At 32.7% G+C, this 60,142-nt stretch overlaps 9 protein-coding genes across 9 annotated transcripts; 2 read left to right on the top strand and 7 right to left on the bottom strand.

Moving 5' to 3' along the window:
- Positions 1 to 8,652: 8,652 nt before the first annotated feature.
- LOC25498520 (auxin response factor 9) lies at positions 8,653 to 13,748 on the top strand. Its single transcript, XM_013593447.3, has 13 exons — positions 8,653 to 9,121; positions 9,289 to 9,384; positions 9,832 to 9,888; positions 9,992 to 10,144; positions 10,243 to 10,327; positions 10,714 to 10,804; positions 10,894 to 11,058; positions 11,145 to 11,264; positions 11,601 to 11,673; positions 11,773 to 11,923; positions 12,096 to 12,697; positions 12,896 to 13,083; positions 13,310 to 13,748. The coding sequence occupies exons 1-13, from the start codon at positions 8,993 to 8,995 to the stop codon at positions 13,440 to 13,442; spliced, it is 2,043 nt and encodes a 680-aa protein (XP_013448901.1). The 5' UTR covers positions 8,653 to 8,992; the 3' UTR covers positions 13,443 to 13,748.
- Positions 13,749 to 17,310: 3,562 nt separating this feature from the next.
- Positions 17,311 to 19,959, bottom strand: LOC120575743 (protein SRG1). The gene is made up of 4 exons (XM_013593448.3): positions 19,690 to 19,959; positions 18,855 to 19,102; positions 18,382 to 18,706; positions 17,311 to 17,655 (listed from the first exon to the last, which is right to left on the bottom strand). Exons 1-4 carry the CDS (start codon positions 19,957 to 19,959, stop codon positions 17,374 to 17,376), a joined length of 1,125 nt encoding a protein of 374 aa, XP_013448902.1. The 3' UTR covers positions 17,311 to 17,373.
- Positions 19,960 to 22,121: 2,162 nt separating this feature from the next.
- On the bottom strand, positions 22,122 to 24,579 carry LOC25498522 (probable 2-oxoglutarate/Fe(II)-dependent dioxygenase). The gene is made up of 4 exons (XM_013593449.3): positions 24,182 to 24,579; positions 23,211 to 23,428; positions 22,798 to 23,122; positions 22,122 to 22,707 (listed from the first exon to the last, which is right to left on the bottom strand). The coding sequence occupies exons 1-4, from the start codon at positions 24,560 to 24,562 to the stop codon at positions 22,447 to 22,449; spliced, it is 1,185 nt and encodes a 394-aa protein (XP_013448903.2). The 5' UTR covers positions 24,563 to 24,579; the 3' UTR covers positions 22,122 to 22,446.
- Positions 24,580 to 27,256: 2,677 nt separating this feature from the next.
- LOC25498523 (protein SRG1) lies at positions 27,257 to 30,274 on the bottom strand. The gene is made up of 5 exons (XM_013593450.3): positions 30,204 to 30,274; positions 28,871 to 29,135; positions 28,534 to 28,781; positions 27,929 to 28,253; positions 27,257 to 27,505 (listed from the first exon to the last, which is right to left on the bottom strand). Exons 1-5 carry the CDS (start codon positions 30,272 to 30,274, stop codon positions 27,257 to 27,259), a joined length of 1,158 nt encoding a protein of 385 aa, XP_013448904.2.
- Positions 30,275 to 30,430: 156 nt separating this feature from the next.
- On the bottom strand, positions 30,431 to 33,135 carry LOC25498524 (protein SRG1). Its single transcript, XM_013593451.3, has 4 exons — positions 32,809 to 33,135; positions 31,596 to 31,843; positions 31,084 to 31,408; positions 30,431 to 30,884 (listed from the first exon to the last, which is right to left on the bottom strand). Exons 1-4 carry the CDS (start codon positions 33,061 to 33,063, stop codon positions 30,621 to 30,623), a joined length of 1,092 nt encoding a protein of 363 aa, XP_013448905.1. The 5' UTR covers positions 33,064 to 33,135; the 3' UTR covers positions 30,431 to 30,620.
- Positions 33,136 to 34,570: 1,435 nt separating this feature from the next.
- Positions 34,571 to 36,770, bottom strand: LOC25498525 (2-oxoglutarate-dependent dioxygenase 11). The gene is made up of 4 exons (XM_013593452.3): positions 36,384 to 36,770; positions 35,956 to 36,203; positions 35,530 to 35,857; positions 34,571 to 35,010 (listed from the first exon to the last, which is right to left on the bottom strand). Exons 1-4 carry the CDS (start codon positions 36,624 to 36,626, stop codon positions 34,747 to 34,749), a joined length of 1,083 nt encoding a protein of 360 aa, XP_013448906.2. The 5' UTR covers positions 36,627 to 36,770; the 3' UTR covers positions 34,571 to 34,746.
- A 2,311-nt stretch (positions 36,771 to 39,081) lies between these two features.
- LOC25498526 (thaumatin-like protein) lies at positions 39,082 to 40,869 on the bottom strand. Its single transcript, XM_013593453.3, has 2 exons — positions 40,614 to 40,869; positions 39,082 to 39,990 (listed from the first exon to the last, which is right to left on the bottom strand). The coding sequence occupies exons 1-2, from the start codon at positions 40,672 to 40,674 to the stop codon at positions 39,314 to 39,316; spliced, it is 738 nt and encodes a 245-aa protein (XP_013448907.1). The 5' UTR covers positions 40,675 to 40,869; the 3' UTR covers positions 39,082 to 39,313.
- A 6,507-nt stretch (positions 40,870 to 47,376) lies between these two features.
- Positions 47,377 to 52,808, top strand: LOC25498527 (uncharacterized). Its single transcript, XM_013593454.3, has 12 exons — positions 47,377 to 47,760; positions 47,992 to 48,124; positions 48,222 to 48,295; positions 48,399 to 48,445; positions 48,530 to 48,668; positions 48,753 to 48,797; positions 48,871 to 49,072; positions 49,178 to 49,239; positions 49,367 to 49,467; positions 50,437 to 50,497; positions 51,350 to 51,406; positions 52,227 to 52,808. The coding sequence occupies exons 1-12, from the start codon at positions 47,571 to 47,573 to the stop codon at positions 52,400 to 52,402; spliced, it is 1,287 nt and encodes a 428-aa protein (XP_013448908.1). The 5' UTR covers positions 47,377 to 47,570; the 3' UTR covers positions 52,403 to 52,808.
- Positions 52,809 to 55,699: 2,891 nt separating this feature from the next.
- Positions 55,700 to 58,252, bottom strand: LOC25498529 (L-type lectin-domain containing receptor kinase IV.1). The gene has a single exon (XM_013593456.3). It carries the CDS (start codon positions 58,115 to 58,117, stop codon positions 56,159 to 56,161), a length of 1,959 nt encoding a protein of 652 aa, XP_013448910.2. The 5' UTR covers positions 58,118 to 58,252; the 3' UTR covers positions 55,700 to 56,158.
- Positions 58,253 to 60,142: the final 1,890 nt, after the last annotated feature.

Here is a 60,142-nt window from a genome sequence, read left to right on the forward strand (position 1 = left end):
ATTTCTTTTCAAACATGTGTGTTTTCCTTAAAAGCACATGAAAAATAAGTAATACCTTTGACGGTAGTTAACTACCGTTGTGCCTTGAAGGAAGAGGCAGAAGCTAAACAAATTTCACAAAAATGCTTATGGCCTTTGGATAAGGTTGATGAGTCCTTTTCAAGTTTAATTTCCAATGAAGGTTAATTCAGTTGGTATAAGGTGTTGAAAAGATCTTTTTCAGATTTAATTTCCAATGAAGGTTGATTCAGTTGGTATAAAGAGTTGGTTCGCACAAGACCTTAAGTTCAATTGGCGATGTCGATGTGAGGACATCTTTGACGGATGATACATAACAAAACTAAGTTCTATTGGTGCAGTTCAATTGATTTTTTCAAAAGTATTATACATAACAAAACTAAATGTTTTTGTGCATTCGAACATACAATTTTTCAATCATTTTTTCATTCAAACATACATTCATTCAATTAAATTATAAAACCAACACATAAAGTTAACACAATAAATTAAATAAACAAAATTAAATGTCATTGAATTAGATTAGAACCAAATCAAAGTGCATCAATATGAAATGGCATTAGATTACATCAACAAAGTCAAAATGTACATAAAGTGAAATAAAAATCAACATTGCCTAGGCTGCCTCTTCGGCATCTGCCTCTGTGGCCTGGTGATAGAATATGTCAGGGCTGGCCAACCGCTACTGCTAATCTGGCTCAAGGCCTCCATCAGATCCTCCTAGCTCAACTCGTCCCTCCCAGCCAACGCCTGATTTGCAATATGAACGCAGTGCCTGATAAGCACAAATGTGTCGGATATCTCTCTAGCATGTTCCTCCGCTATAAGCTTCTCCCGGTTTTCCAGCTTGGAAGGATATCCATCAACAGGTGGCAGAATCTTCGGGCGAGACACCTTGGCATACCAAACCATATAGCCAGGGACATGCTGTCACTCACTATTTACCCTCGGACCCCACTAATCTAGAGGAATGCAATACACAGAGAAGTCTGTGAAAGCCTGTACGACCTGATATGTAGGAATGGGTGTAACGACTCAATTTTTAGGATATTATTTATTTAATTGCTTTATTATTTATTTAATTGTTTGATGTGTTTTAATTGTTGGGCTAATTGGGTTTTAGAGAAATTAAGGGTATTTTGATAATTTGGAGAGTGGAGGGAATTTAAGTAAACTATAGGTGAGGGTTATTTTATGAGGTTAATGGTAACTTTATAGAATTATTAGAGTTGATATAAATGGTAAAAATGAAGAATTAAGTAAATTAGAGTTAATTGTTAGTAATAATAATTGAGCCTACTAGATGTTAAGTCAGTTAAGCCCAATATAATGTGAATATAAGGCTAGTGTTAGTCCACCCAATTTTTTTTTTTTGCCTCCACCACTAGGGGGGTTGGTGTTTGTATTAGGGATGAGTGGAGAGTTTTTGTTTTGGTTATAAGAGAAGGTTTTCCTCCATTTGTGATATACATGTTGGAGAAGCTATGAGCTTACACTCATCTCTTATTTGGGTGGTATAAAATGAACTTGGGGCCGGTTTGGTTTTGAATTAGATTCCAAGAGGGTATATAGTTTTATCAAGTCTAAGCATGATATTACGTAATTTGGTGCTATCATATCCCATTGTAAATCTATCTTCACTAACTTTTATAAAAATTCTAATGTTGAATTTATACGAAGATAAAAAATGAGGTTATCTATAATTAAGCGAAGACGACCATGTTATCAACCAATTTTCAAATATTGATAAACATATCAAATCGTATTGAACATATTTTAAGTAATAGAATGCTATAATAGTTTTTGCTAATAACAGTTTCTCGCCACTATGTGGTGTTTCCGCAGCTAGCCCACATAACTTTTTTTCCATTAACAAAGGGATGGAACTAGGTAAGTCTTGGAATAAAGGAAAGGACATTGATATAGCACAAGTTGCTTTTCTTTTTTTGCACAACAAAATAGCACAATTGGCCATTATTTTAGAGCAAACAAAAGTCCGTTTGATAATGATTGTCACAAAGACAAGTGTCACATAGTTAGGTTAAGCATAAAGTTCTGTAAAACAAAAGGTTATGCATAAAGTACTCTATTTTAGTACACTAATCATACATAAGTACAGCCGAAAACACACACACATAAGTAAATTATGATAGGCTTTTAGTCATTTGTTTATTTACCATTTTTCCATGTTCCCTTAAGAGTGCTATTATATAGTTTAATAATTATGCACCCAAGCTAACCTTATAAAATGGGAGGACATTTAGGACAATGATTAGGTGCACTAGTTACTTTAACCCATTAAAAATATGAACAAAGAAAAGAGTGAGGAAGGGCTCGGTTAAGATTCATTCATGTTTGATTGAAAAATGTAAATACAGTTTTGATTTTATTAGTATGATGATGATGATATGCTTGATGGAAAGGGGAAAAGTTGGTTATATATTTTATACAAACTTACATTTATAGTAGTACTTTAAGTTTTGACTCATTTACCAAATCGGTCATTTAAGCATCAATTTTTTTAGGTAACTTACACCTTGGGTCTTTTAAATTTGAAGTTTGTAACATGTTAGTTGTTTAAGTTATTTTGGTCACACATAAGTCATTTAATTTTGAGGTTTGTAATATATTGATCATTTAAATTATTTTTGTCATACATAAATCTTTTAAGTTTGTGAACGTTTTCAATTTAGCCATTTTATTAACCAAAATAATGATATGTACGTTTAAGTATCCAAATATGCACGTTTTAGTATTATTATTTTTTGTTGTAATTTTCATTCGACTTTGTTAAAAGGAGAATGCTAAGTAGTGTTAATCGTAATCACTCTTGTTAAGAAGAGAGAGTTATCATTTGAATATGGACCAACCCAAAAACTTAAAAGGATCAACATGGGAGAGAAAAAAATGTACAATCAAATATGAAAAGAAATATATTTTTAATTTGCATTTGTCTTCTCACCAACGTTAAGTGTTGGATCATGAGAAAAGTTTGGAGAAACATCTAATTAAGTCAAGAGCAATCGGATAAATGAGTTGGACATTGCATCTTTACCTAAAATCGTAAGATATTGTGTTTAAAGGTGATCTCATTATATATACGACGCTTTTAACCTAATATTCATTTTCCCATCAAATATGACACTTTTAACTCATACTTGTAACAAGGATCCATCAAATATAAATGTAGGATGTTATTTAGAGAGAAATATATCGATATAAAAAAAGAGATGTAAATTCTATCAATAAGTTAATTCTATTTATCTTAAAGATGAGTTAGACTCATGTAAATAAATATTTAATATATCTTATCAGATTCTATCTATTTAAGTCATCTACAAGGTATCTATGAACCAAAAACTCAATATTATTGATCTCGAGTAAGGTCCTGAAAAGAAAAAACTCAATATTGCTCACATTGAAAAGCGACAAACCAGTTGTGTAAACTTTAAATTTGACAAAATATAAAAACTTAATATCACATTAAGTTTATCTATTTGGACCACACTCACTAAATTATCTATTAGCGAGTAAACCCAGCTAGGCTCATGAGGTTATTGGAAAATCTCAAAACTCACATGTAAAGTGATATTGGTAATCCTAGGTATAGTATTTTCTCATCAAAATCTTAATTTCTTCTCTACATCTATTAAAAAGGGATGATTTTGGATCAATTTTTGAGATAAAATCACCCTTCTAACTCGTTTTACTATTTCCCTTTTATTAAAATAAGTGATTTTCATATTAGTTTCGTTTTTTATTTTGTAATTTTGTCGTCGTAGTGCACGTTGGTTTGTTCGTCGTCTTTATGCGGCGTTGTTTGCCTTTCTTGTTTCGTTCAACTATTTGTTCAGTTCAGATTGTCAGATCAGCTTCGATCCAATGCAGATCCAGAGACATAGCTTTTCCGGAGAATTGAATATAGTCATATGTGTAGGCTTTTGTACTTTACCGTTTTATGTTATTAACATAGATGTTGTGAATTTGTTCGCAGCCTCGTCTTGTTTGTTTTTAACGAATTTATATTGTATCGATGTACTCTATAAACTTGAGTGAATAATATCATTTATTTTTGTATAAAAACAAAACAATGTCATGGTTTTTTTTGGTACAAAAATAATGTCATCTTTTTCTTTTTTATATACAGATTTGTACATATACTAAGATCTAACATTTATACGATTTTTACTAATTTAAGCATATATTGTACTATTGGGTATGATGCACAATTATATTCCAATTCTGTCCCATTCCTAAGTATTTCTCAGAACAAAGTCAATGGTGCTACCAATTTGTTGTACGAATTGTAAATTAAAAGGAACCACTAATTAATTAAAAAAAATTAAAAACAAAGTTTAAACAACTGATTGAAAGGGATCATAAAGGTCGTGAGAGTGACGACTGAAGGATAACACAGAATCATTAATTAAATCAAGTGATTAAATTTTGATGATAAATTAATCAGCTTCCTTTAATTGCCCTCTTTTATTGATATCTTCGAAGAAAGTTCTCACAGTGGCACAGTAAAGCAGCTATGCCCAAATAATAGTGCATGGATATAGTGGTCATATAATAAAAATAGTGCACATAGTGGGATTAATTTTAGTGTTCAGTAAAGTTTAATTGTCTTACATAATAATTCTAAATAAAAAATTATAAAGGGCATGTTTTTGGTTAATAATAATTTCTTACAATTAGTATAAGATTTGTAATGTAAACAAAAAATAATTGAAGATCAGCAATTCTTTCGTACCCCATGCATCTCTTTTAAACTAACATCATACATCAGTCGGTCATAAATATAAGCAAAAATTTATATTTTAGATTCATTCAATAAATAATGTATATTATTTATAATAAAAATCACATACATAATTTATTGAATGAATCTAAAACCTATATTTTTTCTTATATTTGTAACCGGAGGGTGTATGTGATTTCATACCAATTAAAAAAAAACTAAAAATAAATAAAAAATGTAGTAATATATTAAATGATTCTTATTAATCCCCTTCTGTCTCATTTTAGATGTTTCATTCAAGTTTTGTATATATTTTTTTTTTAATAGACGAAATGGCAAAGTCATTATAAACTCATACACATAAGTGGAGGTACTGGGGTTCGAACCCCGATCATAGCATCCGGCCTTACAATTTCGATATTTTTCTAGTTGAGCTAGGACTTATGGATCAAGTTTTATATACTTATTCTAAGTTGATTACAATGACAAAGAAGTATTATTTACAAAAATAACTTTTTTAATAGTAATTAGAGAATTTGTACCAAAAAAAAAATACTCCCTCCATTTCTTATATTTTGATGTTTTAGTTCTGGACACAAGTCTTAATGAGTAATTGAAGCATAAAAATATTTGAATGTTTTGGACTAAAATGTCTTTATTTATCATTAAATTCACATGTGATAAGTCAAAGGTCACAACTTTTTTAATAGTTTATAGTTTGTTTTCCAACAAGCGTAAACTTGGAAAAAAAAATTAAATATTTTGAAATATATAATTAAAGTTCTAAAACATTAACAGTTTGTTTGGTAACCAAGAAGTTGAAGCGAGAGAAAAACGGAAGAGAGAGATAGGGAAGAGATGTCTTATTCTCTAGTTTGGAGCACGAGAGAAGGGCTGAAGAGAGACCAAAATCTGTAGGCCCCATTGACTTTTTGAAATACTTTTTGCATTTTATTTTATTTACAGGGCTGTTACGCTAAAAAAAAATAAAAAATGTGGCAGCTGCTTTAAATCAAAACAAAATAAATAATTCAAATAATCTATTTACTTTAAATACTACTACTAATTTCATTTGTAAAAAAACAAAATAAGTAATTATTTGAATTAATATTAACAAATTAACAAACACAATCCAATTTTTGGCAGATGCATTCCAATATCAAGGATATTTTGGTACTTTCATAACTAATCAAGACTTATTTCTCTTCTATTTCTCTCATCTTTCTCTTATAACAAACAACATTTTAAATCTACTCTATTTCTCACATCTTTCTCGCTTCTCATATTCTCTCTCACCTATTTTTCTCTTCACACCTTCTCTTTACAACCAAACATAGCCTAAAATAAAATAAAAAATGGAGGAAATAGTAGTTAGTGAAGTAATTAGGCGGATTGAAGTAAAATAAATACTTACCAAAAAAAAGTAAAATAAATAAGAGTATATTAGTGAGATGATATAATACGTTGGAATCCCTACAAGTATTCGTACCTAATCTGTTAAAAGTTTGCATTTTTTTTTACATATATAAGTATACAATATAATCAATAACAAATATAACACATATGTTTATAGTGTTGTCGTCATGCAAAATCTAGTGTTCAACCGAGTGGATATGTGATCAACCAAAGTCATGACAACTAGGTTGATTTATGGATTCATTGGTTTATAACATGATATGTAGTCTTATATGGATATTAGATAATGATTCCCTTGCTATAAGTGTTTATGATGACAAAGACACTACGTTTCCCAGTTGCATGTTCCAAGACTACACCAAAGAGCGTCTAGTGTAGAAGGGTAAACTACTACCTAAGTAGACGTAAGATTAAAGCAACGTAAAACAATAAAGGAAAGATAAAAAGATATGTTCGATTTGATATGTCTATGTTGAATGATATTTACAAAGGAGTGTTTATAGACTTATAATAACTAAACAACCTACACTAACATTGCTTTCCACATTTTTCGCCCACTATCTACCATTTTACATCATGTAAAGTCATGTCTGAAATCATTAATGTAAGTAACTACCCTTCACACTGAGTAAACTAAATCGCCTTTTGTCGGAGTTATATTATCTATCCTCTACCCCCTATTATTAAGAGAATAAGTCTACATGCATGTTTTTGACCTAGTCGGCTGATATCTTGCTCAACTAACATCTACCAATGTTCTCCACATTCTAATCTTTAAGGAAGTATATGTTTAACAATAAATATATATATATATATATATATATATATATATATATATATATATATATATATATATATATATATGGCCATTCAAACTGACCTTGGGGTTCCCCCCCGATCATTCTCTCTTCTCCCACAAAAATAGCCCTTCAACTTTCCCTTCACCAGCAATTATTTCTCCTCTAAGTATTCATAGCTTTTTTGTATCTCCAGAGTAATGGGAGGTGCGATGAGTGGTGATGGCCCTCCGCATCACCGTATTCGTCAAAATTTTCAAAGGCGACGACTTTGATTGGGTTGGTTTCCAATAGACTGCTCGAGCGCTACTCTACACTTTTAACCCCTGCAAATAAGGCGAATTTTAAGTTTGATCTTTATATTTATTAACTATTTCAATTCGCCACTGCAAAATTTAATCACTTAAAATTCAGTTCCTTAACATTTGGAACTTTAATGGCAATGCAATTGGACCAAACAACTAATGGTTATAAATCGTGGGTAGTTTATTCTAGGATAGTCAAAATGTTAACTAGTACTCATTATCCCTAAAAAAAAAAAAAAAAACTAATACTCATTAAGTTTTCCTTTTATAAATAAATATGGTAAAATTATATAATTCGTCCCATAACTTAATTTCAGGTAACATTTGTTCACTATTTTTTTTCTTTCCGATTTAATCATTTATGTTATAATTAGGTAACACTTTCGTCCTTTATTTATTTTTCTCGATTTAATCCTTTATGTTATAAAATGTCAACATTGTTATCTTTTTTATTTTTTTATTTTTTTTTTATTTTTATCAAAACCAAATAAAAAAAATCATTAAAAAAACTTATAAAAAATTCATCAAACTCAAATCTTCATTATAGAAACATAACGATGATGACATTTTCTAACATAAATGATTAATTTAGGAAAAGAAAAAGATAAAGGACGAAATTGTTACCTGATTGTAACATAAATGATGAAATCGGAAAACTAAAAAGATAAAGGTAGAAAGTGTTTTCTGAAATTAAATTAAGAGACGAAATGAGTAATTTTCCCTAAATATATTTTTGGTGCTTATAAATATTTCAACTTTTTACTTAGTCATTCTAAAAAATTTCTTCAATTTTTAGTCCCCTAAAAGTTTTCCGTTAACACATTTGGTCTATGCTTTTAAGTCAAGTTATATGTATCCTTTAAATTTTTTAATTTGTTTTTGTATGAATGTTTAAAATATTATATGAATCCCTAAAAAAAACATATTTTTTTAACCAACATTAGTTAAATATGAATTTTTAAGCGCCTAAAATATAAAAATTCATATTTAATTCATGTTTTCTTGAAAAATTCTATTTTTTATGAGAGATTCGTATAATATTATATTATAACTATTCCTGTAAAAAAAATCATTTAAAATTTTGAACGAAATATTTCCTGTAAAAAAAAAAAATTTCTTAGAATATATTCATTGCTCACATATGAGATATGATTGGATATCTCTAGTTCATAATATAGTTTGACTCAGCACATACCTTACATCCTATTAATTAACATGAAAATATATCCATTAGAAACTCACCCTTTTAGAAAGAAAGCATTAATACACCTTACACTAAATTTTCTAATGAAATGAAATAGTAAACAAACAGTATCTGGTTTGAGTAGAGGACAGAAACACATAGTTGTGACACAACACTAAGAATAAAATATTGTAAAACAAAAGAAGGAAGAAGACATAGTCTTTTGTATTATAAAATGGACACAAACCAAAGAAGCTGTTATGTATTGTGATTCACAGATTCCAACAAACGCCGTTTCCTTACAAAAGAGAGAGAGTGTGTTTCTGTCTGAAAGGTTCTGTAACGTTTGCAGCAGCTTTCATAACAGACATGATTTCAAAAGCAGCTTATATTGTCTCTCATAAAGCTTAATCATTCATCATTCAATTGTGAAACCAGTACATGATGATGATGTTAAGTACTATATAGTAATAGTAATGATGAGTTATATTTGATCAAAGTGGTGAAAAAGTGAAAAGGTTTTTGACTTGCAATGATGATGAATAATGGTGAAGAAGATGAACTCTATGAACAGTTATGGAAGGCTTGTGCTGGTCCTCATGTTGAAGTTCCTCGTGCTGGACAAAGAGTTTTCTATTTTCCTCAAGGACACATGGAACAAGTTTGTTTTTGTTTTTGTTTTTGTTCTTTTTGTTGAGTCTTAGGTTGTTTGAAAATGTGTTGTGTTAAGATGCTGGGAATTTGGATATATGCTTGATTCTAATTTTTTGTTTTGGTTAAGGAATTTGTTTTTTTGTTCTTACTTTATAAGTTTTTGTGGATGTGTAGTTAGAAGTATCAACAAATCAGGAACTAAATCAGAGGATTCCATTGTTCAAACTTCCCAACAAGATCCTTTGTCGTGTTGTCAATGTTCATTTACTGGTAATTTTCTCCTTCATCCTATTTTCTTTTCCCTTTTGGAGAAAACAATAAGAAGAATTCTTTGGTTTTTGTATAAATTCAAAGGGTCAAATGTTCATCTGGGTTTTGTAGTTATTGTGTTAATCTTTTAATTTTGGGGTTTAGTTTCCAATTTTTGGTAATGTTCTCCCATTAAATTTCATCTGGGTTATAAGGTTGTTTTTATTACAATTTGGGGTTTAGTTTCTTTTTGTCTTACCCTTTGGTCCCCGGGGGAAAGAGGTCCTGATAATTTAGAGGTTGACCGAGAGGCAAGTAAAGTCTGACGAGAATAGTTCTTAGAATTTGGGATTGTTTTAGTTAGATTGGAACTCAAGTACTCATGATTGCTTCGGAATTCTTATTTGATTTTATGAATTGGGGTGTGGAAAAAACAAAATATTGACTTGAATATTGACATGTTTATAGGCTGAACAAGAAACAGATGAGGTTTATGCGCAGATAACTCTGGTACCAGAATCTAATGTAAGATTGTAGCTTCTCTTCTTGATTCTTAAATATTTTTATGGTCAAACTTAGATTCTTTTCTTTAATTTGTTTGGATTTCTAATGGACCAAATTTGCTTAGCAAACTGAGCCTACAAGCCTTGATCCTTGTCCTGCTGAACCTCCAAGACCAAGAACTCACTCCTTCAGCAAGGTCTTAACTAACTCCGATACAAGTACTCATGGTGGCTTTTCTGTTCTTCGGAAGCATGCCACAGAATGCCTTCCATCACTGGTAATAACACCATCTTTATGGTTTTTAACAGAATTCGTGTTAACAAATCCAATTTTCTTTTGTGAAATTTACTAAAACCATGTCTTGATTTTGTTTAGGATATGTCCCAGTCTACTCCAACTCAGGAATTGGTTGCTAAGGATCTTCATAATTACGAATGGCACTTTAAGCATATATTTCGAGGTAAGTGAGTTTTGAAATTTACAAACATGTGTTGATCCAAGTAGAAGGGACTCAGATTTCCAAAGTATATGTGGTCCTGAGTTCAATAATTGATGATGCTTGACCATTAAAAAGACTCAAGAGATTTGTCTTTTGGCTACTTGATAGAAGAATACTCTTGGAAACCAACAAAAATTGACATCAAAAGTTTTCACTCGTCTTTTTGTTAAACCACTTCTAGTGGCCTAATGTTTTCTCTTGAATGTGTTTTTGTCAAGAAGTCCCACATTAGATAAGGCCTGAAAATTTGTTTATAGTGGGATAAGAGACATCCCTTACCTTATAAGTCGGTTTTGTAGGGTCGAGTCAGGCTCAGACCAAATTCTAAGACTTTCCTTTCTATTCAGGTCAACCACGTCGACACTTGCTCACAACTGGATGGAGTACTTTTGTGACTTCCAAGAGATTAGTTGCTGGAGATACGTTTGTGTTTCTGAGGTATACTTTGATGTTTCTCTTTTTCTTAGTTTCCTTCATATGGCTCAGAAAATCATATACTGTAAAGTCATACAAGTTTATGTGTATAGAGGGCACAATGGAGAATTACGCGTTGGCGTGAGGCATCTTGCTTCTCCACAAAGCTGCATGCCTTCATCTGTGATTTCTGGTCAGAGCATGCACCTTGGAGTCCTTGCAACTGCATCTCATGCTGTTGCAACTCAAACTCTTTTTGTAGTATACTACAAGCCCAGGTAAAACTTTTACTAGTTGTAAAAATAACTAGAAACCGTCTTTCATGGATAAATCTTGACAAGGGCATTGTTTTTGGTTTGCTTAGGATGAGCCAGTTCATTATAAGTGTGAATAAGTATATGGAAGCTATCAACCAAAAATTTAGTGTTGGCATGAGGTTTAAGATGAGTTTTGATGGGGATGATTCTCCTGAGACTGACAAAAGGTACCAAGTTTTGTTTCTGTAGTTTGCAACATGACCTTTTCATTATATATTCTAAGACTGTTTGGATAAACAACTTAATTAAGCACTTATAGTATAAACATTTTTATCATATAAGCGTTTATGTTTAAGCTATTTGTATAACAAAAGATAAAATAAAGGAAAATTGTTTTCATATAAGCTAAAAGCTGATTTCATAAGCTATCCAGGAGAGCTTATGGAAATAAATAAGCTGTTTCCATAAGCTCTCTCGAACTGTCTCGCTAGTGCTTATGCCAGTAGATAAGCTCAAATAAGTCAATTAAAAAATAATCCTAATTCTAATACATGATTCATCAGATTTTCTGGCACAATAATTGGACAAGAGGATATTTCTTCACACTGGTTGAATTCAAAATGGAGATCACTCAAGGTATTCTCACCTTTGATATCTTCAATAATCCACTTTGTTTCAACTTTCAAGTGATGGTAAGGTATTCATTATTCATCCACTCTTCTCATATATTCACAGGTTCAATGGGATGACCCTGCATCGATTCCAAGACCTGATAGAATTTCACCATGGGAGATAGAACCCCTTATGGCTTCTGTTCCTACATCTATTCAACCTGCTGTTGCAAAATATAAAAGGCCTCGGCTACCTAGTGAAGTTCCAGATTTTGGTAAGGATGCGCAATATTTTATATCCTATAATCGTTTTCATTTCAAATGCTCTTCCGAAATTTCACACTTTGTAGTCGTCAAATCAATGAAGCTGACCTCCCTTAGTAGGGTTAGCTCAGTGGGCTAAGACTTGGTGGTTGTTTTGCTGACGTTTTCGTTTCACTTTCAAAGGAGACACAACAGTAGGTGACTCTACTTACTGGGAAGCTGGGCTGGCACAATCAGACATAACACAAGTTAATAATGTTTTGTCTGAAAACATAAGGAGCGACGGTATGCATTTTTGGCATCATAAGCAAACTGATAATAGCAGCAGCAATGGTATATCAAGGAATCCGACTGACGGAAGTTGGCTATCTTCTCCTCATTCAAGTGGTCCTTCTCATTTGTGTCAAGACGCGATTGACGATAGCAAGAGTGTCGCAGTCTCAGCTTGGCCTATTTCAAAAACTCACTCAGAAATATTGAACAACAATGATCATATGATTGACCAAGTTGTCAAGGATAACAAAAAAGAGGCTGCTACAAGCTGTAGATTATTCGGGATTGATCTTAATGATCCTCGCACGAACACTCATAAGGTATCTGAGTATTCAGCAAATGCATTTGGAGTCACCTCTGAGGGATGCGTTGCCACTCCGATATCAAGAACTGATGCAGACCAAAATAAGTTTGATATCTCAAAGGCTTCAAAAGAAAGGAAACAAGAACAGCTACCAATATCTCCAAACGAAACACAAAGCAAGCAAACCAATAGCAGAAGTTGCACTAAGGTACTTGTCGTATATTTATTTATTTGCATGGTAGCGTTAATATATTTTTTAACGACAAATATTAGTATAGTTAGTAATATGTTAGGGATAGAAATTGAATTATCGTTCTCTTTATCGATCCACCTTATACCTTCTCGGTAGAGTTAATGTTCTATGGCCTACTCTGAATTGTTTCTTGTGTTCAAAACTTGTCAAAAGGTTCAAATGCAGGGTGTTGCAGTGGGTCGTGCGGTGGACTTGACCGCGTTGGATGGTTATGATCAACTTATTGATGAATTGGAGAAGCTGTTTGACATAAAGGGACAGATCCAGCCTAGGAATAAGTGGGAAATTGTCTTCACTGATGATGAAGGAGATATGATGCTTGTTGGTGATGATCCATGGCCGTGAGTATCTCTTTAATCTTTAATTTTACACAAAATTAACCCACTTGGGTTGGTCTGGTGGTATTGACTTGGGACCTGGGAGTGTGCTCCTCCTCAAGGTCTCAGGTTCGATTCTCCCCGATGCCAATTTGAGTGGGCTAATCGCAACTTAATTTCACAATTATTCACATAACAGCTCCTCACTATTAATTTGAATACTATGTGCATTGGCATTACTATTTTGTAGGGAATTCTGCAATATGGTGAGAAGAATTTTCATTTGTTCCAGCCAAGATGTGCACAAAATGAGCTCAGGGACCAAATCACCTATCTCATCACTAGAAGAAACTGTAATAAGCTCAGACACAGCTGAGATATGAAACAATTACTGTCTTTTTCATTATTGTTAGTGTCTTTAATGTTGTTATTGCTTGTTTGAGTTAATGAAGCTAGTCCATTTTGGCTAGACAAGTTTCATGTTGTTTGTTAGATGTGAAACATTGACTAATTGTAGCTCCATCTAGAGACTCCAAAGTTTGAAAAAAAAATGTTTTAATAAATTAAGTAGGTGAGAGAGGGAAATATTGAGATAGTGGATATGTGAACACATTTGTGTTGATGCATGTGTGAATAATAAAGGTTAGTGTGGTAGTCTTGAGAATTTAATGCACATTGCCATTTGTGAATTTGAATCTTTTAGTATAAAATGTCGCTGCAAATTTCAATCATCAGGATCGGGATCCGTGGTTGATGCATAAGATGTGTGAAATAAGTATCATGCACGTAACTATAGTGATTAATCTTAAGTCGGAGTAAGAGTCACATAGTCATGAAAATGCTACTAGAAGAATTTTAACGGTGTTAATTTTTCTGTTTGTAAATTTGAATATGGACTAGATCAAATGTTTGGAATTTATCTATTAGAGGTATTATGGTCCACTGCATCACTGGTTCTCCTGACATGTGGGTAATGGGTTAAGTCTGACAGGGTGGGGGTAATTTCTAGCTGCAGCTTTAAGACCCATACGTATCATATTGTGTCACATATTTGATTCATGTGACCTACCTATCATGTATCAGAATTCTTGACAAAATAAATAAATAAATTGAAAGTACTATAATGTAAGTTAGGATAGTAAATTTTGAAGCATAAAAAACTCAAAGCACAATGGGTCGGTTCATTAACATGAAAAATTTGTTGGGTCAGGTTTAGATATATTAAGATGGATTGAATACAATTTCGGTCATTGCTATATGCATCTATTGGATTGTTCAACCCATGAAATAAGTCGATCGGGAGATGAAATTCAATGGAAAAATGCGGATCGGATTGTAACTTCTGATAAAATTTGTGCGATCAGAAATTACGGTCCAATAAATTGAGAAGCTTATGAGCAAAACTGAAAGGTCCGTAGAGTAATTTCCTACATTTCCGTGCTTGATTTGGCTTAAGCATCTTAGTCGTCAATAAGATGGATTGATTTGTTAGGTAATGTCAAATTATTTTATTAAAATATGACAACAAAAATATATATAAGTATTATTTCTTCATTAATATGATGGTTTTTTTACTAGTCAAGTATTAATGGTTAGTCTCATAAAAAATTATGAAGTCATAAGTAGTGAACAACATATCCATCCAATAAGTAGTGAAAAACATCCAATCATAAACAATGTCGTAATAATCCAATGTTATCTTTACTTAGGCAAGAATTTTGATTCATTAAAAAGTTGTACAACGTCGAAATCACTGTCACAATTCCATTTTACATTGTCTCCATCTAGGGACATTGAAAAAAGAGAAGTTTGTAGGGTGTTTTGGCTGAAAATACCTCATATATTAAGGTAAGATACCAAATTGGAATTACAAACTACACCAATGTTCAGAATAACCCTAAACTAGATTTTGTTCTTTAAACAATAACATACATAAAATGATGGAAATTGTTCTTTAAACTTTAGAAATTGTTCTCCCACGCCTCAGGAATCAATATAAACATCGGGGGAGCTTATAAACCCAATGGGGGAAGCGAAACTCGTTATGATCTTGTCCTGAAAGAATGACACAATATATTTATACTGGTTCACTGTCTATCGATAGCTAGTCCAATCCACCCTTAATACAGTGATTTTGCCTTCTCTACAATAAGAACTTAATCGACTATAGTCAACTGATTACGCGTACTAAGATATCCCTTATACAGTAGACTACACCATATAGGAATTGCTTTGAATATAAATATATATTGATCGAGACGTTGATCCTTACTTTTATATGATGCGCCTTTGATTTGTTTCGTATGGAATCGTTATGTGCATCAAGCACACATTAAAAAGATAATTTCTTCTCTTATATTATTTTTTATCATTAAAACCAAAATTAGATGTCATTGTTCTTCAAACAAACTTGATTCTACCAAATGAAACCTAGTCCCAACAATTAGTAACTTGTACTGCAAGTCATAACACTAAAGCTAACTACTGCTATCTATATGCTCAAGGCCGGTTCTTTAAATTTGGATACCTTGGACGAATCAAGAGAGTGGTGCCCCTAAAAAAAAATTCCACAAAATTTTTTATGGATTTTAGTTGTTCATTTTCTAAACTCTCAGTTTCAACCGAAAAGAAATTGTAGAATCTTTGCCAAAAAATATATGGAGAGCACCCTTTTGAGATTCAATATCAATTTCAATTTGTTTCTTTCTTTTCCATTTTAGATGACCAGACAATTGTTTTCTAGGAAACATTTCAAGAAATCAAATAGATGAAACAATAGTACTTAGATGTTGATTTTTAACTTCAACTTAAATTCTGATCAATTTGTTCCAGACGTATTCGAGCACTAAATCAAACATGTTGTTTCTGAAAAGTGAAAATCATAAAATTTGCATCTTATAAATAAATAATAAATAAACTTGTTGATTCCTCAAAAGTTTGTATGAATATTAAATGATAATAAATAAGTTTTTTAGCAATTGCAATTGCAATTGATACCTACTGCTATCTTATGAAGTTATGATCAATGTTATACGGTACTTAATGCTTTAGGCAATTGGTTGTTCTTGTGTTAATAGTTGCAGAATTGAGATGAAGAGATGTTTTTTGTTTACAAGTTGAAATGGAGAGATTAGACATAGAGGATGAGAATTAGAAAGTTAATCGTAAACTAGGTAAAATATTGTGATTTTTGAGTGCTAATATGTAGAGTTGTCAAAATGGGTCAGGTCCATCGGACTGGCCCTTTATTTTAGTGTGGTCCGGACCGTAAAAAAGGCATGAAAAAACAACCCTAACTTTTTGGGCCAGCCCATCGGGCCTGCATTTTAGATGGGATGGGTCGTCGGGCTTGCGGGCTGGCCCTTTTAAAAAAATAAATAGTTTATAAATAGTTTTATTAGGTAAGACTGAATTATTTTATTATTTAATATTGAATTTTGTTGTCTTCAAGGTTCACTTTGTGAGTTAGGATAAATACTCTACTTTTGCATTGATCCTTTTGTGTTATTTATCCTTGTGGATGTTGATTTAATAGACGTTTTATATATAATTTAACTAAGTTTACGAAGACATGTGATTTATTTGATGCATAATAATAATAATTTATGTAATATGTTTCTATTAAATAATACATTTTAAAATATGGGTCGGGCAGGCCCATCTGGCCATGTAGCCCACTACTGATTGGGTTGGCCATTGTGTAATATCTATTATTTTTTTCATTTTTATCGCTTTGTTTTATGCACAAACAAACTCTTGAAACCCTCACTAAAATCATATTAATTGTTGAACAAAAAAAAAAGTCTTTGAGGATTCCTTCAAAAAAAAAAGTCTTTGAGGATGCAATAATTAAAAATATTTTGATGCCGCTAAGATTATCATATTTCACACGTTGTTACGTGCCATTAGGCAGATCACAAAACGGGTGAGGTAAGAACAGGACATGCAGTAAATGCTTGTGAAAGAGAGAGAAACACAAACATTGTGACATTGTGATTGGCCAATATCACCAATGTCACATAAGTGCTATCCAATGTTACGAGCCAGTTTACAGTATAAACCTAAAAACTAGATGTCATCATACCATGTAAAAAATTAATAGGGTAACAATGCTATGCTTTATTCATCTGTCGAACATTGGTTTAAATAGATAGAGTACATGTAATTTTCTTCCTTCAATAAAGGAGATATTTTAGGAAACAGAAGCAAAATATATCATAAAATAAAATAGGAAAGGAAATATGCATGGTTAAAAAGGAGAGATTTACCTCTAAAAAAAAATGCGTAAAGAAAAATAAGAGATAGAGAAATCAACTAGGCATTTTCTTTAATTTGTTCCTCTATTAACTGTTCCTTTATCTTGGCCACATCAATATGTGTTTTTCCCTCCATTTTTCTCTTCATGGATTGCCTTAAATAATCTCCAAACTTGACTTTCTGGTAAATTTTGGTGTTTTCAGCATCTATCATATGATCAAATGGCTCAATTTCAACATCATCTCGAGGGATCAAAAATGATGCATGGGAAGTCCTTCTTTTGTTCTTATTTGTTACTGCTCTGTGTTCTACACTTTTGTATTTTCCATTACTCAATATCTGTTCATATTGAAAAAGGAATAAACTCAAAATTAATGTAGGTATATATACTTCAAGTGTTAGTTGTGTTCAATACAAATATAAGTCAGAAGGGTTTAGGTAACTCAACTCATTTGAGCTAACAGAGTTGAAGGTCTTGAGTTCGTCAAACCCGAATGAAGGAGGATAAAACTAATTTAACAACAAATTACTAACATTTTCCATTAATCCTCTTAAAAAACATTTTCCATTAAAAAGTCAATTATGCCAATCGAGGTTAACATCTAGGAAGCACTGATCATAAAGATGTTGAAACTACACATGACTTCGAGATTAACACTTGGACACCGTTAATGATTTTAAAAAATGATGGATATTGAATATTACCCTATACATATGTGCATGTTTGATACAAACACACTTGACACACCTCACAAAACTTATTTTTGAAGTGTCGGTGTTATATAGGTTAACATATTTCGATTGACATTCTAGTGGAAATTGTCTCTGATTTATAGTCCTTTTTGACTGTTGGATGATGTATCTTTCCAAATTTAAATATTTGGTTTATAATATAATTTTATGGACATAAGTGGTGATGAGTTTAATCAGCTTCAGTTAATGATACTCAACTTTAAATACTTCCTCGATCAATTTTCTATTAGGTTTTACTCCTATCATCCGAACTTCAGATTACCTTGGACCCTTTTTCTTGAGAACATGAGTATTAAGAAAAATAAAATGTACCTCTATAACATCTCCAACATTGACAACAAGAGCATCTGATATTGGAATAACTGGAACCCAATTTCCTTTGTTTCGAATTTCTAACCCAGGCACATCATCATCTTGCATAAGAATGGTAATGGTGCCTGTGTCAGAGTGTGAGCTCAAACCCAATACTTGATCAGGTGTGTTGCATGTAGGGTAATAGTTTACACGTGAACATTGAAGTAATTCTTTATGCATCCCAAAAAGAGCATGTTTCTCCAACCCCATAATAAGAGACAAAGAACTTAGAAGTTCCTCACCAACTCGTTTCACTTCACTTGAATATGCCTCTATTATTTCACTACATAAGCAAATAAATTTCATCAAAATTACAAAACATATATATATATATATATATATATATATATATATATATATATATATATATATATATATATATATATATATATTGTATAAAAATTCAAATGTGTATATTTCATAATGCATACTTGAATCCATGTGGGGTTTTTGGCCAAAATTGAAGCTTCCTGTATCTCTTGGGATAAATCATTAAAATTAGTGAATCTGACCAATCAAGTGTTTGCTCCTCAGAAACTACATATGCATGCCCATAGCCTTGTATGTCATTTGAGGGCATTGCATACTTTTCCTTCTCTTCTATTGGAAGGTTGAAAAACTCATCTGATACATTCCTCATTCTTTGTATAAGTTCTTTTTGTAGACCATGATTCACTACCTGCAAAGATATATATTTGCAATCGTAATTCTTAAGAATCGAATTCGAGTTTTTTGACCCATTCATTCTTAGGAAAAGTTCATTAATCATTTGTTTAGACAGTCTTATATTTAATTAGGTACTACAAAATCTTTGAGAAGGTTCTAGATATAACAAGGTCTCAAAACATTCACATAATTTTGGGACCGAAATTTTGTTTGTTTAAAACCGTCCCAAATCTATCTAAAAAATTAAAAATGGTTCGGATGAAAACTTATCCGTGTAAAAACACATTTTTTCTAGTAGTTGACTATGAATTGTTTTAATAGTATATGAATAAAAATTATTATTTTTAGATATGTTAATGTAAAATTCATAAATTTAAAAATTGTCAACCCGATGAACCAAACCAACATGTGCTTCATTGGTTTGGTTCAGTTTGGAAGAAGTCATTGTAAAATCCAAATCAAACCTACCAATTAGTATATAATAAAAAATAGACACATTAAATGTTTTTTTTTTAAAGAAGACACATTAAATATGTTAAAATTGTATATTTTTGTTTGTACATTTTTGTGCAACTCACAATTCTATAGTTGATGAATTACCTGAAAGAAACCCCACTCCTTGCATGCAATCTCAAGTTTCAGTAACTCCTCCATGCTCCCATTTGAAAGCAGTGTAAAATCAATTACAGGAATCTCTGAAGAAAGTTGAGGCATGTAGTTTACTTTCTCCATTTCTTCTTCATTCCTCACATATTTTGTTGGAACTTCCAAAGGATTCATCTTCACCATTTCTTGAACATTTGGAACTGGCAAAGATGGAGCATAAGTGGGTGCTTCTTCCATCTCAATATCATCTATGTTAACACTCATTTTTCATTTGCTTGGTGGTGTAGATTGTTAGCTTTGAGATTTGAGAACTTTTATAGTGTCACTACCATATGTGATTTATACCTAGTGAATCCACATGGAAATAATAATTTTAATACTTTTATCTACATGGCTATGGAGTTCCAAATGAAATAAATTAACTTTCAATTGCATAGGTGAGCTGGTTCCTAATAGTATGCTGCAAGTATGAATGTGCAAGTCAGCTCATTGATCGCCAGATGTTACTCTTTATAAAAGACAAATAACGGGGCTGCTGGCTATGTCCAGATGTCATGATACAATCGATAAAAATATCAAAATTGCGAAGCGAATACGTGATTAGAGTTTAAAGTCCAGCTTCTCTAATTATGTGTGCAAATTTTCAATTCTTATTTTCATTTTATCTATTTAAAAAAATATATATAATAGGGGGCTGCTACCATCAAGCAATTTTTAAACGAAAATGTTTACATTTTTTTTTTTTTCAACCAATGAGAAAGTGAGGTAGAGTTAAACATGTCATGTCATCAAAGTGAAAGACTTACCGTTCAACCAGCAGGTAACATGAATTTTTCTACTTTATTTTTCAAACTAATATTTACATTTATGAAATTATTTTATTAAAATTAACAAAACTTTTACGGTTTTTTTTTTAAAAAAAAAAAACGATACTAAAGAAAAATATTTTGAACACCGTAGCTTCGCAAAATTCTTCCTCAACCGGATATTGTTCCCAGCATTGGATTCACCATCGATGATAATCACTAGAAAGGAATGTTATCTTTGGGTGGTCTTAGTATAAAATTTGGAGGTTTAAACGGCCTCGAGCAAACCGACTGAACCAGTTTTCAACTGCATCCAAACCTGAGGGCAACCACACAAATGAGTTAGACACCACATGTTCAATCAAAACCTTAAGGCATTGGGTATACGGGTCCTCTCATTTATAGGTTGCTCAATCTTAACTCTTCCATCTAATGTGGGACTTTAACTCACACTTAACACATCACAATTCCTATGTAGCAAAGAATTTCATACACATGCAAAAAGCTCAATCGTTTCTCAATGTTCTATTTCCTCCACCACTCTAGCAAGTGTCAAGGCTAATGAATAAGAAGCAATGAAATCAGCATCAATCTTTAATATTTGTTTGCAGCTGCTACGGATGAAAGCATCTGGATTCCAAATATCACCTAAAGTAACGTAGTTTCCAGCCAAGTCTACGAAAAACCCAAGATAGTCATGTTCCTATTTGAGTGAAATCACATGCACTAGGCCCTTGATCATCATCATGGTCATCGGAACAACGATTAGAGGCAAAGCTCAGTGGATAGCTATAAAGACAATTCTGGAGGTTTATCTCATTCTGACAACAGTTAGCACAACAAACTTTGAAACCCACACTAGATAACCATTTTAGCACGATCAACCTTAGTTGGTCAGCATAATCTGTAATTTTCTGCGAAAGTGCAATTCGATTTTCTGTTCCAGTAACAAAACACCATAGAAAAGTGTATGTGAATGAGGTTGTCCTTGATGAAGGAGCATTCCAATACAAATAGAAGCAAAATGCATTCTAGATTATTGTAGTGTACAAGAACCTTCTTCAACACTTTCTTGATAACCTCTTCAGCATTCTCATTTTCTTTGGCAGGGAGAAAAATAGTTGGTTCACTTGTAGGCTTTATAATAAGTTGGAGTCAATCAATGTTGCATTAAGAATGACTCTCAATTTCTCTTATTTAATAGCAAATGATTCAAAAAGGAGGCAGTGAATGATTCAGAGCCGGAATGATCAATTTCTGGACGTTCCAGGTCATGAATATGGGAACCATTGTTTAGTTCCTCCTGCCCTAGTATCATCAACACACGCAATATTCAGGCTAAAAACACAAAAGAAAAGCAACTGGGAACGTTTTCAAATCCACCTGTGGATGACGGTGAAACAACCATAGCCACCATGTGAGAGCAGAGCCTCGCATTGCTTTTGCAGTTTCAATATCTTTTCAGTGCAAAGAATACACCAGTACATGTCTTCACTGCTTTCAAAGTTTGAAATAGTCAAACCGATCTTTGGCTAGAGGGAATGAGGTCAAAAAGGGCCAATTGTTACGACCCAATTTGAGTCACACTCCAGAATTTAGAGAAGGAAACTAGAGTAAAAAGAAGAGGAAATTGTTATACTTTTCATTGATTCTAATCATGAGAGAATACAAGATTTATATAGGCTGATGCATACACACAACAAGGGTAAAAGTATAACAAAATGCATAACATATTTTCTTCTAGAACTAGCTGAGTCATTTTTCCTTTCTAAAATAAGCTGTCACCCCATCAGTCTCTCTTATGGACTTGTCAATTCGTTACGCCTTCATGTGATCATATTAGTAAATAGGGACAACTTCATTCATTAATAATTATTCAGGAACAATTCAGAACATGAAAAAGTAACATGAGACAGAACAAGTTTATTTTCTTTTCATAAAGTTGTTATTCCCCTATCCATTCATTTATCTTTGTTGCATTGATATGTGGTTTTCCTTCCAATTTCGTATTCAGCACGTGCCTCAAATACTCTCCATACGTGGTGTCCTTGTACATCTTGGGATTTTGATCATCTATCATATGATCTAATGCCCCGATTTCAGCATCACCCTGAGGGAACAAATATGATATAAAAGTAGTCCTTTTCTTGTTCTTATTTGTGATTGCTCTATGTTCCACACTCTTGTATTTGCCATTACTCAGTATCTGTAAGGATTGCAAAAGGAAAAAAAATTTCATAATTAAGTGACTTTATCTTTTGGTATTCACTAAAGAAAGAAATCAATAAGTACTTACCTCTATTACATCTCCAACATTAACCACTAAAGCACCTGGTATTGGAGTAATTGGTACCCAATTTCTTTTGTATCGAATTTCTGTCCCTGATACATCATCGTCTTGCATAACTATTGCAATGGTCCTTGGATCAGAGTGCGGACTCACACCTAGTACTTTCTCGGGTGTGTTACAAGGAGGGTAATAGTTCACACGGAAACCTTGATGTACTTCTCTATGTAGATCAAGAAGACCATGTTCCTCCAACCCCAAAAGCAATGACAGAGAATTGATAACTTCCTCGCCAATGCGTTTAATTTCATTTGAATATGCGTCTATCGTATCCCTATGTTAATATCACAAGAGATACTCGAAATTAATCCTACCGGATAAACTAAGATACTATGACATACTAAAATATCAAGAATACCTACTTCAATTCCTTAGGCCAAAACTGAGGCTTCCTGAACCGCGTTGGGTAAACGAGCAAGACTAGGTAATCAGACCAATCAACTGAAGTATGCCCGTAACCTTGCATATCATCTGGGGGCATTGCATACTTGATCTTCTCTTTTATTGATAATTCGGAAAACTCAGCTACTGCATCCTTCACTCTCTGCATCAGGTCTATTTGCATGCCATGATTCACTATCTGGTAAAAGTAATTGCATTGTAAAGATATTAATGCATTGTTGTGAACTTGTTGAACTTGAACCTATTATTACTACAAGTGAAAAGACAGTCACTAATGTGCACATCTATCTTCCTTCAAAAAAAATAAAAATGTGCACATCTATCTATTTTTCTATCGCGTTTCATTGTATATATATTTTATTTTACTATGTTTTATCTATTTTTACTATGTTATCTGAACCTATCTAAATTTTAAAAGAAGTGTATGGTTATGAACACATTGAGCAGTTGGTAAGTGCAAGGACAATAATATGCAGGGGCCGAGGCTCGAACCCCAGATTCCCGACTTCTCCACACTTCAAAAGTATAGGTCCAACCACTATGCTACTTCACGAATTTTTTTCTGTTTGAGTAAATCACCAATTCTACCCTGGTAAAATAGGGGTCGGACATCCATACACCTAAAATTTGCAAATAGAAAAAAAAAATCCAGATTTTGAATTATGTTGAGCAACTTTGTCCTTCACTAACTTGTATCTAATTTATTGTCAAATAAGTCCCTCAATTATATCACTTAATAACAAATTAACCCCTAAACTATATCACTTACTATCAAACTAGTCCTTACAAGTTTTTGAAAACTCGGTATCCGACCCAATGACTGATTAATCTGAGGGGTCCAATCCCACAATCCACTTGCGGGCCATTTAAACTAGCAATTGAAGTTAACAAAAGGACTTCACAGTAAATCTAATGGTGAAGACATAGATACCTGAAAGTAACCCCACTCTTTGCAAGCAAAATCCAGTTTTAACAACTCCTCTTTGTTCCCATTTGAGAGTAATCCAAAATCAATGATTGGGAGGTGAGATGAAAGGTGAGGCGTATAAAGGTGTTTTTCCATTTGTTCTTCAGTTCTAACATAGCTTTCAGGAACATTGAAAGGATTCTTCCTCGCAGTTTCTTGAATATATGGAAAAGTGGGTGATTCCTCCTTCTTATGAGTTGTTCCTAACACATGATCAGCTCCTCCATTGAGAGTACTCATCTTTGCTATGCTTACTGTTCGCTGTGTGGATTGATATGGTCTGCGTTGGTGTTGAGTATGAGATCCACTCAAGAACAAACCTGTCTGGAAGCTGTGTAAAAACATTAATTTGGAAAAAAGGAAAACTGTTTTTTTAAATACGAGGTCCTCGCGAGCACTTAAGAACACTACATAATATATGTAAGGTCCAACGTTTAAATCTCGGCTAACACAAAAGCACAGTACATTTTTTTTTAAGGAAAAAAATACGGTACACCTGTACGGTAACACCTGCCAACAATAAAAAATTAACATCCTAACAAAAATAAATCAATAATAAAAAGTCCACGTTAGAAGGTCAATTGCTAATCACTAGACACTTTGACAAAAAAAATTCCTTCAGAAAACAAACTTGATAAAAAAATGATAATGTAGTTAGTTAATTTGTCCATTTTAAGTATAAATGTACCCTCCCTCACAAGAAAAAAAGTATAAATGTACCTCTAAAATACTCCTTGCATTCATTGTATGTAGTAAATTTCGTCTTTCCATATTTCAACACATTAGTATTATTAATCGAGGGTTTTTTTTTTAAAAAGAATGAATAAATATATCTAGTATTTAAAAAAAAAAAAGGCTTATATCTAAGGGCAAATTTTTAAAAAGAATGTCATATTTATTTTTTATGTAAAATTAATTATTTTATTCAAATTGTGTTATTTACATGATAGTATGTACAATACTTTTAATATAGGTTAAATTTACCATTTTATCTCTTAGCTAATTTTTGTGTTTTAAATTGGTTCATAACTACTAAAATGATCAATTTCGTCATTTATCTATTTTGTCATTAATCATATTGGTTCTTTTTGTATGTTTTAAATCCTAAATGTTTTCTCTCAATAAAAAAAATTCTAAATGTTTAAGATTGACCAACATTACAAATGATCCGTCATATATTTCATCATTTTTTGAATTTAACACTTTGATTTTTATTTTTTTTTTAAAAAGGAGAGCATCGGAGGTATATATGACAAACCTCTGATGCTTTTTTAATTTTATTTTCCACAATTCCATCGAAACACTCCTTGACAGATTCTTCTCCAAATCAAACAATGCATGATCCATCTCTAAATATCATAAGTAACAAAAAAAATAAAAAATTATGGTCCAAATCTTAAATTGTGGAGAGTTAAAATTGGACAATGACAAAAGGTGGATTTAATTAAACCTTAATTTAAAGGGCTAAAACAAAGTATATATTATCATTAAAAAGAAAAAACACGAAAGTAGATAACATGAGCATAAACAAAGAATAAAACAAAGTTCTTTAAAAGAAATAAAACAATTGACGAAAAATAAGACCAAAACTAGATTTTTGACACGTGCTCCGCTCGAATTTATTGTAAAAGGATTGACATACGAATAATAAAATGCAATATATAATAGGTAACGGTGAAAAAATAACACGTGATAATTCATAGTAGACAAAATAAAACACTTCATAAAATGTATGAAATCTGAAAATATTATAAAAGAAAATTGGTAATCATATCAATAATTCGGGTATATATAACCAAGTTTACATAGAAATTAGGGTAGCCGAAAAAAAGTATAAAGTATAAGGTATCAAACGTGATCATTGATATGCTCATAGTTTCTAGAACAAACGTGCGACATCAAATAAGTATAGAAAATATTTTCTTAAAAAAAAAAAAAAAAAAAAAGGCAAGAGGATATAAATGAAATTGGTGCGATGCGTTTTTTAGATGAAATTTGTTAGATTAAATAATTGCAAACATAGTAAAGCAAATGAGCGGGAAAAATTAGGTTAAATTGTTGCAGACGTAACAAAATTAATAAATAAGGATAAAACAAAAACATATTAGTCCCCGTGAGCTTAGCTCAATTGACAGGGACATTGCATAATTTATGCAGGGGCAGGGGTTCAAACCCCGGACACCCCACTTCTCCACATTTAAATGTGTGAGCTCCGGCCACCGGTCTACTAGACAAACAAAAAAAAAAAATTATACAAATGACCAATAAACAAAGAATATGCTTATGCATGTTGAAGGTAGAGGTATGGAATGAACCTGGGAAATGGAGGCTCTGGGTCTGGGCCACGTCGTTATATGTTAATTTGTGGCTACTGTGAAACCCTTTACTTATTCATTGCACTTATTTTAAGCTACTCGCGTAGTTAGATTTTGAGGATGCATATGATGTGTTCGATGAAAGTTGGAAGCCAAATATAAATTAATAACCTTATATTCTATTTGATTATTTGTTTTGTTTAGAGAGCTAGCATTGAACTTGCAGTATTAAAATACAATTCTGCAATCAATGGTTAATTTTGTTTAGATTTTGATTCACATATAAATGGCTGTGTTCCGGACTGAGACGAGACCCATCTGGAATATACTTTACCATGAGGGTAGACACGATGTACGTTGTACCATCAACGCACATAGAAATCACCTTATGCAATCAATCACCACCATGTGGTGAAGATCAAACGGTGATCTCATGATCAATCTGCAAATCTCTATTATAGAAAGACCTCCAGTGAAAGATACACATTATTACCTCTCACTCCCATTTATGTAGCTGCCGCTGCCGTCCTCCATCGTGTTTCCACTTCTCCGGCTGTATATGAATTTATTTTATTTTATTTGCAATCAACCAATCATTTGATCAAAAGTTTGAAAGTGCATTGTTTAGAGTTGTTTAAAAATACACATTTGATGTAAATGATATTTTTTAAGCATTATACAAGCACAATTATAAAAATGAAAAGGTAAATTATTCTTCTATTACTTATGCCTTTATCTTTGCCACATCAGTGTGTGTTTTTCCCTCCATTTTTCTCTTCATGGATTGCCTCAAATAATCTCCATACAACACTTTCTGGTACATCTTAGGGTTTTGAGCATCTATCATATGATCAAAGGGCTCCACTTCAACATCATCTCGAGGAAACACAAATGTTGCATGAGAAGTCCTTCTCTTGTTTTTATTTGTCATTGCTCTGTGTTCTACACTCTTGTATCTTCCATTACTCCATATCTGTTCACATTGAAAAAAGAAATAAACTGAAAATGTTGATATATAACTAAGTGACTGTTGGTATTTCTTTCTTTTCAAGCTTACAATGTACTCTTTATTTAGTGTTGATTATATCACTAAAGAAATAGTTCAATTATGCCAATTGGAGTAGACACCTATCAAGCACAAATAGAGACACGTATATCGGATACGACACAGACAGGAACACTTAGACAGTAGTAATAATTTAAGAAAATGTAACTGTATGTGTCGGTGTCAAACATAAAGATATGTCACCTAACACGCCTTCAATGCGAATTGTCTGTGCTACATATGTTGACACGTCAAGTTGGACCTTATTACACCAAAACTGTCATTGATATTTTTAATTTTCTCTACAAATTTAAAAAATTTGTTTACAAAAGAAAGAAATTATTCAATTACCTCTATTACATCTCCGACATTGACAACTAGAGCATCTGATATTGGAGTAACGGGTACCCAATTTCCTTTATGTCGAATTTCTAATCCAGGCACATCATCATCTTGCATAAGTAAAGTAATGGTGCTTGAGTCGGAGTGTGGACTCAAACCCAACACTTGCTCAGGTGTGTCGCAAGGAGGGTAATAGTTCACACGTAAACCCTGAAGTACTTCTTTATGCAGTCCAGCAAGAACATGTTTTTCCAACCCCATAATAACAGACAAAGAACTTAGAAGTTCGTCACCAACTCTTTTTACTTCACTTGAATATGTATCTACTATCTCCCTGCATTACGATATTAATTCCATTTAAAAATCACAATATAAGTCTTTAATTAACACTAGCATTTCTGATTGAAGGTGTCCGGTGTCTGACACTGACATTGACACATGTATTACTTTCAATTAATTCATTTTATTAAATTATTACCGATTCCAACTTGTCGGTGTTAGTGTTTTATTCGGTTTCTGTGTTTGCATCGGTGCTTCATAGCAAGATTTACATACATGTTTTAAAGAATCAAAATCATATTTGATTTTAGATTTAAATTGTAAAAAATGCATACTTGAATCCATGCGGTGTTTTTGGCCAGAATTGAAGCTTCCTGAACCGGGTGGGATAAATGAGTAAAAACAATGTGTCTGTCCAATCAAGCGTCTGCTCTTCGGAAACTACATAAGCATGACCATAGCCATGTACGTCGTTTGAGAGCATTGCATACTTTTCCTTCTCTTCTATTGGAAGTTTGAAAAACTCATCTGCTGCATCTTTCATATTCTGCAGAATTTCTTTGTCCACACCATGATTCACTATCTGCAAAGGTATTTCTAATTTCAAGCAGCACTTGATGGTTAACCAAACAAAATCTTATTAACTCACAGTTCTGTAATTTCAAGAGTTACCTGAAAGAAACCCCACTCCCTGCATGCAATCTCAAGTTTCCGCAACTCTTCCATGTTCCCATTTGAAAGCAGTGTTAAATCAATGACAGGAATCTCCGATGAAAGGTGAGGCGTGTAATGTACTTTTTCCATTTCTTCTTGATTCCTCACGTATCGTTTAGGAACTTGCGAAGGATTAATCTTCACCATTTCTTGAACATTTGGTACCGGTAAAGATGGAGCAAAAATTGGTGCTTCATCTATGTTAACACTCATCTTTAATTTGCTTTGTGTAGATTGTTAGCTTTAGATTTGAGAACTTTTAAAGGGTTATATGTAAAGTTTTTTTTGTTTGTACTAAGAGGGAATCTTGAGATTTGTTCTAGAAATAAATATACTTCTGCCTAGCCAATCCAAATAGAAAAATCACTTTAGATTACTTTTATCTACATTGTTTTGCATCTATGGAATCTATGCCTTGGATTGGAGTTTCCAAATTAAACAAACTTCAACTGCATAGGTAAGTTGGGATATGAACAAAGTTAGGTCATGTAAAGAAAGCAAAATAATGCAATTTGCAAATATGTTGTGTTTTATACAAAATTAATATCATAGTCTTATTTCCTTTTCGTGTATCATGTTTTGCAACGAGCAAAATCGATCCTTCATATGCAGTAAAAATAAAATAATTGTCTAGAAATATTTTTTTGGTCGCTTGACTTATTTTTAAGGTTTTTTTCGGTCCTTAAACTTTATAATGAGTCATTTTGGTCTTTTTTTTTTTTTTTGTGGTGGCCGGGATTCGAACCCCGACCTTGCATATATTATGCATTGTCCTTATCAACTGAGGTCTCTTAACTTAAATGTGTTAATTCAAGTTAGTTCTTTTTGTCTAAACTGTAGTCAACTGATATTTGCAATGTCACCTTAGCTATCTATGTATGTAAATATTTTTCAGTTACAAATTTACAATAGCAACTTGATGAATGACTATAGTTTCCAATTTTTTTTCCTGTTGTCTTACTATGCAATTTGATGTTCTGAGAGCTTTGTTTGCATACCAATCAATCTTGCTTTATTATTTTTCGCTATAGTGTGAATATTGTGAAATCTATTACTTCTTTGATGTTCTTATGTTTGATGAAAACTTGAAAGTCTTTAAAAGTTGGTAACTTTTGGATCTGTTACAGGTTCCGGAACATAATTAGTATGAAAATCATTTTTCCTTGGCTGTCTGGTATCAATCTTTCAATATTGGGACCACTACAAGTAATTTTTTCCAAGGAGACGATGAGCCTCAACCTTGAGAGAATTATAAGATTCCTAGTAGCCATAATATTTCCACAATCACGACCTGGCCTGATGGTATTGTTTGCCAGTAACAATCAGTTCATACTTCATATCACTGGTGTTGTTCAAATCCATCACTAGGATAACCGTTGTCGATGCCTGTCTTCAGCTGCAGGTCTTATGCGGTGAAAAACAGGTTATGAAACAGATTGGTTCGTGAAACGGGTTATATTTTAGACCACTTTATATTAGAACCTTAAAACCTAGAGCTTGTATTACCTTGTAAAAAAGTTTTAGGGTAATGTTGTTATGCTTTTATTCATCTGATTTAAATACAGAGAGTACACACAGAGTTTAGGGAAACAGAAGCAAAACATACAATAGAATAAAACAGAAAATCCCTTAAAAAACAGAAAATATGCACTAATAACAAACAGACAATCACGGAATCTTCATCTTTTTCCTCATTTTCTTTGAGTTGTTATGTCACTATTACATGTTCCTTTATCTTTGCCACATCGGTGTGTGTTTTTCGCTCCATTTTTCTCTTTAAGGAATGCCTCAAATAATCTCCATACTTGACTTTCTGGTACATCTTGGGGTTTTGAGCATCTATCATATGATCAAAGGGCTCAACTTCAACGTCATCTCGAGGGAATAAAAATGATGCATAAGAAATCCTTCTTTTGTTCTGATTTGTCATTACCCTGTGTTCTACACTCTTGTATTTTCCATTACTCAATATCTGTTCAATGACGAAATAAGTGAATCGTGCGAATTGAGCATGACATCTATAAAGCATTAATTAAGGTACAATAACTAGACATGACATCGACATGAACATTTACAAACCGATCATAATTAAAAAAAATATAATAGTGACGGAATGCAAAAACACACACACATGCATACCTATATATTGGTATCAGACAAAAATGTGTTACCTCTATAACATCTCCAACATTGATAACTAGAGCATCTGATATTGGTTTAACCGGTACCCAATTTCCTTTGTTTCTGATTTCTAATCCAAGCACATCATCATCTTGAATAAGTAAGGTAATGGTGGTTGTGTCAGAGTGTGGACTCAAACCCAATACTTGCTCAGGGTTGTTGCAAGGAGGGTAATAGTTCACGCGTAAACCTTGAATTAATTCTTTATGCAGTTCAGCGAGAGCATGTTTCTCCAACCCCATGATAATAGACAGAAAACTTAGAAGTTCCTCGCCAACTCGTCTCACTTCACTTGAATATGCCTCTATTATCTCTCTACATTAGCAAACGAGTTTCATCAAAATCACAAAATGTACATATATAGCGGATTCTATTAGGGTTTGAATTTTGAACATCAGTTATTTAATGAATCTGAAAAAGGAAAATTTGCTTATAAATGTGACCGGATGGAGTATAGTGGAAACTTTATATTTGCTTAGACCAAAATGTCAAAAGTGCATACTTGAATCCATGTGAGGTTTTTGGCCAAAATTGAAGCTTCCTATACCGGTCGGGATAAATGATTAAAACTAGTACGTCGGACCAATCAAGTGTTTGCTCCTCAGAAACGACATAATTTTGCCCATAGCCTTGTATGTCGTTTGGGAGCATTGCATACTTTTCCTTCTCTTCCATTGGAAGTTCAAAAAACTCATTTGATGCATCCCTCATTCTTTGTATAAGGTCTTTTTCCACACCATGATTCACCATCTGCAAAGATATATATTGCAATCTTATAAAGCACTTGATTAAAACCAAACAATATGTTGAACTCAAACTAAAATCTACACCACTTCTAAACACTTCTGTTATCCATGTTCCTTTCTATGTTGAACTTTCTTAATTTCCATCAAAGTTGTATCCCTAGTGTTTTCTGTAATTTCTTATAATATTAAGAATCGCATTATCATAGCAACTACGACTTAAAATCTTTATTATTACTAGCAAAAAGACGGGCACTCACGTGCTTGTCATTTCACTCCGTTTATTGTGCTAACGCGTGTAAATTATAAACGATTTTTATATTAAATTTTGATTTTGATTAAAATTACAAATACAAATATTTGTGACTTTAAAATTGTAACAAACCCAAAAAACTATGTTTATCTTTTTCAAAAACAAAAATAATTTAACCAATATAATTTTTATCTTTTTTAATATCACTAACAATATAACATTAATTTAGGAAAATTTATTAAATGGTATTGAAATTATAAAAAATTCAACCCAAAATCTCCATCCTCTTCTATATATAGATAATATTGTTCTATTGTAGTGAGATATTTCATATCTTTCTTGTATTATATTTGTCCCTAATTGTAAGTATCTTTTAGAATAAAAAGGTGTAGTTAAATAAAAGTCTCATTTAAAATTACTAGATATATTCATTATTTTTTCTTCTAAAAATATACTATTTAGTAGTACTAATTATTTGTTTTAGAAGATGAAACATAGAGTTAGATACGTCTGTATTCGTGAGCTTACTTCAGTTGGTATGGACAATGTATAATATATGCAAGAACTGGGTTTAAACTCCGGTCACCAAAAAAAAAAAAAAAAAAAAAAAATACGTCTATGCACAAATATATAAAGTTAGACATATTAAATACGCAAAAATTACAAGTTTTTGTTTGTACATTTTTGTGTAACTCACAATTGTATAGTCGATGAATTACCTGAAAGAAACCCCACTCCTTGCATGCAATCTCAAGTTTCAGCAACTCCTCCATGTTCCCATTTGAAAGCTGTGTAAAATCAATTACAGGAATCTCAGAAGAAAGTTGAGGCATGTAGTTTACTTTCTCCATTTCTTCTTCATTCCTCACATATTTTGTTGGAACTTGCAAAGGATTAACCTTCACCATTTCTTGAACATTTGGTACTGGTAAAGATGGAGCAAAAATGGGTGCTTCATCTATGTTGACACTCATCTTTAATTTGCTTGGTGGTGTGGATTGTTAGCTATGAGATTTGAGAACTTTTATAGGGTTTTACATATGCCCCTACCTAGTCAATCCAAATAGAAAAATAACTTTAGTTGTATTTTTTAAAAGTTGTTTATTTTGTAGTTTTATTTTGGTTTTAGTTAAGAGGGAATCGTGAGATTATCTAGAAATAAATATACATTTTGCCTAGTCAATCCATATAGAAAAATCACTTTAGCATACGTATTCTTTTAAATAAACTTCAATTGCTTAGGTAAGCTAGGATATGAACAACGTTCGCTTATGTAATGAAAGCAAAATATTGCAATTTTACAAACATATTTATACGAATTAGTCCATTCATATACAGTACAAATAAAATATAATAAGCTTAAAAAAAAAAAAAAATTGTCGGTGAACGTAACTTTAAGGTATATTTTGATTCTTTAAAACGTGTCATTTTGGTCTCTTAACTTGAATATGTTACTCCATTAAATAAAACTTAAATTTGTTAATACAAGGTAGTTCTTTCTATCTAAAGTGTGTAGTTTAAATCGGAGTTACGTCATATATACTAATTTAATCATCTGTTGGAAACTCATACACACGAGTCGAGGAGTTGAGGTTTGAATTTCAATTATGACGTTCGGCCTAATAATTTCAGCATATAATAGAGATTTTGTTTAAATAAGATTAAAAATAGAATAAAAAAATTATATTTTATTTCACTCCACTAATTTCCATTACATTTAGCTTGTACCACTTGAAAATCTTCCATCCAAATTTTTAATATGATGTTTATATTTGGATTGATGGAACAAGAAGGAATGGAATGACACAGTGTTTCATTGTTTGCATATATTATAATAGGATGGAATGAAACATAATGATATTCATTCTATCACATTCCATTACATTTCTCTATTTTGCTTACCCTCCATGTTAGAAGGTACGGGAAGGATTCTTTAGTTTAATTAACTTTATAATTATTTAATGACAATTTTATCCTCGCTTCTATATTCTACACTCGTACATATAACCACGGCATGATATACTTTACTATGACGGTCCATGCAATGTATGTTGCACCATCAGCACACGCACTACCCTCCCTAAAAAAAAACACGCACTATCCACTACAAGACTCCTCACATGCATGGTTATCTACCATGTTCTTAGCACCACTAACCACTTTGAAGAGTGAGGGAGAAGACACACTCTCTGGTGGAGATATGCATCAAGGACCTTGTCAATGGACACGCTCTCTGGTGGAGATATGCACCAAAGACCTTGTCAATAGATCATGTCAAGGAGAGGAGATTGAAGCAGAACATCGGGCGCCACAATCTCACTAGGATGGGAGTTATCATGCACTACTTGTGAAACTAGTCGAATGAAGGATTAAGCATTGTAGATCATGTCGTTTAGCTAGTACGCAATAGTTACACCGTACGTCAATACTTTTTCATGCATTGTAACTAACACATATGTTTTATTTAACAATCTATGACTGGTTTAAATATAGAGAATACAAGTATAGATTTTAGGGGGGAAATCAAGACATACCAAATATTAAAAAAAAATAAAAAAATAAAAAAAACACAGAAAATATGCATTATTAAAAGGAGAAAACCACATAATCTCCATCCCTTTCCTCATTTTCTCAAACTGTCCATTTTCTTTTATTTTTTATTTCTCTATTACTTGTTCCTTTATCCTTGCAACATCAGTGTGTGTTTTTCCCTCCATTTTTCTCTTCAAGGAATGCCTCAAATAATCTCCAAACTTGACTTTCTGGTACATCTTGGGATGTTGAGCATCTATCATATGATGAAATGGCTCAACTTCAACATCATCTTGAGGCAACAAAAATGATGCATTAGAAGTCCTTCTCTTGTTCTTATTTGTCACTGCTCTGTGTTCTACACTTTTGAATTTTCCGTTACTCAATATCTGCTCATATTGAACATTGTAGATATATGATTAATTAAGTAATTTTTTTATAAAAAAAAATTAAGAATTAATTAAGCTCAACTACTAGATAAGGTACCAAGAAACTTTTTTTATAATTAATTAATTAACTTTTTTTTATAAAGAAATTAATATGAATTCAGCATATCCTTGTTAACCTTAAACCTGAGTGATTTGTATGATAAACTAGATAATGTATTAGGAACTTAATCAAGATCAACTACTATTTAGGCCCAAACTTAGAAAAAGGACACAAGAGGTATTGTAAAGATTAGTATGGGAAAAATTGTAATTTGATCAAAGTAACTTACCATTTTCCCCATACTATTATTGAAGATTAATATGGGTGAAAATTGATTTGTATGTTTGATTTTAATCATTGAAGATTTGATTAAAGTATTTCAAATTATGTGTCAATTGAATCATCTTCCACATTTGATAAATTTTCACTTTTTCAAGATGAGGGTGTTACATTGAGGGATAAGATAAAAATGAATATACCTCTATAACATCTCCGATATTGACGACTATGGCATCTAATAATATTGGATTAATTGGTACCCAATTTCCTTTGTTTCGAATTTCTAACCCAGACACATCATCATCTTGCATGAGCAAGGTAATGGTGCCTGTGTCAGAATGCGAACTCATACCTAATACTTGCTCAGGTGTGTTGCAAGGAGGGTAATAGTTCACACGTAATGCTTGAATGAATTCTTTATGCAATCCAACAAGAGCATGCTTCTCTAACCCCATAATAATAGACAAAGAACTTAAAAGTTCCTCGCCAACTCGTTTCATTTCACTTGAATATGCCTCTATTATCTCCCTACATTAGGAAATGAATTTCATCAAAATCACAAAATGTGCATATATTGTTTAAAAATTTATATATGTACATATTTATTTTTATTTCAAAACACATACTTGAATCCATGTGGGGTTTTTGGCCAAAATCGGAGGTTCCTGTACTGATCGGGATAAATGAATAAAATTAGTGCGTCTCCCCAATCAAGTGTCTGCTCCTCAGAAACTACATAAGCTTGGCCATAGCCTTGTATGTCGTTTGAGAGCATTGCATATGTTTCCTTCTCTTCTATTGGAAGTTTGAAAAACTCATCTACTGCATCCTTCATTCTCTGTATGAGTTCTTTTTGCACACCATGATTCACTATCTGCATAGGTATATATTTGCAATCTTAACAAAACTTGATGAAAACCAAACAAAAATTTGACATACGTTCACAAATATGTCTATATATAAATGGATATTTTAGTAAAAAATAGGCACATTAAATACGCGAAAATCCTAACCCAAAAAAAAAAATGCGCGGAAATTATAGTTGATGAATTACCTGAAAGAAACCCCAGTCCTTGCATGCAACCTCAAGTTTCAGCAACTCTTCGATGCTCCCATTTGAAAGCTGTGTAAAATCAATGATAGGAATCTCTGAAGAAAGTTGAGGCATGTAGTTTACTTTCTCCATTTCTTCTTCATTCCTCACATATTTTGTTGGAACTTCCAAAGGATTCATCTTCACCATTTCTTGAACATTTGGAACTGGCAAAGATGGAGCATAAGTGGGTGCTTCTTCCATCTTTTATCTTTGTCAACACTCATTTTCAATTTGTTTGTTTTTTGTTAGTAGAGGGAATATTAATATTGTCTAAAAATAAATATAACTCTACCTATAGTCAATGATCAAATCAGTTTAGTATATTGCTTTGGATTTATGGAACATATATTGGAATTTCCAGATTAAATAAACTTCAATTGCTTGGCTAAGCTGGGATATTAACAAAGTCAGCTCATGTAAAGAAAGCAAAATATTTCAATTTGCAAACAAATTTTGTAGTTTATACAAATTAATCTCATAGTCTTACTACCTTTTTCACGTGCTATGGTAATGTAAAAGTCAAACTTATATCGCGAATGATTTTTTCTAGATTATCTTTGAAAAAATGTGGGTAATTAATCCATCAACTAATCAAAGTTAGCCACGTAAAATAAATTTGTAAGTGGAGTGAAAGATGATTTGTTGGTATAAACTTTTAGGTGTTTCTCTTTTTGTGCAAGATGAATCACTCTGGTTGAATTAATATATTACATTTTGGCTTATTAAAAATAAATTTGATCAATTATTTCATAAATTACCGACAATTAGCTTTTGTAACTTTATCTCGTGTAAAGAAAAGGAAAATAGCTTGATTGCCACATGTATTAGTTTATATACGAAAGAATAATTTAATTAGTTGTCTCTTTCGGTGCTTAGTATTGATACTAAAATTAAATTAAATTTGTGAAAATTATTGTGAATGTTTTTGGTGGTTCATATGCTGCAAGTTGTACAAAGTCAGCTGATGTTCGATGAAAAGAAAGGAAAATAGTTTGATTGCAACTTGTTTTGGTTTATTCAAGAAAATATTTATTATGGTCTCTTTCAAAGGTTTGGTACCCTTAAAAAATTGGGAGTATAATTATTATGAGCAATACCTCCAGATATCCACGTAAAAATACATATATCAATAGATTATCTTAAAAAGTATATATTGTTTAATTTCTTTTTCTTTTACTTTCGATCACTTTTGTGTGTGCATCCAAATCATTTTATTATTTTAATTTGGAGTTCTGTCAAACATTTCTTTTGTATCGTTCCAATTTTATCGGATGTCTTCAAAGGGATAATGTCAAATTATATGTCATACAAAAATTTGAGTACTTTTTTTTTTGAGCAAAAAAAAAAAAAAAGTTTAGTAAAGGAGACCAACTTTTCAAAATGTCTCTACAAAATTTAGCAAAAATTTTGAGCAAAAATTTAGCAAAAAAAAATTTGAGTACTTGTTTCTCTACAAAATGTCTCTATTTATAAAAATAAAAAATCTCATACAATTTAGTAAAGGAGACCAACTTTTCAAAATGTTTCACCAATGACCATTCCAGATAGTTAAATATATTTAATGTTCAAAATTTCCCCCGATCATTACGCGGATTTGGTGGTAAGTGTTCATACATTTTGATCTCATGGTTCTGAGTTTGAATCCCATTGTCAATGGCTAGAGAAGCTTTTTGGATGAGACACAACCACTTGACCGGAGTAATCGATTACATACCTTAAAATTTATTTTCTGGAGTTTTATGAAGAAAACGGTACTATCACTATGGTATGATGAATACTCCCTGTCGTTTTCAAAGTCCAATGTATCATTAAATGTGGCTTTACATATATTACCCTTATATATTTTTTGCTGAGAGAGAAATATATTGAATGAAGTATTAAATTATTAAGGTTATTATAGGAAAAAGATAAATTGTTGTATCAAAAGTAGTAAAAGTATTTGTTGTTTTGGTTTGTGTAAAAAGTCAAAATGTGACAATTAAAAGGGAACAGAAGGAGTATATATTAATATAAGGAATGCTAGCAACACTCTCTTTTGAGCACTCTCTCTAGCACTCACTTTTTTATTAGGTGAAATCAATGTATGTCTCACCACTTTATGTGGGTTCCATTTCCAAAGTGTAGGTTATACATTGATTTCACCTGATAAAAGAGTGATTGCAAGAGAGTGTTTTTCCTATTTTTACATTGAAAAAAGTGTCATATATATTGTGGAATCTTCAATTTGACCACTTTCCCAACTGCATTTATTGAGCTTCTGGAATAACCCAATGTAAAAGCAATGATACCACAACTCAAACCAAAAGTTTTGCATATAATAAAGTGGAGACAATGTTCAATGGATTTTCACTATATATTGCATGAGACTTTTTTATCTAAAGAAAAAATTGAGAGATTAATTTACTAAAGAGTCTCACATCAGATTAAAGAATGACTTTGTAAATGAAAGACATCTTTCACTTAATAAGATGGTTTCGTAGAGATGACATTGTGTTATCAATTCATAGATTCTTATTGAATTTCTGTTTTGTGTACAAAATTTCTTTATTAATTTCACACATGAAAGCTTGAACTTGTAGCTGTGAGTTAAAAGATTTTACTAATGCCAAAAAACTAAATTTATTAATTTTACAAATACCAAATCTTCACAAGTATATAGAGAAAAGAGTAAAATTCTATTTATTATCAATCTATCCTTGTTTTAAACTATAATGATCAAGAACAATAACTATTCAAGAACATGAAGAAAAAAACTTAAAAACATAACTATGCAAATTAAAAACAGAAGTAATACTAAAATATTTAGTTCTTCACTATAACTAAAAACATAATCTTTGCAATATTTTGACAGCAGCTTCTTCAACTTCATTTCGGCATCCGAATTCCGGTCACTGCGGCGGAGGACAGAAAGTGATAACATATCTTGGAGCCCTACATCTATTAAGACTACTAGTATCATCATAAGCATAACTATAAGCTTTAGGGCAAATAGCCTTAAAGAGATTAGCAAAAAGTGTAGGTTTACAAGTTTTAGGATCAGAATAATCTCCAGTGCAACAATATTTAGCAGATTGCATAGCCAAACAAGCACTTTTACAACCAACAACTTTCCCATTTCTCTTCACTTCAAGTGCTGATGGACAACAAACATTCAAATCAACTTCACAAGAAGCTATTCCACAACCAATTCCACCACCAACAGGTTTCATTGAAACAGGTAAATTGAAACCATCAACTAAACTCACATCATAGAAATGTAGTGGTGAAGATGATGATCCTAGTGTCATTTCAACTACTGTTGCTGGTGGAACTCCTCCTAATCCTGCACATTGTAGTTTACCAAAGCAATCACCTGTTAGACAGTGGCCGTTTCCGTCGTTGTCGAAAGTGCAGCCTTGTCTTCCCCATATTCTTCCTGACCATTTTTCTTGTACATCTAATACTACTTCGTCGCCGCTACCTAGATGAAATCCACCATCTTTTGGTGTCTGTTGCCCTGAGCCTCCTAGTATCCCTGGCCATACACTTTCTCCACAATTGTTCACTAGAATTAGTTGAGCACCATCTGCATCAAATAATAGATAAATGTTTAGAAATGTAACGCTTAATACCAAAGATTCTTAGATAGCAACATATAAGAGCATTTCCATGAGTAGCTAGTAAAAAAGGTTGATATTTTAAACATCTATGATCTGTTATGTATGTGCATATAATATCAACTATTGATTCGTTTATCAACTGTTGATATTACTTACTTTACTCTTTAAATTAAATTGTTCTTCACTTTAGAGAACTATGATTAGTCATGGTCGTCGTTCTGATAGTTGAACCCAGGACCTCAACGATTATACCACCGAGCTCAACCACTACGCCATGTTTTCAGCGTTGCACATTTCACAACGCTACTAGTATATATCTATATTTTACATGCATAATATATATAAAAATATTTTGGGTCCCAAAATTTTGGAGGTCCAACTCTATACAACTGTTTGCACCTTCACAGAGACGGCTCTGAAACTAGTCAAACATGATCTTGACTCTTAAAACTAACTAATAAACAAACACATAAGACTCTTTGCCATTGGCTCTGAAAAAATATAACTTTGTTATACTAAATGTATTCTAATTTTTGCTTGTGGACATTTATTACAAATAGAAAAATAATCAATGTGGAAGAAGTATTACCTATGAGTATGATGGAGCAAAAGGCCACCAAGTAGTAGAGAAGTGTTGAAGTTCTTGACATAGTTTAAGTTCAATTTTCAATCTGATCTAGTAAAAGATAAAGAGGCAATGCTACCTATTATATAGTGCATAAGTGACAGTGTGTGACAAGTGCTAACTTTTTCTATATAAAAAAGCATAAGACAGTTTTGTTACTTCCATCTGTGACCATCACTAAGCTTTTCCCTTTATTTTCTAGGTTACTTTCACCTTTCTCTTTCATAATAACATAGGAGCATATATGCATTGCTTCTTCTTGGAGATTTCTTTTTCAAGTAAATGTTTCATTAAAATAATAAAATAGTTAACATAGCTATAATCTATTTAAATAATTTGGAATTTTTTTATACAACTTGCTAGAAAAATAAAGCAATAAAGAAGTATGTACCATGTGATATTAACTTTAGTTTGATTAGGGAATGTTCTTATCATAAACTTCAATAATATAGTATTAATATAGTATTAAATATAACTTTGTTATACTAATACTAAACAGTTTTTGGTTTATGACATCAGCAATATCTGCTTCTATCTTAAAATGGAAAGGTACATGGCACACGTTATAAGATATTATGCCTTCTACTTTTTAAGCCTTGTAGCTTAAGATTTTCTTTTATTCTTAATGACACTTATGAGTGTAATTTAAATATTAAACAAAGTGGGTTGCATACTTGCATATATATAGTGACCGATAAAGCTTGATTAGAAGTGTAAACAGTATTATTGCATATGTACTTTTGTTACAATAGTGTTGGATATGTCTTTAACCAAAGAAATTAAGTTAAGTTATCATAACTTTTTGTCTTAATGTAGTTTTTTTAAATAATTTTGTATTAAATTAGGGAATGTTGTGAGATTTTATCTAATATTGTTTTGCAGCATAATAGTCTTGATAGGTGGTTTTGGCACCTCAAACGTAATTTGGAATAAGGAGGTCCCTCTGAAGGTTAATCTCTTTGTTTGATGTCTGCTTCGTAATCGTCTACCAACAACAGATAATTTAAGCAGGAGGCACGTTCTTCATACTAATGCCCAATTATGTATGGGAGGTTTTGGTTTAATGGAGGATATTGATCATCTTTTTCTATCTTGCGAATTTTTCCATAAAATTTGGTTTGGCATCTCTAATTGGCTTGGTTTTAGTATGGTACACCCTACGCATGTTGTAGAACACTGTCATCAATTTGAATATTTAGGTGGTTTTAAAAAACATATGCACTACTTTTCAACTCATTTGGTTAACAACTGTGTGGATGATCTTGTGTGAAAAATATGCACGGGTCTTTCATCAAAAAGAAGATTCGCTACAATATCTTTTAGACAAGATTAAGCTACAATCTTATTGGTGGCTGAAAACAAATAGAATTCATTTTGTTTTTAACTACCACTTGTGATGGCTTAACTCAGTTAGCTTGTTTGTGAATCATTTAGTATTGAGGTTGTTATGCCCTCTTCCTTTTCTTTTCTTTTTTTGTTTTGCTTTTGATGTAATGTGAATCTTTTCTTCCTGATTTTTGACACTTCTTGTGCTAAAAATCCAAGGATCTCATTAATATAATCCATTTCACCTTTTAAATAAAATTATATCAAATTAGTCATTTAAATTGAAAAAAGTTTATATTGTCGAACGATTTCCATTTCTCATCAGATTTTGGTACAAATTAGTGAACATGATCATTAAAAAATGTAAATTGTATCATCATCAACCTATCCAAATTCAAATAACATTCAAATTAAATCAATATAGGCTTATGAATTGATTCAAATGAAGCAAGAAAGGTGTGAACCAATTCACACCAAGTAAGACCGATTTGAATGAAAAAGTGTTATCTTTGACAAAAACAAGATGTTTATAGTGGGGCTTTCATTTGAGTTTCATATACATATATTTTTTAATAACCAATTTCACTTCATTCTTTCATCATTTGAATTCAAAGTTATTCATGGGTGTGTAAAGTAATACTAAATCAATAGTTGTTATTCATGGGTTCATGATGGACACATCCAAATATAGGTCCATTCTAAACACGTTACCTGTGTTGAATGCATCATTCTCATATCCTCTTTTTTAGTGGTATAAATGGATCTCACACAATATTTTGTATTATTTTACGCTTTTCAATTATTTAAACAATTCAACTACATTTTTCTAATATCCATATAAGAACTCTAAAATGGATCTCACTAATCTCGCAATATATTACAAAGTTATATTTTAAATTAATATATAAAATGTATAATTGAAACAAATTAATTCAAAATACAATAATAAGAAAATAACATATATTTAAAATAAGTCAAAATATCTAAATAAATAACGAAAACTAAATTAAAAATATATGAAAATATATTGAATAACATAATATGTATTTCTGTAAAATAAAAAAAATAAAAAAACAATATGCACTTTAAGTTATACAATATTTTTTAATTAAAAAACTATTTAGGACAAGGGTGGCTCTACAAGACAATGATGGTATAATGAGCAGTACTTAGCCAATATACTTTGATAAAATGGTATTGCCCGACATTTAATTTAAGCTCTTAAGGGTGTACTATTGAATTGGAATTTTAAGAGAATTTAAAAGACAATTTGATAATAAAAGAATTCTGTGGTATTCAATCAACTTTTGTTAAATAGGAAAATACTATGATCTATTTATGGAGAAGTATCTTTCATGCTAGATGGATTTTAAAGAAAGACAGTGCAATGAAGAAAACATCAAAATTTGAAAAGACAACTAGCTTCTAGATCAAGGCTATAGGGAGAGAAGCAATCCTGCTGCTACTATGATGATTATATCTTTGGTACCTATTTTCCTGTGATCGCGGTGTTTGGATGCTTCCAAAGACGCACTTCGACACTCCGTCAGGGAGCTCTAGAGGAGCCGGAGAGTAGAGCTGTTAAAACGGGCGGCCCGGCCCTAACGGGCTTCGGGCTTTATCGGGCCGGGCTAAAAACCCGGTTGAAAAAACGGGCTTGAAATATACTACCCGAGTCCGGCTCTACACGGGCTGCGGGTTAACGGGCCGGCCCGTATTAAAAATAACATTTTTTTTATATAATAAAATACTCCTATAGATTTTTTTATAAATAAATTTTTAATATGTTTAAATAATGTCTAGCACAAAAATAAATTGTAAACATTTTCGTACACTAGTCGTAAACTAAAACGGCGAGGAAAACAATTTTAAATAAATTAGATACGTTATGGTTATAGATATTTACTTCCCTAAAAAAAGTTATTGATATTTATATATTTGATCTTTAAAATTATAAACAACGAAACGAGTAAATATAATTTTATGTGTTAATTCATTGAATTTTCACTTTTATTTTTTACTTTGATAATCAACTAAGTAAAGAATTATTTGAAAAATATATATAATTTATAGGATTTTTTTGTTATGCGGGCTAACGGGCTACCCCGCGGCCCGTTCGGGCTAGCCCTAACGGGTACCAGGTTTTTTAGGGTCGGGCTAAAAAACCCTATTAAAATTCGGGTTCAATATTTAAGGCCCGAGCCCTATAAATAATCGGGGCTAAACGGACCGGCCCGTAAGACCTGGCCCATTTTGACAGCTCTACCGGAGAGGGATAAGGAGTTGAAGGACCACAAATATTGAAGAAACAACTAAGACTATGTGGATTGTCTAAGGAAGTTGGAATTTCTCCACTAAGATTATTCGTTTGAGAAATCAAGCTGTTGAAGATTTGAAATGTTTCCAAATTTTTTGAGGAATGTGACCACTAAATTGGTGATGACTATGAAAAATCTCTCGGTTTCCTTAAATTAGTTAATTACCTAAAGAAGCAGAAATGTTTCCCGTCAAAAAATTATGATCCAAGAAAAGGTTTTGAAGCCTAAAGACTAGGGGTTAACAAATCCTATTTTAATGGTGTTTAACAAAAAAAACTAGGGGTTAACAAATTTTTAACTGATATTTTAAATAATATAATAAAAATGAAAAAACAGTTTAAATGAAAGATAAAAATCTCCTCCCAAAATATTGTATTCCACTTATACATCGTATACATATAGATGTATACTAGTATCCGAAGAAAGTGATCAACTCTTATAATGATGATTATGAATATAATAGAAAATTACAAAATATATGATGTAATTAATCGATTTCAAAAAACATTTATATTCATAGAAATTGAAATGTCATATACTAAAATATAATTAACTCAAATTGGTTCCATGTTTGAAGAATATAAAATTTTGGACTTAAATCAAATACTTTTAGCCCCATATTTAGGGAATATAAAATTTTGAACTACCATCAAATACTTATAGCCCCTATGTAGAAGAAATATTGATTTTATTTTTTTTGACAGTAAACAAGAGCTTAACATTTCATAAAACATAGAATATTACATCCAACTAGTGTTGACATTGAAGGGACATTCTCCAACAAACTTGAAGAGTTAATACAAGAGAAATAGCCTACTAATTCATGATTTACAATACACATAAACTTTGTAGACAAATATGAGAAATTTGATCATAATTCACAACCTAACAATCCATTCATCAACATCTTCCATCTTCTAAAGGTGACAAAGGAGATATGAGAATCCAAAGTCTTTTTTCCTATCCAGTTACGGATAATTTTTTTGGCTTCACCACACACATTTCGACTATATTTGGTCTCGGATTTTTTCACTCTGTCACTCTGGACAGAAATCAGCCGATAAAAGGCAAAGGGGTTGAACCTGGATTCATCCTCATAAAAGGCAACAAAACTTGTATGATAGTTGCAATCAAATCTCAGTTGAGGCTAATGCTTAAATCAACCTAAACTTAAAGGTAGGACGCAAACCTTAGATAAAAAACACACAAAAAGAACAACAAACACACAAAAGATAGAGCAGAAACAGAACAACGTTAAACAAACCCAGTCGAGAATCACCCATGGAGGTTTCGGAGGTGGACGACTCAAAGATGAAATATGAGGAAGGAGGGTTATCCGGACTTCATCTGGAGGCTTCCGTGGAGGCCTTCCGAGGCTGAGATCCAGAGGTAAGAGGACAAATTCAGTTTTCTGCAAGATAGAGAGGTGTTGAAGCTTCAACCGCCTCTTCCGTATAATCATAATAACTCGAGGAGGTGGCTCCAGTGGTGGCCGTTTCGTTGAGGTGGAGGAGATCGCAAGGGGATGATGTTCACCTGTGAAAATCTCTTCCCCACAACCCTCTGTTTCATCAGCGACGCGGCCCTCTTCAGTTTCTTCCTTCGTAAGATCCATTTTGCCCCAAATCTCCATAGTTACAAAAAACACAAAATAAGGAGGAAAAGACACTAAATCGAAACACGAAGACAAACACAATGGAGACAAAGAACTAGGATTACCTAGGGGAGAGACCCATTTCAGGTTGGGAAAGCCAGAACAAGCTGGCGTAACCGCCTCCTCACACCCAGGAAACCCTAGAAATGATGGTGGTGGTATCACGATAAGTTAGAGAGAGAAGCGCTGCCTTCTCTCTACAAACACGTGAGTCGACTTCTATGGTATCTTCTTATCATTACGAAGAAATATTGATTTTGAACATTTTACTTAACATGTAGTTTTCACCGGATGTAGTTTCTGAAATTGGTAGTTATTATACTCTTCGTTGGAAGATAAGAATGATAAATAATAGTGAATTACTAAATTTATTGCTTCTTTTTCAGGGATAATACGTGAGTGTAGTTCGTTATGATTTTGGTAATCCGATTTTGAATGATTGTGGTGGTGTTAATTATAAATTTAAAGGTTTGATTATGTGGTTTTTGTTGAAGTTGAAATGATGAATTTTTAAAAGAACAAAAAAAAGTTAAAGATGATGAAGATTGATGAAGATGAGGGAAGAAGATGAAGAAAAGAAAATAAATCAGATGTTGGTGATACACAATTAGATCTGATAGACCTCATTTATCCAACGATCTCCTTTTTTTGGGGGTTAAAATGAATAAAATAGGACCAAATTGAAGGATGGAAGGAAGATAAAGGAACAATTTGGAACGTTTAATAGTTAGGGGACCAAATTGAAAACAGAAATAAGTTAAGGGACCAAACGATGTATTAAGTCTCATAAAAAATAAATACTACAAATTTTGATCAAATTGGTTCAGATTCGACCAGCAAATAAAACTAAAAGCACGAACGAAACAACTTAGTTTGAGTTAGATTACCAAGTTAACCTAATTAAGAATGATATTATAACCTATGATATTAAGAGTGAAAGGACATAAAAGAATAAGTATACCATCAAATTGATCATTGTCTTTGTAAGTCATTTTCAAATTAGTCATCGACTCTATTGATATTTTAAACTAGTCTTTGTCTTTATCAATTAAGTCTTTCATCATGTGACAAAAACATAAATGCAACGACCTAATTGAATTTTTTGTGACAAAGACAGAGACTAATTTAAAATAGAGTTTAATTGCGGTGATTTGACATGACAGTCCAAAACAGTTTTGCACACACAACCAATCAAAACATTCTGAATCGCCATATCAATTAATGATTTCAATTTATGTGTGTCAAACGTAACAATTAAGAATGTTTTGATTGGTTGTGCGTGGACTATCAACAAAACCACCATTAAACTCTTTAAAATATTACTAAAGTCGGAATTAAATTGAGAGTAGGGTAAGGAGATTAATTTGCTGGTTTACTTAAAAAATAACTATATATTAATATTTTTTACATAAATGAATTGGTCTTTGTTGTATTGTACCAAAACACTAGCTCAACCTAAGAATTTGTCACACCTAAACAAAGCATCAAACTCATTTGAATCAAATCCTAAACCTAGGGGAAGAAACTCGTGTTCTTCTAAACCCTCACTCTAAACCCATTTCAATCGCATCACATTCCTAAAACACCATTCTTCTCTCAAACCCATCACTCCTTCAACCAACAATGTTTCGCATAGCTTCAAAACTCTCCTCAAGAGTCTCTCCAAAAGCTCTTGTTTCTCTCTCATCAAAACCCTCCCCCATTTCATTCAGATCATTCAACACTGTTTTGGCCTTAGATAAAAGCTTAGCTGTTGATGATGTTGTTCGGATGAGTGAATATGCTTTGAGACAAGCTAGGTCTGAAAAATCAGGTCAGAAAAAAATTCTTTTATTTTTTTTTTTATCAAAATTTGGTTTTTTGATGACCCTTTTGTCTGTTTTGTTCAAAATTAACATCGTTTTTGTTTTTTTATTAGGTTTTTTGATGACCCATTTGTGTGTTTTGTTTAAAGTTAACGTTTATTTTTGGTTTTTTCATGACCCTTTTTTGTGTTTTGATGAAAGCTAACATCTTTTTGGTTTGTTTGTTTTTGTGTGAATAGTTGGATCGTATGGAATGGGTTATTTGGTGTTGAAGCATTGTCTTACAACTGAGTTAACCGAAGGAAATGATCCAAAACATGAAAATTCCAAAGGAATTGCTTTGCTTACTATGTCTACATTGTTTAGTGAAAGGTTATTTCTTTGAAATTGGAATTTTCATTTTTGTGCTAAATTTTGTGGTTGGTTGTTAAAACTCATTAGATATATGTTTTTCATTTAATTTTGTTAGAGGAGATTATGATGATGCAATTGAGCAGCTCAATGGTGTTCAAGAATTGAGTAATTCTTACTTGGGAATCAGAGGTAAATTCTTTTGTTGTTTACTGCATTCGCTAGAGTTTTTGTTTTTATTTTTAGTGAGATTTTTTTTGTGTTTTTTAAGTTGTATCTTGGTTTCTTGTTGTAGTTGCTGCATATGAAGCTCAGGCAGGACTTCATTTAGAGTTGGAACAGGTTGATATCTGTTAGTCGATGTTAATTACTTGGCTGCTTTTTTACAGAACAATTGTGTTTATTTAGATATTTTTTCAAACATAGGATGATATGGCATCTGCGGTGGCTGATAAATGCATTGAGCTTGTGGAGAACGAGAAAACAGAAGATTTTGAAGCTCTAAATGTTCGTGCTAGAGCGATTAAAGGGCTGGTTGAACTTGTCAAGGGAGATATTAAGTCAGGTAGTACTAAAAGCTAATTGCCTATTTGTTTTCAATTTATTGCTGATTTGTGATGAGTGCTTATTATGCATGCTCCTGTTGCAGCTGAACCTTTCTTTGACAAAGCTCTCCGCACCAAGCTATGCGATGGTAACTTTCTTTCTGTGGTACTGTATCAGTCATTCTTTGACCGTGGATTGATGTTTTGTAAATTGTAATGTAGGCACTGCTGCTCTTTCGTATGCGGAGTTCCAACAAACTAGGCAGAACTACTCAATGGCAAAAGAGATTTACCAGAATGTTTTAGAAGGAGCCACTGAACTTAAAGAGAGGGGCAATGTATACTTAGGAGGTGGTAACATGAGCATGGAGGGTTTAATGATGCAAGCCATGTGTGGTTTAGGACAGCTTGAATCACATTTGGGGTAGGCTTCATGGTTTTTGTATGGTTTTCCTTACCAAATGTTCGTTTTTAATTTTTATGTCGTCTTACGTGCTATATCACTAATAATTAATAACTTCTGTTTTAGGAACTTCCGTAATGCAGAGGAGCATTTGACAAAGGCAGTGACTAAGGCAGATCAGATCTATGGTGAGTTGTCTATTCTTTTGATCTGTTACTGTTGCCTGAACTCAATTTAAAAGTTCATGCTGCATTATTACTGAGCCTGGTTGTGGCATATTGTTCCTAATATCTTGTTGTTCTGTATTTGTTGCAGGCGAAAAACATCCCAAGCTGGGTGTTGTCTTAACAAATATGGCTCTTATGTATAGGCGTAAAGCGATTGAGCAGAAGTCAAGTTCGCTTGTGGTTCAAGAGGTTAGAACTCTGAATATTGAGTTTTTAACGAATATAATTTGTTAAAAACATCCAGTGATAGTGAAACCCCATTTGTTTTATGGTAGATTTTTTTTCCAAAAATATTAATGCAGGATTATTTACTAATAAGTTGTTAGGACTGAAAATGTGAATGTGGGACCAAAAGGGCAAATAGTACCCAAGCACCCATTGTGCATAGTTTTATGAGGAAAATATAGGAATGTGGAGCGTGGAATGCAACTTGGCAGAGGGGGAGTCTATTGTGTGACTTGTTTCCGATATAAGGGAATGTGAGAGGAGAGAGGGGTATCATTCGTCATCTTTTCAGTTAAAAACTGTTATAATAAGAATCTTTAGATATTCTTTAATGGTACAACTCCCTAGATTGATTGTTATTACCCCTAGAGTATACAACTTCCTAAGCTAGTGTTTACTCATTAAGCATTCAATGTATTTATTGTAAAACCATTATAAATACAAGGTGTGTGATCTCATTATAGACACACATAATACACATAGTTTACATTCTTTTACAGGAACCTTGTGGGTTGGTCAGAGAGAGGAATGCCTCTCCTCTGAGGAGCTTTGGTTTTGGGGGTTTTTTTTTTGAGAGCTTGGTTTTGGGGTATAGGGGTTTAGTTCTGTAATACAAATATTTTTAAGTAAATATTATAACATTAAAACTTCTCATGGAACATCAAAACTAAGTCTTGTCCCTGTGAGCTTAACTCAGTTGGTAGGGACTTTGCAATTGCATTATATATGCAAGGTCTAGGGTTCGAACCCCGGACTCCTCACTTATTCACCATAAAAAGGGGAATTTCTAGCCACTAGGCTACTTGACAAAAAAAAAAAAAAACTAACAATGTCTCACTTGAAATTTTTAGCATTGCCATGCTTTTTTTGATGCCCCACCTATAATTTTTATTGCAATTCAATTTGTAATTGTAACTGGAAAATCATTGACAGGGTCTGTACAGAAAAGTTTCAGAGATTTTGAAGTTTCCACCACCTGAAACTGAATCTGAAGGTAATATTACTGTGCCGCTTGGTTACCTTATATGTCCACTTATTATGTATTATCTATATCTATAAGATATGTACGCAATAAGTCATTATGGTTGGTGGCCGCTTAGAGATCTCAGTTTGTAGAACGTTATTGCACTGTGCTGGTGTTTCATTGCCACAACCATGTCCATTTGTGGCCGTTTGTGTCGCTTTTGTGACTTTTCAACACTTATTTTTTAGATTTCATCATTCACTGACATTTAGTGTCAGATAATTGGAAACCGTCCTCAACCGCAACACACACACACACACACACACACACACACACACACACACACACACACTTCTTAGTTCACTTTAATCATACTCAATTCCCTGTTCTGTTTTTCTAGACTAGGTTTTTAACTATGAGTGTCTTTAATTTTGGGAAACATTTATATTTGAGAGCATATTTTTACATAAAACATAAGGTATTTATTTTAGATATATAATCTTCAGAATAGAAGCCCTCTCATCACCTGCTATCTATCAATAGCGTTTTTTATGGGTCTATTATACAGATGAAATGATACCATAGTGTTTGTCATGGACTATATCTACATGTATATCTTTAATTTTAGATCTCTTGTTTTTTTTATTTTTTTGACGAAAAGATCTCTCTTGTTAGTTAGGCCTATATACATGTTTCTATTGGTTCTCTTTGCTTCTAAATATTCGAACATTTTCATTGCATCTCTAACTATAACAGGTCATCTTCATACACTCCCACACCACTTGACACAAGCTTTACCATTTTTTCTACAATTGGAGCTATCTCAACCTTTTCTCCACCGTTTATTTATTTCAGTATTAAAACCTAACTTTCTTTGTGTAGGTGCTGCTGCTGCTAAACAGACGGTAAAGAGAAATGATATAGTGGCTCTTGCAAGCGGTATGATGAATTCTTTGATCCTTTATACTCTATGATGACTGTGTTATCGATGAGTGATAATTATGCATGTCACAATGAATGTACAAATAAAATGATTTCTTAAATCAAGTAGAATTTCTCTTTCATAAATATCAAATGGTAACAATTATAGCCACTACAGATTGATATATATCTTACTGTATATGGTATTGGAGAAATGCTTAGGTGTGAATTGCGTTCTATATGTAATTCAGATTGCCTACAAGCATAAAGACATGCTTTCGTAATGTGGCTCATAGTATGAGCCTCATACAATGTTACATTTATATCCTGGTAAAACACCATTTTAGTCTGAAATTTCAGGGGTCGAACAATTTGGTTTTTGAAATTAAAAAAATTCCAAAAGATCATCAAATTGAAAATCCTGGTCAAGTTAGTCATTTTGGGTTAGTTAATTTAGTCCCTGAAATTTTCTTGAATAAAATAATGTGATAGATAATTTTCAATTTCCTTGAACATTTTAAAATTTATTGATTTTAGAGACTAAATCATCCGGTCCATATAATTTCAGGACTAAATAAATTATTTACTCTTTTGTGGAGTGCCTATGTTAGGTGGTACTTACCTAAAAATTCATGGTGGCTTAATCAGCTCATATTTTCATGTTATACAATGAATGGGAATTTTTAAATTCATCACTCTGTTCGTATGACATTGTCCATGACAGTGATTATATTTATGACGTGTTCAAGTCTAAGGCTCAATGTATGCTTGCTTGTTTCTTAATCCTGACAATTTTTGTATATTGACATTGAAATTGACTAGTTGCTCGATATTATAGGTGGTTATGCAGAGCTACTCAGTGTCCAAGAAAATCGACAGAGTGAAGGAGAAAAGATGAAGAAATTATCCGACTCTTTATGGAAAAACAACAGGATGTCTCTTGATGATTTTCTAGGAAATACAGAAGCAAGTATATGTCCGGTTGTTGATGCTCGTATTTCCAGGCTTCTGTGAATTGATCCATCTTCTGCTGCCATCTTGCTGCTGAAGGTTTAGGTTGGAGTATTGATTAATGAAAAAAATGAGCTAATTTTGTTGAAAATTAGTTCATAGTGAGTGGTTCTTGTAGTTAAAATGTTATGTTGGCATATACTATGGTATCCATTGTCATGTACATAACATTTCTAAGGCGTATAATGACACGAAAAGTGGTGACTATGGTGAAGCAGCGGATAAATTCTTTATGGAAGTAGTAATATCCATTGTTGGATATATTAGTACTTTAATCAATGGATTAGGTTTATTATTGAGAAATTGTTAAAATTCAAAGTTTCAAAGTATGGTTAATTACCAGTTGCAATTAAAATTGTAGTATAGTCCTCTGAAATTTGAGGGGACGGTACTTTTATTTTATGAGTCACTTTAGACAAAAGCAAGCGATTTGTTTTTGTATTTATAAAAAAAAAAAATTGATCATTTTTGTAATTAGGCCCTCGTGTGCATCATCATAGCAAGTGTATATAAAAAAGCATCAATTCTTCAAGGTGATCTCCTCATGTGCATCATCCACCTTCAAAAGGAAATAATATTATTAAAATGCACATTTTAAAAGAATTAAATTAACTTCTGTTTTCATTGGTGACATCTCCTATCTTAATTAAATTTTATCATCCTTAAAATTCTATTTGTTACCGTCTTAATTGGTATCACAAGCCTTATGACTGCTAAATACAAACTACTGAAAACTTTTGAGTGCCATTGAAGTTGAAGAAAAGATAAATGAGTTTATGTTTCTTAAGGATGAATCTCTTACTTTGGATCATAATCAATTAAGGCATAAGAACGTTAAGATATTCACGAGGGATATCCATGAAGACAACGTCGAACCTGAAGAATCGAAAGATGAACGTTCATGGAACTCTAAAGTGATGGATATGAATGAAGACGAAGTTTAACTAGAAAGTGATGGTCTCGAGCACCATGCGAGTGACCTTTCAGCAGCGAACACCAATGGAGTGTCACAACCAGAAGAATACTTTTCATCACTTAATTTGTATCTGTTACTTACCACCAAATGTATCACATCAATCCAATATTCAGAAATGTATTTGTTTCCAATGCCGCTAACCGTCCTCCAGCTGTTTGATGAAATGCCAAAGGGTCATATAGCTGTTTGGAATGAACAATGAGATGGAAAATGTTACTTTTGATTTGTCTAAATACCTAATTTTGATATGTATTGCTCCTGGAGTTTTTAAATTTTGGAAGGCATGAACATGTTGTGGTAAATTCTCCTGTCATTATATCTTTATTGATGAACGGTAACTGTGCTCAAAGAGACGAATCTCTTGGTGAAGGAGATTTGGTTGTCCATCAATATCATTTCATTATCTTGCTTTTGGTATGAACATTCCCTTAATTGGGGAATGACAAAATTGTTTGTAAAGACGGCGCTCACACTTTGATGAAGTGGGTATTGTCACTTCAACGGTGCAGGTGGAAGCACAATCCTTCACTTTTTCCTAATTCCCTATAATGGATGCTTGATCCTTAAGATCACCACTTGTAAGCTCTGTTGCACCAGCACTTCTGATTGAAGGCGTGTCCCAGTGTCCGACAAGTGTGGTGTCAGACACTGACAATACACCGACACTTGTGATTACAGTGAATTATGTCATTATCTCAAAATTTGATCGGTGTTGACGTGTCCGTGTTAGTGTCGTTTCCGGTGTCTGTGTCCATGCTTCATAGCTTGTAAGGAATTACAACTCCATTCTCCACCATGCAGGTATGTTATGGGCTTTCAGTTTTGTGCACCTAATGATACTTCCCTCAAATCTATTGCTTACACCAATTATGACCATGATATTGAGACCCATTGTCATATTGCTGCCCAACTTCTCTGTTTTTGGTGGTGGAAGGGATTAATGCCAATACACTTTTCACTTTCTCTACGAATGTTGGAACAATACTTGTGGAAGAAGTCTTGTCTGCATCTATGAAAAAATTTGTTGGAAACATGGTTGCTGTGTTAATGCATCTTGAGTTTTATTCCTTGACGAGGCGGGATCTGAATATAAAATGTATTCTCCAGTATCATGAAGACACTATGACGTTTATTTCAGATTTAAAGGCTTTGAAATTCTTATCTGAAAGTTCTGCCAGGATAATTAAAGATGCTTTTAGAACCATGTGGCTCAAAAATTGGCAAAATCCAAATGCATGTTCCATTAATCTTGTGTTGAGCATTGGTTTTATCATTTTAGCCACAAGTAATGGAAAACAAAAACCTTGTTACATGCTACAAAATGGATCAGATTCACACATCTCTACTATTTTGAAACTGCACTGTTGTGAGGCACTGCCAATCTCCATTGGAATCACACCAGACCAACCTGCCTGTGCTGAAGTTCAAAGTGTAGGTTCTATTGCTGATGTTGCACTAAATTTTAACATGCTGGTGAAAAATTATGGACTTGTGATGCTTGGGAATAAAATTTTATGCATAGTTGATAAGTTTGACCATGATGGATATATGGATGTGGCAGAAAGAGTAATTCAAATTTATGTAAAATGGTCAAATATATGTGCAGCAGCCCCCTTTAACTGAGGGATATTTGCTAATCTTTCAAGAAACAAAGTTGGTAGCTGTGTTACATAGGAAAATGGTTGATAGGGGAACTATTGTTGTTTCTCAAATTATGTTCAAATGGAGGAATTTGCCTCCTAAACATGGTACTTGAAGTTTGCTGCTAATATTGACCCTGTTATGGCTATTCTACATCGGAAAATGATCAATTGGGGAAGTGTCTCTGCTCTTAAAGTTCTAATCAAATGGAAAACTTTGCCTCTTAAACATGGCACTTGTGATTATTCATCCTTGAGGACGAGGATGTTTGAAGGGGAGGGTATTGTTACAGGAATGAAGTATTAGTAAACAAGTATTAGTGAGTTAACTTATTCTAAGTATTTGTTTTACTCTAAATCATTTACTCTTTTAGCCTTGATGGTTGTATTTAAGAAGGCATTGGGCCTCATTTGGTAATCAATCAAATATTTCAACAATTATCTTCTTCTCTCTAAAACCCTAAAACTCATTCAATACTATTCTCATATGATTTCTCTTATGTATCGAATTCTATTCTAAATCATTAGAATTCATACACTTGAGACTTGGATTTTTTAGTTTCAGGGATCAATTTAGAAGTATGAGTATCATGTTGAATGGAAAATTTGAAATTAATCATTGCATTCGTTGGTATCGTATGAAGTCGTCTATGAAGATTATGATGTTTTCAATTTTCAGGCTTATTCTATGCATCCCGATAACTTAATCTTATATGTGCATATACTGAATTATTGAAGTGTCCAAGAAAATAGAACGACTGAAGGAGAAAAGATGAAGAGCTTGTCCGAGTCTTTAGCACAAACAGAATTTCTGAAGATATTTAGTGGTTGGTTTATTGCATTTGAAAGTTTTTCAGGTTATTTCTTTGTTTACCCTTTGAATCTCTATGATATTACTGAATAATAATTGTAGTCTCGTTCATCTACTCAAAATAGATGCAAACTTGAATACGTAAAAGTATATGCAAAATCAGAAGAAAAGAGTTTAATGAAAAAAAGCTTTCATGTATCTATTAAATTATCTACTCAATCATGATTTCACTTTTCAGATAACAAACTCTCTTTAATCCATTTTATCAAAATCTAACACAATACAAAATCCAAACGGACCAATTAAGCACCAATTTCATGTGCCTTTTGAAATCAACGACCACCAGAGAGAACAGATTCAGCAATAGACACAGAAGTATATGGCACTGTCTTGTCCTCAACAAGTTCTTGGTGCCCAAAAGTTAATCCATAGGAAGATAAACTAAGCAATGACAAATCTGGTAAAGGTAAATCCCTCTCCAAATACTGCACAACTTGTCTCATACTTGGTCTAGCCAAAGGCTCTGAATGTGAACACATCAAGCCAAGTTTCAACACCAATTCCACCTCTTCAGACACATAATTTGTTCCTAAATATACATCTTTAGCCTCAAGAATTTCACCTCTTTTCAAACATTCAAACACATGATCAACTAGAACTAGACTCTCATTCTCTCCTACACGACCTATAGGCCTCCTACCACAAACAACCTCAAGAAGAAATGCACCAAAAGAAAACACATCAGAAAATTTAGTAGCCTTACCTGTTCTAATATGCTCAGGAGCAAGATACCCTACAGTTCCTACCAAATGAGTTGTGTGAGGATCAGCACCATGATCATACAACCTTGAAAGACCAAAATCTCCCAATCTAGCATTAAATTCAGAATCTAACAACACATTACTAGCTTTTATGTCTCTATGGATAACAACTTTCTCCCATTCTTCGTGAAGATAAACCACAGCTGAAGCAACACCTTTGATGATTCTAAATCTTTGACTCCAACTCAACCTCACTTTTGGTTGGTTGTATAGATAGTTGTCTAAACTTCCATTCGGCATGTAATCATAAACCAAAAGTAACTCGCTTTTTCGCCTGCAATAGCCATAAAGTTGAACAAGATTCCTGTGCCGAAGACGACCGATACTAACAATTTCCGACACGAATTCCCTCATCCCTTGTCTTGATTCATGAGACACCCTTTTCACAGCAACCTCAAGTTTGGAACTTGGCATCACACCTTTGTATACTCTACCAAATCCACCAACTCCCAATAGCCCCTTTTCCCTGAAACCCTTTGTGGCAAAGTATAGATCTTTGAACTTAAATCTATGTGGGCCATATTCTTGTTCCCAATCTTCAAGAATCTCAGAAAACTTCTTCCGTTTGATATAATAAATAACCCCTAAAGTTATCATGAATACCAAACTTAGGAAAATTAAAGGCAACCCAACAGTTGAAATTTTTGACTTTTTTTTATAAGGAAATTGAGAGATTACAAGGTTTTGAGCTTGACCATTAACCTTAAAACTCCAACCAAGAATATAATGAGAAGCTGCAAGTAACCCTGTTGAAGATGAGAATCCAACATACATACTATTGTTAAGAATTGGAGAAAGATCTTTGGTCATTGATAACGAAGGTCCTGTTGGTTTAACAACATAAACTGGAGCTAAAGTAACATCAATCTTTTTCTTCACTCCATCATAATCAATCCATACCTGTATAGGATTTCCACTGGAAAGGTCTACTGTTCTGATTTGACCATGATCATCGTAATAGGCTGCAGTAGTTGAGACAACTGATTTCAGATCATTGATATTAATACCATCGTGGTTATTGTCAACATCACCAAACTCAAAATCTTTAGAAGTGTCAAGTTCAACACCAAAAACATGGTTGCCACTGTTTCCATTGTTGGAATCATTAAAGAGACCAAGGTATTGATTTGGTAGTGAATTTGGTAGCCCTTTTGTTGGAGAAAGAACAAAAACAATTCCATGGCCAGTAAAAGGTGGATATTGAGGTATTATGGCAAATACAAAAGTAGTTGAGAAAGAAGACACACTTTCACTGGAAGTGTTTTTGAAAACTATTGGATTTGGATAGAAAGCATGACCTATTACTTGTTCTGTATCATTGGTGAGTCTTAGTATGCCATCTGAGGTTAACTCAGCAAAACCATCAAGATATAAATGTGATGATTGGAATCCATTATAGATGAAACTGTTATCTTCACTTGCTACTAATGTAACATGAAAAAACAACATAAACACAAGTTTGAGGAACATGATTATAGTTTGAGAATGAATAATGCTTGTGTAGTTCTGTTCGGTGTTTATTATTTATAAGATTTTGTCCTAAGTGAAGAAAAAATTGCAAGTCTAATTTGGGTCCTAGTAAGAAATGTCCTGGAACATAACTTAGCTACGAATCATTTCTAAAAGAAACATCACATGACATGGTTACTAAAATTGCCTTTATCATCTGTGAGTCCTACTAAGAAATATCTCATTTAGTTTAGTAAAAATGAATGTGTTACACATTTGAACCACAAATTTTCTTTCCAATTGTAGTAGTGGGTAAATGTTTTTCAATGTTTACATATTAAGTGTTTGATGCTAAATTGAATATGTGAAATCAAGACATCAGTGTTGTCTAATATTCCAGCTCAAATTAGAACAGACTTTTTTAGAAATAGGATGGATTTACCTTATTTTAGATTTTGCTGAGTTTCTTAAATTCCCTCTTTTGTTTGTATTTTGGTTTTTTCTAATATATTTTATGGAGCTTGCTTCCCTGGCAAGTTTCCTTTGTTTAAAAAAAGAAGCTTATTTTGTGCTAAAACTTTAAAAAACTGTCATTTGGTCTATATATCTAATCTATCTATATAATCTTAATTGCCTGAATTTTGGTTAGCCCTTCCAGCCATAACATCCATTTATTTATTTTTTTTGTATGAAAGTGCACTTGAAAGGAGAGGAATTTTTAACGTGAGAGATGAGAGCAATCAATAACAGCCGTTAGATTAACATTAACTCTTCAGATAATTTTTTTGTTTAATTTCAACATCCCTCCTATGTTGTCTCACCCACGCGCTCATTCTGCTTCTCTCTGCACTCTTGGTTTCACGTCCCGTCTCCTCTGATTTCGTTTAGCAATGGAAATATGGAATGAAAATTACTCTAAAAATTAACATAAGAAATTAATTGTTGCCTGTCTCCTCTGACGAACACGAATTTTCTATGAACCTTCTGTTTCAAGTTGAAACAGTAACAATATAACAATGATAAGCACTTTCCTTCACCGCCAGAGGTGCATTGGTGCCGCTCAGATTGAGCAATCTGCAATTTTGATGCCATTCAAAGGCAATTTGGATTCAAATGCGAACCAGAGTCAAATCCTCAACAACCTTTCCTTGCCATAAGCAGGGCTTCAAGAACTTTACATCTTCAATGCCGCAAATGCAATTTACTCTCAAATTGGTAAAGGTATTCTTTACCTAGGGCTTTGGTCAGTTTACTCTCAAATTGTTTCAAACAAACTAATGTGGTTGAATTATTTAATTTCAGGGATCATTTAAGAAGTATGAGTATTATGATAAATGGAAAATTTGAAATTCGTCACTGCATTTGGGCTCATTCTAGGCATCCTGATAACTTAATCTTATATGTGCATATGCAGAATTACTGAAGTATCCAATAAAATAAAACGAGTGGAGGAGAAAAGATGAAGCATTTGAAGTTATCTAGTGGTTGGCTTATTGCATTTGAAGGTTATTTCTTTGTTTACCTTTTGAATTTACTGAATAATAACTGTAGTCTCGTTCATCTACTCAAAATAGATACAAACTTGGACGCAATAAAGTATATACAAAATCAAAACAAAAAAAGTTTAATGAGAAAATGCTTTCATGTAACTGGGGATGAAAATGGGCTAGGCAGGTCCGGGCTTTGTAAGGCCTAAGCCTTGCCTACTTCAAAAATTATAAGCCTGGGCCTGACCTATTACCCATCATAGGCTCATTTTCAAGGCTTGGCCTGGTCTTTTTAAAGGTCTAATGAAGCCTGGAAGTCTATTTTACACTAAGGCCTAGCAACACCTCTAAGCCTACTACGAAATAGGCCAAAACTTATGAAGGCCTAACGCACACGAATAGGTCTACTACTAAATAACGAAATCTTACAAGGTCTAATCACACCAATATATCTGCTACTAAATAACCAAATTGTATGAAGGCTTGAGTATGAAGAAAAAAAACTTCAACAATATCAATAATGGAAGATATATTATATATTAAAAGCTTAATAGACTTT

This window comes from Medicago truncatula, chromosome 7 (assembly GCF_003473485.1).
Source record: "Medicago truncatula cultivar Jemalong A17 chromosome 7, MtrunA17r5.0-ANR, whole genome shotgun sequence".
Taxonomy (NCBI): domain Eukaryota; kingdom Viridiplantae; phylum Streptophyta; class Magnoliopsida; order Fabales; family Fabaceae; genus Medicago; species Medicago truncatula.

Excerpts from the sequence above, each read along its gene's own strand:
- LOC25498520 (XM_013593447.3), top strand. The coding sequence starts at position 8,993 with ATGATGATGAATAATGGTGAAGAAGATGAACTCTATGAACAGTTATGG. Across the intron at positions 9,385-9,831 it reads TTGTCAATGTTCATTTACTG|GCTGAACAAGAAACAGATGA; the intron begins GTAATTTTCTCC and ends ACATGTTTATAG. Across the intron at positions 11,674-11,772 it reads CAAAATGGAGATCACTCAAG|GTTCAATGGGATGACCCTGC; the intron begins GTATTCTCACCT and ends ATATATTCACAG.
- LOC120575743 (XM_013593448.3), bottom strand. The coding sequence starts at position 19,959 with ATGAGTGTTAACATAGATGATATTGAGATGGAAGAAGCACCCACTTAT. Across the intron at positions 18,707-18,854 it reads AAAACCCCACATGGATTCAA|TGAAATAATAGAGGCATATT; the intron begins GTATGCATTATG and ends TTGCTTATGTAG. Across the intron at positions 17,656-18,381 it reads ATGTTGGAGATGTTATAGAG|ATATTGAGTAATGGAAAATA; the intron begins GTACATTTTATT and ends CAATATGAACAG.
- LOC25498522 (XM_013593449.3), bottom strand. The coding sequence starts at position 24,562 with ATGTTTTTACACAGCTTCCAGACAGGTTTGTTCTTGAGTGGATCTCAT. Across the intron at positions 23,429-24,181 it reads AAGAGTGGGGTTACTTTCAG|ATAGTGAATCATGGCATGCA; the intron begins GTATCTATGTCT and ends TACTTTTACCAG. Across the intron at positions 22,708-22,797 it reads ATGTTGGAGATGTAATAGAG|ATACTGAGTAATGGCAAATA; the intron begins GTAAGTACTTAT and ends CAATCCTTACAG.
- LOC25498523 (XM_013593450.3), bottom strand. The coding sequence starts at position 30,274 with ATGGATTTGAACAACACCAGTGATATGAAGTATGAACTGATTGTTACT. Across the intron at positions 29,136-30,203 it reads AAACAATACCATCAGGCCAG|CAAATTAAAGATGAGTGTTA; the intron begins GTCGTGATTGTG and ends ATCTACACAAAG. Across the intron at positions 27,506-27,928 it reads ATGTCGGAGATGTAATAGAG|ATATGGAGTAATGGAAGATA; the intron begins GTAATTGAATAA and ends CAATGTGAACAG.
- LOC25498524 (XM_013593451.3), bottom strand. The coding sequence starts at position 33,063 with ATGAGTGTCAACATAGATGAAGCACCCATTTTTGCTCCATCTTTACCA. Across the intron at positions 31,844-32,808 it reads AGGAGTGGGGTTTCTTTCAG|ATGGTGAATCATGGTGTGGA; the intron begins GTAATTCATCGA and ends ATATCTTTGCAG. Across the intron at positions 30,885-31,083 it reads ATGTTGGAGATGTTATAGAG|ATATTGAGTAATGGAAAATA; the intron begins GTAACACATTTT and ends GTCATTGAACAG.
- LOC25498525 (XM_013593452.3), bottom strand. The coding sequence starts at position 36,626 with ATGGAAGAAGCACCCACTTATGCTCCATCTTTGCCAGTTCCAAATGTT. Across the intron at positions 36,204-36,383 it reads AGGACTGGGGTTTCTTTCAG|ATAGTGAATCATGGTGTGCA; the intron begins GTAATTCATCAA and ends ATACCTATGCAG. Across the intron at positions 35,858-35,955 it reads AAAACCCCACATGGATTCAA|GGAGATAATAGAGGCATATT; the intron begins GTATGTGTTTTG and ends TTCCTAATGTAG.
- LOC25498526 (XM_013593453.3), bottom strand. The coding sequence starts at position 40,674 with ATGTCAAGAACTTCAACACTTCTCTACTACTTGGTGGCCTTTTGCTCC. Across the intron at positions 39,991-40,613 it reads TTGCTCCATCATACTCATAG|ATGGTGCTCAACTAATTCTA; the intron begins GTAATACTTCTT and ends TATTTGATGCAG.
- LOC25498527 (XM_013593454.3), top strand. The coding sequence starts at position 47,571 with ATGTTTCGCATAGCTTCAAAACTCTCCTCAAGAGTCTCTCCAAAAGCT. Across the intron at positions 48,296-48,398 it reads TTCTTACTTGGGAATCAGAG|TTGCTGCATATGAAGCTCAG; the intron begins GTAAATTCTTTT and ends TTCTTGTTGTAG. Across the intron at positions 48,669-48,752 it reads CAAGGGAGATATTAAGTCAG|CTGAACCTTTCTTTGACAAA; the intron begins GTAGTACTAAAA and ends CTCCTGTTGCAG.
- LOC25498529 (XM_013593456.3), bottom strand. The coding sequence starts at position 58,117 with ATGTTCCTCAAACTTGTGTTTATGTTGTTTTTTCATGTTACATTAGTA.